Source organism: Sphaeramia orbicularis, chromosome 10, assembly GCF_902148855.1.
Source record: "Sphaeramia orbicularis chromosome 10, fSphaOr1.1, whole genome shotgun sequence".
In the NCBI taxonomy this organism is placed as follows: Eukaryota; Metazoa; Chordata; class Actinopteri; order Kurtiformes; family Apogonidae; genus Sphaeramia; species Sphaeramia orbicularis.
The window spans coordinates 37811290-37883378 of record NC_043966.1 but is presented as its reverse complement, the minus strand read 5'-3'; the positions used below and the strand labels follow the sequence as shown (position 1 = coordinate 37883378).

The window sequence follows — 72089 nt, the reverse complement described above, 5'->3', positions numbered from 1 at the left end:
ACACACACCATACTGCACTTTCCACAACTTGAAGTTCCTGTGGAAGCATCACTCCACTCCTTCAACTTTTCCAGTCTTTTAACATCGAGAGAAAATCCATTTGGAATATCAAACCAGATAACAGAGGTAAGTCACTGCTGTTGTTCTCATTTTATTTCTACTCTATTGGATGTTTCCCAAAAGCCTGAGCGTTGTTTTAAAGCTGTGGTTTTTCAGGATATTTATCATGAATTGTCATATTTTCAGCCTCAGTGTCATGTAAACAGCAACTGCCATCACTTATGCTCAGTATTTTTATGCGTATCAGGGCCAAGTTTAGCCCACGTTCCCCTTGTTTTGGCCCATCGTGACATTTGACATGTTTGCCAGTGTTGTAATCTGACTGAAATGAAGAACCGGATGAAATGTAGCTGTTGTGCAGTGAGTTTTATGGTAATAAACAGCATGGTGCTACCGAGTGTACCTGATGATTATGTAATGTACAGTTTATTGAGTAAGAGCATTTTGTTATTGTGAAATACTGCTATTATCATAAACTAACGCGTACTGGGGTTTGGAGTCAGTCATGCAGCAATAGCACAAAAGAAACAGCAGATTTTTTTTTTTTTCTACAGAAATAGATTTGACAGTAGTATTTGAGGAGCTTCAACTAAAATCAGTCTTCCACTCTTGGATATAAAGAATATTTTCAAAAACACCTGTAACATGCACATTCTGTCAAAAAGGTGTTTATACACCCAAAAAATACATAAGTACTTCATTTATTTCTCTGCAATTAATCATAATCCCGATAAAAAGGAGTCTCTTTATTATTTTTAACACTCTGTATGAAATATAGGTCTGGTGTGAGGTGGTGTGAGGTGGATCTGATGGGCCCTGGTGCAGACAAATGCTGCGTTCCAGGCCGGTTTTTGAGCCCATAAGTCATGACTTCAAACCACGACTCACGGCTTTGTAAGGTTCCAGGCAAGTCACGCCAAACTGTTTGAGCACAAGGAATTGTGGTAGCTAGATGTAAACAAACCAGTTCTATGAACCATATGTTATGCTCATTTACAATCATTTCTATCGCCAAAGGTGCTTGTTCTTTGCATATTTGAGGGAAACAGAGGAGTAAAAACGGTGGATAAGGCAAGAGAAGCTGTTCTACCTTTTATGTTATGTTATTTGGATATGTGGATATATATATTTGATATTAAATTATTCTTGCACTCAATGGACTGAAAACTAACGCTAGAGTAGCTGCTGATTATGCAGAATATTTGCAGATAAATAATGTCAGTGCAATACCTTGTTTTAATAAACAATTTGCATAAACACCACATCCATTGTTGTTTTACGGGCTATGTGACGTCACAGCTCGGAACTGGGAGTCCATTGATCTAGTAGTGGGAAGTCACAGGTTTGACTGCCATTCCAGTGCCTTTTCACTGGTAGAAGGCTGGGGAAACGTGAGCTACAGGTGGCCTGGACCGCAGCATAATGCTGTGTTTCCACTATGGGGTGCCGGTTCTATTCGACTCGGCCTTTTAGCATTTCCATTACATAAAAGAACCTGGAATCTGGTACCTGGAACTATTTTTTTCGAGTACTTGCTCAGCCGAGGTTCCAAATCAGGTGAAGAGATACTAAAATGTGATGTGTAAACACTGCAGACTACTGATTGGTCAGAGAGTTGTCTGCATCATCAATGTGTGGCCTACCATTAAAAAAAAAAAAAAAAAAAAAAAAAAAACCAGATTCGGAAGTTTACAGTAAATATACCAGTAGGATGATCCATGATGACAGCCTGCAAAATGATGAAAACAAAATATCATCCCATCGACGTCCCCCATTGTGTGCATGTATCACGTTGTTATTGCTTTTCGTCTCTTCCTCTTTGTTTTTACCATCAGCCATGTCACATTGAAGATGACGCTGCGAAAGTTACACACAGCGTCGCTATGACAACCAGGTTCTCTAAAGTCGATAATATCCTGTAATGGAAACAGTCTCCAGGAATAGAACCTGGTACCCAAGTCAGGTCAAGTCGAGCTGGTACCATGCAGTGGAAATGTGGCTCAATATAATGGTCCCCAACTGGAAACTCACTTCAGTAATGCATTGTGTTGTATCAGCATCTAATACAGCAGTTCTCAACATGGGGGCCATGGACCACTAGGGGGCCTCAGAAAGCTGCCAAAGGGGGCCTTGAAGTGGCTGCAAAAAAAAAAAGAACAAACAAATACTCTAATGACAAAATAATGAGAGAAACAACTATCAGTAGTCACTGATGTCTGTGTGTTGGGCAGTAGCATGGCCGTACATACTGGACCTCGGTATGTTTTCCTGATGTGTATTTAAATAAAAGGAGTGAACTACTTAGAACAACTTAAAACTATACTGTATGATGTGGCATTTTTACACTTTTCTTTAGTTATCTTAAAATGCTCCTAATACGTGTGTGTCAAACTAAAATGTAAAAGAAATCCACCAGGTATTGAAACTCAAAAATGTTTAATTCTCATATATTTCTGATAAAAGTCTGACCAATCATTTTAGTCGGTCCGAATGAAATAATTGGCCGAACCTGACTGAGCCTCCTGTCAATCATCCATTACGGCCATCCAGCATCCGATCCATTATCTCTGTCTCACATCCGATATGTGTCCCTCTGAATCTGACGCTTCACTGGCGCTGCTCCTCCTGTCACTGACCACAGTCTACTGTCTAGGATGTGTTTGGATAGAACTGACATGCACATGTGGAAGGGATTAAACTGATTTATGAACAGAAACGACAACTGAGGGGCACAAACGGGAGTCTGATGAATGAAGGATGGAGATAAAAGTCCAGAAGTCAGCTGTACTGGACTGAACAGGTCTGCATAAAGCTCAGCTTTTATGACGGTGGGACTCATACAGGTACATGTACATGGTGTCACACATGTAAGATGATGTAGGATGATAAATGTATGGACTATGAAACTTCAAATGTCCACGGAAAATTTGCGGAGGCTGCGCGTTCACAGTGCGCGCGCCCATCCCCTGGGCACTGCAGTGAAGACCCTGACCCAGTACTGCACAGACCAGGTCTACTGATGGAACAGGAGCCGCGGGCCCGCGGCAGGTGGATGATGCATCTGATTACTGAGGGAGGGGTCCGCGGACACGCCAAAACGGACCGGACCTCCACCTCTGCTTCCTCCTCCGTTTCCATCACGCATCAGATGAGAGGAGGAGATAGGAGGAGGAGCCTCAGAGCTCAGGCAGAGGGAAGGGGGCGGGGCTTTGGAGAGAGGCGGGTTGTTCATGTTCAAACTTTTACTAAGTGCTGTGAGAAATGCCACATCGGTAGGTATAGCTTTAACTCTGGTGCAGAAAAGACTTTATCACCAAAATCACGTCCATATGTGTGTCTTTGTCGTACGTAGGGGGGCCCTGGAATTTCTTATTAGACCTTTTTAGGGGCTTTGGCAACAGAAAGGTTAAGAACCACCGAACTAACAGTGTCATTACACTGAATAACAAGAGAATAGTAGAAACTACTAGTTTGACTGAATGGTGATTGACAGTGTATTTGTTGTTTTTTTTTTAATCATTATTATTTTCACAGTATATGAAGAAAATTACATAGTTTTCTTCTTGATTGTTACTGTTTTCCAATAAAGAAATGATGGCATGATAGCAGATGGGGTACTTCAACAGGATAAATACCAAATGCCAACATATTTAACCCATAAAGACCCAAACCTCCACTGGTGACCAAAAGCATCTACTGATCCAAACGGTTTAATACCTGTTGATCCACTAATCCTATCAATACATGTAAATAATTGGTGTAAAAGGCAGTTTGTTGTCTTTTCATGGTCATCAGATGTGATCCATTTGGACGTTCAGAGGCTCTGTAGTTACCATGGAAACACCATCATCTTCTACAACATTGATTCACCCATAAAACCAATGGTGTTTGATTAATAACAGTGGATGGAATTACTGGGTTTGTGTTCAGTTAATGATATATTTTACTAAAAAAGTCACTTTTTCTTTCGTTTTTTCGGTTTTGATATAATAACCTTTGAATTAACTCAGTTTTCATGGAGGTCTAAATTGAATATAGGAAATTACACAAAGGAAAATGCATGATTTACAATGAAAAAAATGCAAAATATAGAGGATAATATTATGACAAATGGTGATAAATCACTTAAGAAAGGTTGCATGTAGAGAAAAATTCATTTGGGATCTGCCACAAAAGTAGCACTGGATCTTTACGGGTTAAAGTGTACCTGTACTAGTCATACTTACGACATTAATTGTACTTTGTGTATTACTTATAAGCAAGAGAGGCGCAAATTCAGGAAAAAAAAAATTACCATAAATGCACCACACTGGATTTTTTTATTACGTGAATTCTGCATGGGGCAGAAGCTATGGGGAGCAGGCCAGAAGTGACGTACTTGTCAATGATTCCAGGTGATTGAGTGAGTAAACAAGCAGCAGTCAGTGAACAAGATTGAGTGGAAAGCACATGTGCATGAAGTAAACTACGGCTAGCAATTTTGAGGAAATGGGTGTAACCTATTAGACCTGATAATGTGTCATCTTAGACTGGTGTCTGCTGCACAGGGCCAGTGACCAGTCCATCACAGCCTGGGTAATCGGACAAATTAACGAGTCTGTGTCGCTACCGGCATTGGAACAGCCCGTGAAGGAGGCAACATGTCACTGACCATGTCTGACTGACGGAGCAGTGACTTACTACTTGTCAACAGGCTACGACGGAAGTTACTTGATGGGACCACTAGCATTATACTTAATCTTTTGAAATAGCTAGCAATAGAAATTCCCTACTGGTACCCTATAATTAATAAATGTTGGAAACTCCCCATATAAAATGTATGTTTTACATTTCCGAGTCTCTGTCATAAGTAGGGATGTGCATTGGCAAGAATCTGGTGATGCGATACAAATCACAATATTAGGATCATGATACGATATATCACGATATATCAAAATACTATTAAAAGGGCAAATTTTTGTTTGTTTCTTTTTTAAAAATGATTATTTCCTTGAAGAATTGAATTACACCAGAAATATGCACAAATACTAAACACATTTTTATTTGATCAGAACAGGATCTAATGTTACATCACAAAATGTTCCTGTGTTCAAACTTAAATTATGTTTTACAGACATTACAGTTTAACCCTTTCATGTATACTGGTCACTACAGTGGACAGCTATTCTACAGCTGTTCTCTTGTATATTCATGGATTTTGTTCTTTTTTTTTTTTTTTTTACACATATCTTTATTAAAGTTTTAAGACACTACATATCTTTTCTGACATGAATTGGTAACATTATGTAGATCTCCCCTGAGCATAAACCACCAGAATCACAAGCCCTCCCCATAGTTTTCACACAATTTATCAGTAAATACATGTTTCTGTGTGTCAAAAGTTAAACGTGTGGTGTCCAGCTGAGTGGACATTTTTGCAACTTCATGAAAAATTGGTTCATAAGAATTTTTTTCATTATTTTTTTATGTTTTTTATTTTTATTTTATTTTTTTTTTATTTATTTTTCAGAAGAAAATTTTCAATCGCATTGTTTTTTTCATGCCTAAAGAGGAATAAAAACACTCAGGAAAAAATTTTGATTAAGGTTCTCATAATTTGTGCATGAAAGGATTAAGATCCTGTTCAAATGTCCATATTCTATTAATTCATAACTAACATCATAACATTATTTTTGTGCAATCCCAACAAAGGAACTAACATTATTTATTAAAACAGTGTTAAATAATAATAAATAAAATATAAACAAAAAAAAAAAACCCAAAATGAACCTCCACAATATCTGCATTTGAAATACGCAAAAATATCAACACAGTACTTTTTAATATCGATACAGTATTGTGAAATGAAATATCGCGATATATTGCAAAATCGATATTTTCTTACACCCCTAGTCGTAAGGGCCCATTCTCTACTCAATAGGGGCTGTTTTCTCCAGGAGCCCCCCCCCCCCCCACACACACACTACCTATATTTGCATTCCTCATTTGATTGTCATGTTACATTTTTTCCTGGCCCATAAACCTCCATTAGGATGTAGTTTAGTTTTCATGGTTAACTATTTGTGCACTTCTGACCTATATTTCCAACAGGGCCACAAACAGAACATGTCGTATGTAAAGGTGTTTGTCATTGCAGATGGACGGGCTCTGACTCGTTCTGCCCTGGAGTCACAGCATGGTTCTGGGCCAAACTGTCAACATGAGTCTGATGGACATTTCAAAGATCTTCTCGCTGCTGCAGCCTAAGGATGAAGATGAGGACAATGAGCAGTGTCAGGCCTTGAACAACGCCGTGAGCAGCGATAACGTGACGCTGCTGTCAGAGCTCCTGTCTCAGGAGGCTTACAAGAGGTCTATCAACGGTCGCAGTGGCTGGGGGGTCCCGGTCACCCCTCTGCGCACCGCTGCTGCTTTGGGACACCTGAGATGCCTGGAGCTGCTGCTGGAGCACGGCGCAGAGGTGAGATACACAACCAAGCTTTCACAACACACAGATGAAAGTAGGATGTGGAGAGTGGATGTAGAGGGAGGGGGTGGGATCCAACACAGCACTTGAACCAGCTGCTTGTGGGTGTAATGGACATAATTATTCTAATACTAATAAAAAAAAAACTACTCTAATGGGATACAGTTTTTCAGGGTCATTGGAGCAGTGAAGCTACTTTTTAAGGTAAATGAAAAGGAAGTCAGCCAAGTAAAAACAACACTAAATACAAAAAAGAGGAATTAAAGGTACAATGAGCTTTGTTTTCCTACAATCTAATGGTTGATAATGTGAAAGAATAAAATGATTTTGCACATATGGGACTTTTAATTAACAATGACTGTAAATCAAATTTAATGTAATGAATTTTTTCATCCTACCTTTTTAGATGTGGCAATGCAGCAATTTCAACAATTCACGCAAATTCAACCATCCCTTCCTTCATCCACGTATCCTGTCCTGGGTACTGGGGTTCAGGTTGTGGGTGAGGGCAAGTGGGTAGATGGGTGGATGATTGATTTTACATTCATTGTTGAAATTACAGTTTTGCAACCTCCTAGAGCACAGGTGTCAAACATGCGGCCCGGGGGCCAAACCCAGCCCGTGGGATGATTTTGTGAAATGCAAAAATTCCACTGAAGATATTAACAATCAGTGATGTCAAAATCATTTTAATTCAGGTTTCACATACAGACACATACAGTCTAATTAGATTTTAAGTGGGTCAGACTAGTAAAATATTATCGTAATAACCTATAAATAATGACAACCCCAAATTTTCTCTGTTTTTTGTGTAAAAAAGTTAAATTACATGAAAATGTTTACATTACCAAACTGTAATTTTACAAAAAATGTGAATAACCTGAACAAATATGAACAAACAGAAATGTCTTAAGAAAAGTAAACGCAATTTGACCAATATTCTCTATGTTACTACATGTTTTGTGCGATTGTAATGCAGATGTGTAAATGATAAACTGATAAACCGAGGCATAATATTGTTAAAATTACACTTATTTTTCTTCAGACAGTTCAAGTTGTTCATGTTATTCAGATTTTTAAGGAAACTTTGTAGATGTAAACCTGATCATAATAGAATTTTACTTTTTTCACTGCTATTATTTTACTGGTCCGGCCCACTTGAGATCAAATTGGGCTGAATGTGGCCCCTGAACTAAAATGAGTTTGACACCCCTGTCCTAGAGGGACTGTTTTTGCAGCATCTGTAAATCTAAGGCTGAATCTCAATTCATCCCTTGGCCCCTCCCCCTTACCCCTACGTTTTGTGCGTACTTGTGAAGGAGTAGTGTTGTCCTGATTCTCAATTGGATGGAGGGGAAGGGCTAAGGAGATTTTCCAGGACCATACTACTAATAGAGGGGTAGGAGAAATTTCCAATAATTCTGTTCAAATCATTGTCAAGATGGAGGTAAACACAGCAAAAAAGTGCAGCAGTGTGATGAAAGAAACACACAAATGTACATATTTTCTTCGTAAACAACTTAATCATTTGATTGACTGTTTAATGCCGTTTCAATGTCTTACAGATCGTATTTCTGCAGTTTATAGTTGATAGCCGCAAAAAGACCACCAAAGCCCATCGAACAGAGATGGTTTTGCTACTGACGGCATGGGGAATACTTTCAGAAACAAAGTTTTCGCATCTGATAATAGCGGCATCGATGACTGCTGATGACGAAACAGGTCATGAAAGGTTGTCCCATTTCATAGGAGAATGTTTCAACCCCTACCCCTTGCAGCTCTGTTTCAAGGGGTAGTGCCAAGTGCAAGGGCCAAGGGGTGAATTGGGATTGGGCCTAAGCTTTTGTAAAACTGAAACTAAAGCTAAAACAACATAAAAACTAAAGCCACTTTCTCAAATTAAGAATGGAAAGAATACACTATGCAAACTAAACTAAAATCAAAAACCTATCTAAAAATTTCTCTTCAGTTTAACCCTTTCATGCACGAATTATGAGAACCTTAGTCAAGATTTTTTCCAAGCGTTTTCATTTCTCTTTAAACATGAAAAAAAACAGTGTGATTGAAAAAAATCTCATAATAAAAAAAAGAAAAATAAATAAACAGATAAGATAAATAAAAAGTAAAAAAAAAACAACAAAAAAAACCATTAAAAAATAAAAAAGTGAAAAAAAAAAAAAATAATAATAATAATCAGCTGGACACCATCCGTTTAATTTTTGAAGCAACGAAACATGTATTTACTGATAAATTGTCTGAAAACTATGGGGGGGGGGGGGCTTGTGATTCTGGGGGTTTATTCTCAGGGGAGATCTACACAAGGTTACCAATTCATGTCAGAAAAGATATGTAGTGTCTTAAAACTTTAATAAAGCTATGTGTAAAAATAAATAAATAAATTAAAAAAATCCATGAATATACAAGAGAACAGCTGTAGAATACCTGTCCACTGTAGTGAACAGTATGCATGAAAGGGTTAATCACATTTTGCATCACAGGCATTGAAGGTAAGTGGTGCGATCATGATGTTCATAGAAGCCCTTGGATCACTAAATCACATGTTTTTTAGTCATGTGTTCTCAGTGATTAAATTTGTTGGTGTGCTGTTGTGTTTGATCTAGATTGACAGCCTGGATGTGAAGGCCCAGACGCCTCTGTTCACAGCTGTCAGCGGGAAACATCTGGACTGTGTGGTGGCTTTGCTGAAATCTGGAGCCGATCCCAACGGCAGTCAGTACAACAACTGCTCCCCGGTGCTCACCGCCGCCAGGGAAGGGGACGTGGACGTGCTCCGCGAGCTGTTGCGATTTGGAGCCGAGGTGGATGTGAGACCCAAGGTACCCGACTGGGCCTCCAACGCCACGGCGTGCAGAGGGCCCCTGTACATCTCTGCTGTTTACGGACATCTGGACTGCTTTAAACTGCTGCTTCTTCACGGGGCAAACCCCAACTACAACTGCACTGATGAGAAGATGTTGGCCAGGATAAAACAGCCAAAGACCGTCCTGGAGGTGTGTCTCCGTTATGGCTGTGGGGTGGAGTACATCCAGCTTCTTATAGACTTTGGGGCAGATGTGTATCTACCTACGCTGATCATTGACAAGATGACAAAGCAGAATGAAGCTTTGGTTCTGCTGTTCAAAGAGAGAGGTGAGTGTTCTGGTCGATATTCTCATTTGGATTGTCTCAAATGACAAACCTTCACCCGCTTTTGTCGACCTCTGTCTTTCCAGTTTGCCCCAAAACACTGATGTCACAGACTCGGCTGGCGATTCGAAGATTCCTCCCAAATGCAGATAAGAATCCCGCCATTGACCGTTTGGACATTCCTCCAATCCTGAGGAACTACCTCAAGCACAACACCTCTGAACTTGTATGATGCTCCGTTTAGCATCTGGAGATATGGCCAGTGACATTTTGTAACTTCACTACTGTGTACTGATGATTGGACTGGTCCATCTAGGCTATGTCGACTGATTTTGGCATAGTTGCAACAAAATGAAAGATCACCTATATCAATATACAGGGTGGGGAAGCAAAATTTACAATATTTTGAGGCAGGGATTGAAAGACAGTGTATGACCAATTAGTTTATTGAAAGTCATGAGAATTTATTTGCCACAAGAAAATGTACATAATAGAAAATGTTTTTATTCTATGTGTCCTCCTTCTTTCTCAAAAACTGCCTTCACACGCTTCCTGAAACTTGAAACTTGAAAGTGTTCCTCAAATATTCGGGTGACAGCTTCTCCCATTCTTCTTTAATAGTATCTTCCAGACTTTCTCGTAATAGTTTTGCTCATAGTCATTCTCTTCTTTCCATTATAAACAGTCTTTATGGACACTCCAATTATTTTTGAAATCTCCTTTGGTGTGACAAGTGCATTCAGCAAATCACACACTCTTTGACGTTTGCTTTCCTGATTACTCATATGGGCAAAAGTTTCTGAAAAGGTATGGATAATAGTGTTAGGTATGATTATGACATCAATATATGTTTGGTTTCAAAACAATTGACGTAGTGCCTGCTGAGAAAAAACAACTAAATGTTCATTGTAAATTTTGCTTCCCCACCCTGTATACATGAAAAGCACTGTGTTCTAGAGGTCAGTGGATGGTCTGCTGATGTAAATTCTTATTTTATTACTTAAATGTGAAGAATGAAGTTTGTGAGTAGTTGAAGATATTATTTATTAACTACAGCTAAATAAACAGTTTAACATTTTAATTTCCTGCATTTTCTTGGAATTTTAGTTTCAAGCGTAAAGCCAACCAGTGTTATACGGTATATAAGACTTTATTTGTGACTAAAACACAACCTAAACATTGTAATTTCAAAGCAAATATAACCCTAATCCTCAGATAGGTGACCTGGGGCGAGTTGAAATGTTTGCAAGAGTTCATTCTTTGCTCCAACACTCTGTACAGGGCGGTCTCCTCTTGCCAACCTGGACCTAAAAATGTGACCACTGTCTTTGAGGTAACATTAACCTCCTTTACACCAACAGGTACCTTGTGATAATTTGCCTGGTACTAGGGTCGGTTAATAGTTGATTCAACTTGCAGGCTCTAGTAAGTCATGAACTACTGTTGCCGAGCTGGGTAGCAGTCAGTTCTAATTTTCTAAACTTTTCAACTACTGTTGTTGGGTCATATAATGTGGTCTCAAGCTTTTTTTCAGGCACGGATATAACTAAGACTCAAATTTGTAGCTGATTTATGAAGGTACACCCAACTTGTTGTTTGTTTATTTCGAATATAGCATCAAAACCAAACCACAAAAAGATTTACTTTTATTTAAAACATCCAAAAAGGAGCGGGATGAAGTTTGATTTATAATCTCCTGCCCCCTTACCCCATCCTTCTACCTACCCTAAATTCCTATGTCAGATCCCACAACTTGAAAATATACTATGATGTTTTAGAAGATTTGGTAGCTAATGACAGTCACCACTCCTTGCCAACTGTTTATCAGGACAATGGTCAGTGGTCTATCATCTCAGAAAGTCCTCCTTATGTCTCAACACAAGGACACACTGTATCTACTCCACAAACCCTTGATGATTCAATTCCATGTCCATACTGAACCTCTAGTTTTTCCCTCTTCCTTAGATTCCACAGACGAGTTGCTCTTCTACCAAAACAGTTTTTGTCAGTCAAGATAATCCTGCCCCCAGTGCCTGGGATCAGAAGTAGGTTTATTGTTCTGGTGCCACTGTGGAATCAGTCGGCTGGCAGAGATCTGGTTCTTTGGATGACGAAAAACAAAGAATTGGTTTGAGATTGAGCACCAATCTTGGAAATGCATTGGCGGGAAATTGATAATTAAGTGTAACTCCTTGGAGTCATTTACTTTCTATCACGTGCAAATAAAAATACAAGGAAGGGACAATAAATTCTGACGTCGCCAAGGTCATATGAAGTTCAGAGATGTGCTCAGTAAGGTTATAATAGTTTTGGATTTTTCATTAAAGTTTAGTTTTATTTAGTTTTGACTTTTTTTTCTCTAATTCAGTTAGTTTTAATTCGTTTTTAGCGCAGGTTTGCTAGTTTTTATCAGTTTTTGTTATTTGCTAAATGCTTAGTTTAGTTTTTTTTATATCTTTTATCTTCTTCGCCGTCAAATTCAAATAAATCCCATTCAGGACTCTGCTGCTGTCTACCAACTTTAGTCTCCATGTTTCCAGGTAGAGTGGGAACCAGAAGATGACTCTGAACGACAAGTGATGAGAAGTGACGGACCGTTAAATATCATATGGTGCCAGCAGCTAAAATTGCTTGAGGGAAATAAATGGATTTCATATCAATCCGACATTGACAAAGACAAAAACGAAGGAAATTTGATCCATAATTTTGATACGTTTTAGTTTTGTAAACACACAATACAGTTTCAGTTAGTTATCGTTTTTTTCTTTTAATTATAGTTTTTATTTATTTCAGCTAACGAAAATGTTTCTTTCAATTCTAGTTTTTGTCATTTCGTTAGTTCTGGTTAACGATAATAACTTTGGTGCTCAGTACTGAAAGCATAAAGACAGAAGGGTAGACATCAAGAAATCTTCAAAAGTCAGTGTTTGGACTGTGAAATCCATGTGTTAGCATTGGTTTGGATTGGTGTGTCCATTCTTGGTGACTGGTGTGTTACTAGCTAACACTACTTGTCAGTGCTAAGGGGGACACTGAGGTTTAGTTCCCAGCTCATGGCCTTGACATTAATGCAGATCAGGCAGTAAAATGCATGTATTCAACCTTATTTTGACAGGGAAGACAGTGGTAAACTTTTGGGTGTGGAGCAGAAAAGGTTTGGGAACCCAACTCATAACCAGAAATAGGAGCACCCTCCACCCCATGTTGGAAGGTCTGCTGTGTCCTTGGAAGTGCAATACTATGTTTGACCACTAGAGACTACAATAACACTACATATTATATTTATCCCTCTCACCAGAGGGTTTGATCATCTGCCTCCATGTGTTGAGCAGCTTTGCCTCTCTCACAGGTGTCCTCCTCATACAATTAATTAAAAGTGGTTGTCAATCATTAAAACAGCGAGACACAACTAGAAAAACACACAAAGACGCCGTACGCTTCACACCATGATGTCTCAGATGTTGTCAAGAAGACACTTCACTCACATCTGTGGACTTCAAAAACTCAGGCGATCAGCCTACACTTTGGCAAGACCAACAGGGAGATGATATATTTACATAAATGTCATTATTTATTAATGACAGCGTAGTTATGAGCAGGATACAATTTGTGGTAGAAGTTTGTTAGACTGTTGTTGTTGTGACTTCTGAATGGATTACTCATACTGTGTTACTGTTTGTACTATGTCTAGGATTGAATGCGGCACTGTCAGCTGTTAGGAATGAGACCTACAAACAGGAAATGATGTCACACGTACCAGGAAACCAAACACAATGTGCTTACTCACACTTTGACGCCTCGACACGCAGTTCTGTAGAGGTTTTATTTTCAACAAAAGTACAGCTATATCAGATATGGATTCATTTTTACAGCGAAATACAACATATTCCCAGTGCTTCTGATTACATCAAAACATATAATGTACATACGGTTGACATCTCCACTCTCCCATTCACAGTTTCTGGATTGAATAGGCATTATTTTTCAGGTTTTTCATTTCTACAACAAATAATCCAACTGAAAAAGGCCAGCATGAAATAAAATGACAAACGTTTGCATATGGTGACAAAGGATATGGATACTGTGGGTTCATATTTTGATGGTAAAATCCAGACCCCAAACTAGATGGTAATATACAATGAAATCATGTGATTCTCAGAGTGGGATGCCAGTCTTCTGTTAGCTTTGTTGTCACTGAACACCACATGGAATATGGCTCATTGAAGACTCTTGTTGTACCCTGACTATTCTGAAACAACACAGGACTGCAAAAAACCAACAGCGAGGAGGTCCTACTGAAGATGTGTCAATGTTAAACGTGAGTGATTACTGGCTTATGTACACTCTGGACTAAAAGGAGGAATTACAGAAATTTGATGCATTTAGGTGACAGTTTTACTAACTTAGCTTTTTATGACCGTAAATTTAACGGAGGAAAAAAAAAAATTCTTCTACTGCACAGAAGGCTGTCCTCTCGGCTCTCAATACAAGGTCAGAATGATAACTATATAAGAAAATAAAACCAATATATACATCCTTTTAACACTGTGGCCAAAATGGTAATATTTAATACTGCATTCAATAAATACAAGAGAGGAAATCATTTCTGCTATCAAGTTATTGTACTTCAAAGAATCTGTATTATACTTTAAGTAGAAACAAGGAGCGTGACATGAATTGCAATGAAGTACTGCGCGCGTGTGTCTTCAGGATTATGTTTATTTTTAGCTCATCCCGAGAGGTTTCGCATTTATTCAGCTCTTCTGGTTGACTACAAATCTATACACAAACACCCATGATCACTGCTAACTCCTATTTGGTTCATTGTTGTCATAGAAAAATTATACCCGTTTTTGCCTCAGCAGTTAATAATGGCATTCCAAAAAAAAAAGAAAAAAAAAAGAAGTAATAAAATGAAAATAATTATAATAAATCAGCAGTTTGGACCATGACAGTGTATGTTGGAACCAAATATAAAAAAGGAAAAAAAAAATGTTACAAGTTTATAGTACCCATTACATATGGGTAAGAGAGCATCAGTGCCTTTTCACCTCTCGGCAGTTCAGTCTTTTGATTCAGTGTTCATTCTACTTGACAATAAATTAAAAAAGAAAAAAAAAAAGAAACAGAAGCTACAACCTCTACTATGTTAAGTGAGCAGGAGACAGGTGGACAGAGAAAAGAACTCCCTTCAGTGAGATGCTATGGGTTCACAAATGAATGGGCTCCAGATTTGTGAAGGAAGGGGGGGTGGGACAAAAAAATAACCCCTCATGGAGGTTAAATGAAACTAAACAATCTGTTAAGAGTGTCTTAAGTCTCATGCAAAATATTGGATGCCACAAGCATGCATTTACCTGGTACTGAGGTCTACCGCACGCTAGAACTGGAACAACATTCGTCTCCAACGCAAAATACCAATATCCAAATATATGATCTGTTCTTTTTACAGTATTTACAGTGTGTAGCTGATAAAGGTAAAATAGATGACTCTTCTTTTAATTTATAAGTCACTGTTAATAATATATTTTAACGTGAAACCTAACTAATGAAAACCATTGTCCTACTATATATATATATATATATATATATATATATATATATATATATATATATATATATATATATATATATATATATTAAACCATAGTGTTCTTTGATGTTAAATAGATAGCAATAATATAATAATAAAGGAATTCTATGCAGTTTCTAAACATCTGAAATTAGAACTAGTTTTTGTGCAATAAAAGTACTGCTATGTTAAGTGTTGATATAGTAGAATAAGGTGTTTTAAGTGTTTCAGTCAGACAGCACAGTATCTACTCATGTAAAAGGCCTGACCTCTGTAGGTTTCTGTCCGAGTGGATCTCATTGCACCGGGGAATGAGGAATTCCCAGTGTGTATGAGAAAGAGAGAGAGAGAGAGAGAGAAAAGAGAGAGAGAGATGCGAGTCCCACACTGAAGGGAAAATACATGACTAATTCAAATCTGCCTGTGAAACTGAATAGATAATCACTAGTGGAATGCTGGAAGGCACTGTTAGATAGCATCTCTCTTCTCCGCAGCAGAACGGGCCAGCAAGTGCGCATGATTATGTGCGTGTATGTTGTGTTTTGTATGTGCCTGCATGCTTGTGTCTGTCTGTATGTTGGTACTAAAGATGGTGACGGGTGGGGGTGGGGGGGTGGGGGGGGGGGCAGGGATGAGGGTGAAGGAGTGGGAGTGGGCGTAGCACGGGACCTGAGGTTATCATGGCCTGGGAACCATATCTTTTTGCTGTGCCAGAAGGGAATTATCTTCCAAAACAATCTCACTGGGAGCCATATCTACAGACACCAGCAGCCAACTCACCCATTTCTCAACTTTCTTTACTGAAACAAAACATAAATTACACAACATACAAAGCAATTCTAAGGTCTTTTTTCCAATAGGTTATAAGGCCTATAAGAAGGCAAACAAATGACATAGAACGATATATAACTCTTTCATATCACTGTAGTGAATAGTGAAGATATATAATGATATATCACATTGCACAAGTTGTCAAACTGTATATGTACTGTCCATCAGGTGATATAATTCAACATAAAATGTACTTCTGTATCTGAGGTCAAAATATGAGCACAAACCATGGACAGATGCTTCACTTACATTCCAACTGTAGAAAAGAATACACCTTCATGAAATGTGTAAATTGGTAGTTTCTCCTCAGTAGATCTTCTCTGCTGAAGGAGCGTGGGCCTCTTTATGGCAGCATCTCTATCACAGCAGCTTCAGGGGACAATAGTTGATTAAACAAATCAATCTGATCGGGCCGCAGTCCTTTGTAAATCACTTAACGGTGCCGAGCTAACTGTCAGAACATGGATGAGATCGGGGAAGAAACGACGTGATGGGGACAAGCGCCAAGATTTGGAAGCTGCAGTCTTAAGAGATGCATGAATCTGTCAGAGGACACCTGCATGCTACAGATTTAATTCACCTTCCTGCCTCCCCTGCGGTACTGGCTCACACTTCTGCGTTGTACTTTTTAGTCAGGGCCGACTCACAGCCTCAACTCGCTCAAATGGCTGTCTGGTTCACTTTGAATTTCTGCCACTTTTTGGACCGTTTTTCCCCCCTTTGTGCTGGTTAGCATTCTGTTGAAATTTCGCACGGAACATGTTTGCATCGCTCTTTACTCAAACAAGAAAAGGTGCTCCTTTATCGAAATATGTGCTGTGCTTTTTGCAATGTGAGCAAAATACAAAATAATTAAGTCAACTGTGGAAGTCTTTTTACAGCTGACGTGAAAAAAAAAAAAGAAAAAAAAAAAAAAGAGATACTGTTTTAGACCTTGGCCAATGCGTCAACTTCACTCGAGCTCTTAGTGGATTTCTGGAGGTAGGCTGTGCTCGTTCCAAACGCCCAGTGAGCTGCCAGCACAGTGCTACAGGGGTGGTCTCTGGGGAGTACGGGGAGGGGCACCGACACAAAGCAGGTGGACCGTAGCCTGCCTATCTCTTGCTCCCAGCTGTTTCATCTGAGCGGCGAGCTCTCCGTAAAAAAAAAAAAAAAAAAAAATTGCAGCCCACAGCCCCTCGGTGTGATCGGATATGAATACCCTGTCAAAAGTGGTTTGGTGAAAGGATGTAAATATTCTATTGATGTTCCCGCTATTGATTTGTTCCCTGACCCATCGTATCATGGCCAGTGGCAGGATTCCAACAGAATGAGGCTCTTACTCTTTACCTCTGAGAACCACTGACTCACAGAGGCTGAGCAGGTGGGAAGGGAGATAGAGAGGACACGGAAGAGATGGATGCAGGGAAACACTGTGGACGTCAGACTTAGCGAACAGAGGGCTACTATATGCAGACGGCGAGAGAGAGAGAGACATGTGAAGCATTGAGAGTGAGGAGGAGATCCAGATATCAGTGGAGCGGAGATGATCCTAACCGCTCTGCCATCAGCGGCGATTGGCATGGATGGATGGATGGATGGATGGAAGGATGGATGGGGCACGCTGAGCTTCACAGGTCCTTCCAATGCCACAGCTGTCGGCTGCAGCCGGTTGTTATTCAATCTCCACCATAATTCACATTCAGAAGAATGCAACGTGCAATCTCACATAGCAGCACAGCAAGAACTCAGCCCCCCCCCCGCTTTCTTTCTTTCTTTCTTTTTTTTTTTAAACACAATCATACAACTAAAGAATGACCCGGCTTGGCCTTGCACGTTTCTTTCCCGATGATGGATTGAAAATGAAATAATAGAACAATCTTAACAACTCCAGGACATTCAGATGGTGTGAGCATGAGTTGCAGAATCCGAAGAGAAAAAGTTCATGACAGTTGACTCAGCTGGAGAAGCATGATAACTAGAAGAACGTTACTAACATATATGAATTGTTTATTTTTTTTCCTCAATTTTTAAAATCCAAGTCCTCTTGCTGCTTCCGATCATACTCTATATTAACATTGGTCCTTAACTTCAGAGTCCTCTTGTGTATGTGTGTTTTCATATTTTCTTCATCAAGGAACATGATCACCCAGTGGTTTAGTGCTTCTAAGAAAAATAGCTGGTCCTTCAGAAGAGTCTGTGTATCTCTATTTCTTAAATGGAGCTAATCTACTAAAATTCTGCCAGAAAGGAGCCTGGCCTCTTTTGGATTGACTGAATTCAAAAACCTCTCCTTGTGCCATGTCCTCCGTTACCTCATACTGCCCCGCACTGAGGGGGTCCTGGGGGGGCGGGTATGAGGGGGGCGTGCACCTGTTTACACCTAGGAGGGCAGGTGCGAAAAGAGCGAGAAGAAGGGGGAGGTGTGAGGGGTAGGGGGCGTTGCGGGGCACAAAGCAAAGAGGAGGAGAAGGGAATGGGTAGCAAAGAGGAAACATTGTCAGTATATTATCCCAAACAGGCACAACAACACAACACTGAGTCATGCTTCCACAGAAAACAGGCACGTAGACGTACAAAATGAGTCTTCAGTGTTGACATTCCTGCATATTAAACCTTAGGTATGATACAGTATGATCGTATGATGACAGCTGAATTGGAACAGAGTGTAATTCAGCTCTAGCAATGACACAAGGGAGACTAAAGATGCTATTCAATCAAAGTGGAGCAGGCAAACAAGAGAACTGACAATTTACATCTGATACACTGATGAAACCAGGCATTTGGACGAGGGACACTGTTCTTCCGTGTTTGTTGACAGCACATTTGTTTGAATAGCACCTTCCAACACTTGAGAACACAAGAGTGGCAAAAAATAGAGCCAAAAGAAAGCTGTTAATATGCATTTAACTACAGTCTACAATGTCATTTAGCTACAGTCTACAAGCATCACAACTATGCTAGTGTAATTACAAGTAAGATACAATCAATATTTGGAGATGAAATATTCAAAAGTTGCCATGGCATCTTGGAAAAGATGAAAAACAGTGTGTCTCAAGATGTGGGTATTTTTGTAAACACTGTTTAGCAGTTACAAGGGTTAGGTCTGTTTTGTGTTAGTGAAACCTGTTTATCTTGGATAGTCAAGATAATGCTTGTAAACAGATTGGACAGTCGCTGCATGCTCCAATGCCAACGTTAATCACAACACCTCCCAATGCTGCTTAGCAGTTGCCATGGCATCTTATTGTGCTAGCTCTAAGTAGAACTCTAATGAATATACCTTTATCATTTTCAAACCATGTCCATACAACATGGCCCTCTTTCTCAAGATGAAATCTATAAATGAATCTGAAATTCAAGAAAGTACTTCACCTTGTGCCAGCCATGTACACATACAGCACTTGTAAACACACAAACATTTACTTCTGACAGACATCTACAGGGATCCTAACGTCAGAGAGAACATTCCAGCAGTGGTCATTGGTTAATCAATACTTTAATGGATGGTCATGCTTATTATGAATCTGGCAAATAGCAAAAACATCAGTAATGGTAAATGTACAAACATCTAGCCTAACACTAGAATGGCTAAATCTTAAAGGGTGATAGCAGCAGTTTTGACATGTGGGTCCTTTGTCTTTCTTGCTTTGTCAGGAAACAGAAACTTGAACAACTTGTTTGGCAGTGTTTTCTGTTGCTGAGATAGCAGATAACTGTTGGGGTCATAATATTTCGCGTACGTTGCTTTAAATCCTCTTAACTTGATAACATCCACCTGACTCCTATGTAGAACTTCCATGAACTTTTGTTTGTTAAGCTTATAAACAGTATGGCTAAAATGAATGTAGTAAAAGAGAGTGTCTTGTAGTTTCTGTGTTTAACATGTGGCCTTTACTACATCTGGTCAAACATGGCTTAAATCAAGTTTATTACTTTTTTTTTTTTTTTTTTTCTTACTTAGAACTTACTTTCCTTAGGGTTGGGCTTAGACGACCTGTTAGACCAAAATGCATATACAGGACATCATTTGAGAGAGGATTGTGTTTAACATCTCAATAAAACACAACCTAAACGATATCAGTTCCAACATGGCTCAACTCTGATCCTGCTCATTACAATGAGTTGACGGTGAACTTGCAGATGTTGAGAGGTTAAATAAAAACAGGGCTGCACAATTAATCACAATATCATCTTATTTAACCCTTAATGCACAGTTTTTAAAAAAAAAATCCAATTTTGATATCAAGATTTCAAAAAGCTGTGGCTTGGAGGCATACTGTAAATGAGAAACATATGGGGTATGACCCACAGTTTATGATGGGGCTAAATTTACTCACCTAATTTGCATATTGTACGTCACAGAACAGCGGCCATATTGGACTGTGTAACACTTAGTAAAACTGAACATATTTACATCGAAGTTTTCTTTGTGTTTTTTTTTTTTTTTTTTTTTGTCATCCTTAAAATAAATGAATTTACACATTAGTAGAAAGTAAAATGCAGTAAGTTTTAGTACCTTTTTAGCCAAGCAGCACAGTAGTCCTAATCTATCAAAACTAAAACTAAATAAACTTTACTTAAATTAGTAAACTTTAATTACTTTCTTACTAAACCAGTTTGGGACAGCACCTTTCAAACTGGATTTTCTTCTTCAATTTGAATAGAAACATGCTCTGAAATGGTGTTAGGATTGAACGGGCACATTTATTTTTCACTTATATTTCATTTCTGACTCATTTGTGGTTTTTCTACCTGTCTTTTTCTCTGCGCTTGTTTGTATGTTTCTGCTCTTGACTGTGAAATTTCCCCAAAGTGAGATTAAACTCTCATTTTATCTTATCTCATCTTATCTTATCTTTTGTCCCCTTATTATTCATGGGAGGCGGTAACACGATTTGGCCACTCTATCTGGAGCTATGGTCTGTTTCATTCAGTTATGTTGCTTGTAGCAGTATTGTGACTTTGGTGGTTAAAGTGTTAACTATACAACAATGTAAAACTGTGAAATTTAAAGCTTGAATATTTAGCAGGATTTAGATGGAGCTAATGGTAGAAATGCAAAAAAATAAACACAATCTCTGCTGTATTCATAACTTGTTGTATTTTTTTATGCTATTTTAAGCCTGTATATTTAACTTGACATTTCTGCGTGAGTGATCTGTGCCATCTGTGCTTCCACAACTGCAACTCACGCAGCTCCAATACAAAAAAATCTGACGTATGACTTTGATATTTCTCTTTAATACCTGCTGTATTCGGACGACATGAGAAGCACCAACAGCCATGCTCTAATTCAGTAACATAGAAACACTCCAAACAGATTCAAATTCTTTCAACATAAGCGTGACACAAGACCCCCATGGCGTGTACACTGGTATCATCCTTTAAACTCAAAACTTCATGCAAACAGCCCTCTGTCTTTTCATTGATGCTTAACAGCTGCTTTACAACTAATATCACGTCCTCCTGCACTGACACATTTAACTCAAAAGGAAATAATTGAAAGTAATATAGCGAGAAAGACATAAAGCCACTTGACGTTTCTAGCTAGCTTAGCAGTACACAGCTAGTCTAGGTCCATTCATAAACAGTAAAAATAAGTGTGTTTAGAAAAGGTATAGAAAGCAAAAAAAATAAGATAAAAAAAAGAGCAAGGTAAGGGAAGAGTAAACAGCGATGAGAAGACAGAGCACACCAGCGAGGAAAAGAAAAGGGAAATCACCTGATATCTTCTTGTTGCCTCACCTTTCTGTTTGGTCACCTTTCTCACTGTCATGGCCGCCTGTCGCTTCTGGTACTCAGAGATCTCGAAACCTATTGGAGAAACGATGACGTAATACGCATCAGTCATACTGCAGCAAACGTTACACTGTTGCTCGCTGTGAATGAAACGAACGCTTTCCAAACAGGGAGGTGCAGAGAGGTGTGTGACTAACCGATTTTCTCATCCTCCTGCACCATCTTCCTCTCCTCGTGGAAGGCCCTGAGCCAGCGGATCTTCTCCTCGGGCTTCTTGGCCAGGAAGATGTGGATCTCCTCGCTGTCTTTGTTGCACAATTTGAAAGCGTTCTTCACACTTACGTTGAAGTCATCGTCACGCCCGTCTATAGCGTCCCGCACCTCATAGCGATCCATGTCAATGCGGCCCTTATAGTACAGGATGTCCCGGCGTATCAGATCCTGAAGAAGACAAGGGGAAGAAGACTTTAACCCATAAAGATCCAAACATCCACCGTCAACCAAAACCATCTACTGATCTATAACATTGAATACCTGTTGATCTACTAATCCTATCAATACATGTAAATAATTGGTGTAAAATCCAATCTTAAACATTATCTCAAGATAATGAGATCATTGAGTTCTGTTCTTGAGATAACCTGCCTAAGAAAATTCTTAGCAATCAAAGCTGCTCTTGGATGGACAGTGTGTGTGAGTTGATTGATTTGTGATCTTTATATTTTTTCTTTAACCTATAAAGACCCAAGTAGCCACTGGAAACCAAAATCATCTACTGATCTAAAATGTTTAATAACTTCTGATCCACTACTCCTATCAACACATGTCAATAATTGGTGTAAAATGCAGGTTGTCATCTTTTCATGGTTATCAGATATGACCCATTTGGACGTTCAGAGGCTCCGTAGTGAATGTGGAAACACCATCATCTTTTACAACATTGATTCACCTGGAAAACCCATGGAGTTTGATCAATGAGAGTGGATGGACACACTTGGTTTATGTTCACTTAAAGCAGGAATATTTTGCTAAACCCACTTTTATCAGTCTTTGGGTCATTTATTTGTGTATTTGGACCCTAATAGTTCAAAAAGTTTGAATTTGAACCCTCCAGGTGCTGCAAAGCGATCTTAATATTCATTTTAGCAAAAATTGAGTGGATTTCTACAACCCGTTTTAATTCCTGCTTAATTTGTTACGTCGATAACTATTTACGTCACAACATTTTCACATACAAGGTCAAGACGTCCGACAAACATTTCTCTGGGTACAACATAATTGTTTGTCAGCAGCAGTGGTTGTAGTCCATACTGAAAATAGGTCCAAACTTTGAGCCAGTTACCTAAAATGTTCAGTTGTTGGTTGAACAGGAAAGAGCAGCACAGCCAACAACCTGGAGGGGGTGGGAAGTGGCTCATGTGCATTTAAAGGGCCAGCACTCAAAATGACCTTTCTGGTGTCATTACTCAGAATTAGGGTTGAAGATGGACCTGTGGAATTTAATTAATGAAGAATTCAGACTCAAGCATAGCATTTACAGTTTTCAACAAGAAAAGCACTCGGAGAGCGCAGACCTCCGCCAAGACAAACCCCCCCCCTCGATCATCACCAAAATTTAATCATTTCTTCCTTGTGCCAGTATCAACATTTCCTGAAAATTTCATGAAAATCTCTGTCCATAACTTTTTGAGTTATCTTGCTAACAAACAAACACGCACGCAAACACACAGAGCAAAGTGATCACAATACCTCCTGGCGGAGGTAAAAAGAGAAGATTTTAAAATGCAAATCCATTCAAAAAAAAAGCAAAATATCACTCCTTTAATGATATATTTTTCTAAAAAAGTCACTTTTTCTTCAGTTTTCTCTATTTTGAGATAATAACCTTTGAATTTACTCTGATCTTTAATGAACATCTACATGATCAGTGAATTAAATATACAGAAATACATGATTTTCACTGAAAAACACAAAATACAGGACAATATTATAATAAATAGTGAATCATTTAGGAAAGGTTAAACACAGAGAAAAATTATATTGGGAACAACCACAAACGTAGTACTGGGTCTTTATAGGTTAACTATGTGTGAGATAAACCTTGGTGTTGACTAACAATTTTTCCTTGGTATCCTCAAAGTCTGTCTCAGGCAACCCTTTCCATCTGCTGCCCAAACATATAAACACCGTCTACACACATTGCATGACGTCAAATTTCTCTGCAACTCCACTTATCACTTCATATCAAATCACACACACAAAAAAGAAAGGTGGGAAGTATATTAGTATCTACGGCAGCGTTTCCACTGAAGTAAACCAGCACAATCTACAACAGAGAAGGAAAACACAAAGAAATCCTATCTTTGAAAAGCTTATGATATTTATTTTCACTGACAGTTTGTGTCTGAGAAGCGTTGATTCAACTCTGGACTGACTCAAGTTTACCAGTCGAGAGCGGTTTGTTGTTTTATTCTATTTAACTGCTTCTGTTTCTTGTCCTATTCATACGTCCCCTTTCAGTACAATACTAGCAGCCCAGAGTGTTTAAGACAACAATAGTGCACATAAATAACAGCATGTGTTTCTGGAGGTGGAGTACCACAAATATTATTGGAGAAGCTGTGAATATTTGCTGGGTTATCACCAGTGTTGGGCAAGCTACTTGGAAAATGTAGTGAGCTAAGCTACCAGTTACTCTGCCATGAAAGAAGCTTCACTACACAGAAGCTACCACCCAGTCAAATGTAGCAAGCTAAGTTACACAAACGCCACAGAAGTCGCTCACTACATGTAAAGCTACTTTAAGTTGTGTCTTTGCGGAGAATACATTGGGGTAAATTGTGCCAGTGATTACTGAAGTACAACAGAACATTTTAATCTTATAAACTGTAATGCTATATAAAAGCAAGACAAATTCAATACAAAAATCACTCATTTAAAATTCATTTAAATATCGTCCCCCTATTAAACTATTGACATAAGTCATATTTTCTAGTTTTTGGGAAAACACAAAAAACTTAAAACACACAATATATGGAACTTGGTACATTTCAGGCAAAAAGGCTTTGGCAATAGATGACCGTTGACATACACAAAACGCTGTCTGTCATACGTAACATATAAGAGGCCACTTAATAACTGAATAAAACTCGGTCCCCTTCAGAAAAATGTGGCTGTGCGATAATTCAATGTATAATCAAGCGCACTCATGGCTACATAGTATTTTAAACTCCATTCATATATTACCAGTATGAAATGGAATTTGGAAATGGTTTTTCCTGCAGTGATAATAATGATCTATGAACGTAAAGGCTCTAATAGCCTTGAAATGGCTTGTTCTACCTAACTTCTGTGACGCAGTAAGCAGTTATTTTTAACACTTGTGAAAGCCATGAATGTTAAAGCCATGTTGGAGACATGCTTAAAAAAATTCCCTCCAGAAAAACACCATTATGTGATCGCATAATTTAATGCATAATCAAGCAAATAGCATACATTATGGGGGTCCATATTTTTTCAAAAAGGGCTATAATAATGTCTTGTGAACACAAAGGCTGTAAGTGATTGGTCTAGATCCGGCCTACTAAACATCCCACTTGTCAATGCTGCAGCCCTGTATGTCTTCTGTTTATAAGTGCACGGCATGATGGGTTTTGGTCTAAAATTAAGAATGTCATATAGTTTTAGTGATAAAATGTAAGCGTACAATATACATTCATTCATTATCTGAACCCGCTTTATCCTCACAAGGGTAACGGGGGTCGCCGGAACCTGTCCCAGCTACCTATGGGTGAAGGCAGGGTTCACCCCGGACATGTCTCCATTTCATCACAGGGCTGACATATGGAAACGAACAACCAATCACACTCACATTCACACCTATGGACAGTTTAGATTAACCCATTAACCTATCAGTGCATGTCTTTGGATGGTGGGAGGAAGCCGGAGTACCCGGAGAGAACCCACGCAGACACAGGGAGAACATGCAAACTACACACATCGAATGGTGTTGGAATTGAACCCAGCACCTTCTTGCTGTGAGGCACGAGTGCTATCCAATACAATACAATTACTATAAAATAATATGTTGAAAATAATCATAAGTGGTGACTTATGAAATTTTACTTTGAAAGGCAAAAAACTGTTTTTTGAGCTAAAATGTGCTGACCTCTCTCATGCCATGTGTCTCTTCTTTGTAGGATGAGTAAAATGGATGGCTCTTGGTCATATGACCAATTTCTTTTATGGTTTTCTAGAAACAAGGGGTGGCAGTACTTCACGGTTGGTAGGATTAGGATACGAAATATGTTGGTAGGATGAAGATTAAACAAAATGCAAAAATTGAGGGTGTACCCATTTCTCAAGGGACCACTTCACCACTGACAAACTGGTTACTTTGGTGCTTGTGTCACAGCCATTAACCACAGAAGCCGAGGGGAACCAGCTGTAGTTCTCTTTACTGTGGGTTTGGCAGCTCTGAAAAGAGCCTTTGTGCTGATCAACGTCCACACACCTCAGCCAACAACCATCCGATGTTCAGCAGAACACCGTTTCCCTCTGCACTGAAGTGAACGCCGTCATCTGACAGGTGCTCCAGGGTGATACCGGGTGTTCGGTGCAGGTCTTATTTCCAACTCCTCCATGGAAACTCAGCCCCACATGACACACCTGGTCCACTCCATCCTGTATCCACTGTCTGCTCACTGGTACTGACAGCAACGACGCGGCAGGAGGTAGGGGAACATCAGTAAGGAAGTGGGGAAAAGCTCCACCACTGCACGGATTCTGCTACGCCATCCATAAGCGCGGGCACAGCGCTTCCAAGAATGTGCACGACGACGTTCCAGTAAACCATGCCCACTCCGGGTGAAACGCCTGGTTTATAGTGAGAGTCCCGTGCAGACAGTGTGTACCCCCGTTCCGAACAATCTTGAGTGCTTGTATTGTGCATTATAAAATTGAATTTTTCTAGACTACAAACTGCTTCTCCACTGTATATAAAAATAGTTTCTGTGGTCATTACCACACTATTTGATCATTAAAAGAGTTAAGCTACTGAAACGTTACTTGATTCAGGAAATAGTGACGTTACTGCCAAGCTAATGAAAATTGTAGTAAGTTATTAGCTTCGCTACAAGTAGCGACGCTACTGCCCAACACTGGTTATCACATTTTTAATAATTCCAATACTCTAGCAATACTGGTGTAAGGGTGTAAGGGTTTGTAAGGCTCAAATCAAAATAGTGAATGAATAATCTTGCTGGGTGCTGCATAATCAGTGTAACAGTAATCTACACACCTGTATAGCTCCCATATTAGAGTTTATTTCAGCAGTAACATTTTGAGCACCACTGCTTCTCTTCAGACTTCTAGAGAAACATACAGAGAAGCAATCTCAAACACTCTAAATCCCCAATTGTCTTACAGGTATTTACATAATCTGGAGAGGGAATGGTTTAGAAAATAAATTACTGAGTATTTACATAATGTACAAGAAGCACGTTTTTAGGAAACAAGGTCCTAATACACAATAATTCAAAATGTGCATGAAAATAAGAGGCCCCACATTTAATGAGGAATCAGCCTACATAGAGGTCATAAATACTATAAATGTAGGGCGTCTCCGTAATGAGGCTTAGTATTATGAGAGACCTAAGAAAGACCATACTATGTAAGTATAGCGTCCAGTCAGGTGTGAAAAAACTTATGCATGAAATATAATGAAAATGTCTCAAAAAACTTGGAAAACAGATGTATAAAGGTACTGCTGGACTATGCTTCTTTCTTGTTTAAAAGTTGAGATGGAAAATGTAGAGAATCTGGCACATACATTAACAAAAACTGACTGACAAATATACATCTAAAGGAAAACAAAGAGAGTAAGCCTCATTATACATGTACTAATAGTACTAATAGAATAGAATAGAACAGAACAGAATAGAATAGAATTATTGTCACTGTAAACTGTTCTGTGTGTGGATCTAAAATAGTTCTCATTTAGTAAAAGATTGTAAATGTGTATTTTTAAGCCACAATTTAAAAAAAAAACATTAAGTGTAAAAGTCACACTTGTGTCAAAATCTGGCAAAATAATCACCCTATGTTTTTTTGAGTTTGATTCAGCCCTTGTATATTTAAAAACACTAAAATTCAATGTAGATGCTTTGGATCTTAACTCAGGATATACCAATATTAATGGGTTATTAATATTCCTCTCTCCACTATTTTACACATGATTTATCGAATACCACATGAAAAGCACACAGACATCCATAACCTAAACACTCTGAATATCTGATTAGATAATCGTGCATGGTCAATAATGGGTCATTCCTTAAACTAAACTTGCCTTGTTGGATATAAGAGTCCTACAAAACATCTTCATTCTATTACCATGGGACAAAACAGCATCCAGTCACACTATAAGGTCAAAGAAGGTAAAAAAGTAGAAAAGAAAAAGCCCTAATGAGCGTGCAGAAACTAATCAGCATCTGTGTGCTGATAAGAAACAGATAGGAAGGAGGAAAAAAGATAGAAGACCACATGCAACGTGTTACTAACGCACCCTCAGGGCGGCCATTACACATGTCCTGAGTATCCTGGAGAAGGAAGTGTAGCGCAGAGTCTAAAATCTATAATTCAGTGTGTCTTGAAGCTGTTTTTGTTTAGTGGACCAGAACAGCTAACACGCATGGTAATCTGCAGACATCCTGAAGTTATTTTGAGACGCCGAAGATGTTCACAGAAAGTACAAAGAATGACGGTGTTTCTATACACTGTGTCCTTTTTCTGTGCGTGCTTGTCTATGTAAGGGTGAAATCAGTGTGTGTATATGTGATGATACAGTGTGTTTGTCTGCATCTGTGTTTGTGTCTTCGTGTACATGTACTGTCAAACGTAACCAAGCGTGAATATTGTTCTGACAGGAGAGCGCAGCGTTGGAGCGTCGCAGCCCAAACCACCGCCGCTCCATTTTGTGAAAGGTGCTGAGTATTTTAACGGATCTTCACTGAAGGGTTGGTTGTGTGTCTCATGCTGTGTTATGTAATGTATTTGCAGTTCTTGAGTAAGGCAGAAGACGTCACTTTGTCCTCAAGCATCTCCGTCACGAGCCGTGTGATACACAACTTTGTGAACATGGGCTGCAGTTTTAGCTTATCAGCTTGTTTTTTCCCCTGGAACAAAGCCTTCAAAGCGCTTACCTTCTTACAGAGGACCAGCTGGTGATCAAAGAGGAAGAAGACTCGCTGCTGGCTGCGTCCATACGGCTGATAGATCCATGACAACTCCCCGGTGTAGATGAGCTCCGAGCTTCGGTCCAAAATATCATCCCCCTAGACGCAAAGACACAATTAACAAATGAAAAATACTCTTGATCGCAACTATGCAATACAGGCAACTGCCAAAATCTAAAAAGCTTTATGTCATTAAAAGAAGTTGAAAAAGGTGATGTACATTAGACAGTGTGTCATCTAATTGAGTCTTATATCTACTCTAAAAAGGCTCATGTCTGCTTTTCTTTTTTTTCGGCAAACATTTCACTGATACTTTAAGGATTTTTAAGAGAATATACTGGTAATAATTGGAATACTATCACAAAGTAAACTTGTAGGAAGGTGCTCCTTGGTGTCAGCTACAGTCTGTTCTTCCAGACAAGTCTGAAAGCTCAATTTAAATCAATCAAAAAGCCAAATATTTAAGGAATTCACTTAGGAAATTTATAGGCACTAAATCAAATGTTTTTACAAAGTAAAGTTAGTTAAACTTTGAGTAAAAATGCACGGAAACAACAGTGGAGTTGGACACTTTTCTGATCAGAAACAATTAATATGATAATGAAAATAATACTTAATTGTCACAAGTCTAAATCTTGCAACTCAGCAGCTTCATTTGTAACATCACAAAAAGTGTGTACAATGTACTTTTGAACTGAGTTTGAGCTCTATATTTAATACCAGGACCAGTGAACAGGAGAAAATACGGGTTGAAATTTACTGAGTCTATTACTACTTATAATTTATAACCACAATTTACAGTATGTTTGTCAATTAAAAGATAAACTTACCAGCCAAGAAAGTCATGATTTATGGTAAAGAAAGTAAAAAAACATCTACATTTGTGTTAAAAGGAACCAAGTATTTCATCTCTTGTTGTATGTGACATACATCCCAAACACCAAAATGGCCACAGCCTTGGCGCATTTGATCTTAATCTATGAGAGCATGTTGAAGCTGGTGAGACATTTTCAGCAACAGATCGTGGAGAGAACCTGTTATGATTACATCACTTCTGCAACTTTGAGTCTTTACGTACTTTCACAGTTTTACCACAAACTATGACTTTCTTGATCTGTAAAATTATCTTTAACATTGTCAAACATCATGCGTGTAAATGATGGCATAATTTACACAGGATCAAAAAAATTACTTGTGTCTTGCAACTGACAGTTATACAATTCTAATCTGAGGGTGTTTTCACACTGTGTACCCAAGTCCGTACCATACTTGGTTATATTCACACCTTTCCCACAGATGTTGCGTTCACAAGCACATACCGCGGCTCGTGCCCGAGTACAAGTGGGTGTTACAGGGCCAAAACAGTAGGTGGCGGTGTGGAAGGAATTCTGTTGCTATCCAACAAACGCGGAAGTCAGAAGAAGATGAACCCTTACGTCATCAACCGAACGACTATTCTGTTCATTTGCTTACAACTGCGGCAATACTTTTATATCTGTTAGCCTGTTTGAGGCAAAGTGAAAAAGAGTGACCTTTGTTGCCCCTGATATATCGCCCAGTGGTTCTGTTGGTAAGGCAAGCCTGTGCTGCGCTGTCATTTCCATTATTGGAGTGGTGATTAGGTCACTTCCGGTCTCGGGCACAGGTCGCTTTCACACTGCAACATACCGTGCTGGAGTCCACGCAGTCCGTACCCAGGACTACCTTCTCAGCTGGACTCGGATATGGTACTTGAGCACAGAATGTTTGCATTCACATGGGTAAAATTATGTGGACTTTGGGGTCAAACGTATTCGGAGACGGACTCGGGTACACTGTGTGAAAGTACCCTGAAACAGAGTCCCATGGGGAACAAAAAGAAAGATCCTGGATTTCAGCTCTCCATTAGGATGGCTAAAATACAGAGGCTGACTTTTCCTACAGGGACAATAAATTGAGTTGAACTTAACCATAACCTTTTAGTCTGTATGCTTAGTTTCTTTTCACTATTCTGAACAGACTTGAGGACACAAACATTGTTGTCAGCCTACTGATTTTCAGGCAGAGTAGCTCTGACTCTGGACAAACACTTGTAATCATAATCACTCAAGTAAAAAAATAACTGAAAGGCCTTATTTGTCTTCTTGCCCCTCAAGACCCAAGGCTGCAGAGAATATAAACTGTATTCTCTGTTTTTGCAGATGATTCAATATATGATCAATCATTACACTAGTATTTGTATAAGAGTATGTAGCACCTTGAATTTTTCATTTTGGAAACAATAGTAGAGAGTAGAGTTAGACCTTGACCCAGTGCACACATACCTCCCAGTCCAGAACAGAGGCTTGCCACTGGGCTATCTTGTCAATATTCTCCAGCCTCCTCTTCCTCTCGTTGATCTGCTGAGTGACGTTCCGCATTACTGCCAGAGCTGCTGCCACATATCGATAGTCACTACGGATGGACATATTGTACAAGTAATTACTTGTGTGTTTAAAAGGTAAAGTTACAGCTCTTGGAGACGAGCCACCCTTTAATATAGGTATACAGCAGTGGAGAAGTGAAAGATACAGAGTAGACCTATTAAAGGACAGGGGTTATAAACTGGAGGAACAGCAGTAAATCCTCCGAAACACAATATAACAAACTGCTGTTTAATTCTAATCAGCCACTTTTTGTATCCACAGTTAACTCTGACTGCCTCCACGCTTACTGAGCTGGATTCATCCTGCTGGCTTAGATGTGCCATGGATCCAATCCTCACTTTGGAAGATAATATGTGTGTGTGACAGCGAGCAGTCCTCTATCTGGCAGATTCTCTGCAGCTCCTCTAACAGTCAAACACTGTGATCTGGCAGGCCTTGCTGGCAGAGCTGGCACCTGTCCCTCTCTGGCTGAGAGCGCGTGGTTTGTGAATGACCTGGAGCTGGCTGAGACGCGCTGAATCACTTACACCATGTTTCTGTGGGCTTGCACGCATGAGTTTGCACATCTGGAAGCTTGAGTATGTGTCTGTGCATGCGATATCATCTGCAAATGTTTATATTGTGTACTCTGCTTCTAAGCTGTGCATGCACTGTGTGTGTGTGCTGGTGGAGGCCCAAATTCATATTTAATCGGCAATCTATTTATGACCAACACTCTATACGATGATTCTATGACCATTTTTATCCACTGAGCTGAAAAAGGATTTGACTTGATGATGGATTTCTGTTCTGGAGCATAAATTTCAACACAAGTGAGATTCTTGGATGTAATATTTTTCTCTAAAGCTTTCGCAGAAAACTGGCAACAAAAACATTTGTTTCTGCTTATGCATGGATAAACACTGCTTCAGTAGAATAAGCCCAACACCTGCAACAGCTGTATCGCAAAACAATGCATCTGGAACACAATGATGTGCCAGTGATGTATTCTTTTTTAGAAATGAATTAACGCCATCAGACAGCAACACAATCAGCTTATTAGATGTGATTCCGACGGCAGAAGGATAGTACCTGTGCTCCTGTGCTGTGTATTTGAGCAGTTCAGCCAACTGGAGTGGATATTTGCAGATTTTCTGGACAGGGGTGAGCAAGAAGCCGTCTATGGCGATGTCAATCATCTGCTGGAGGAGGCGACATGCCTCAAAAAAGTGCTGGTACCTGCCATCCCGCATCAGTTTGCTCAGCTCCATACAAGCATCCAAGTGATTGTTACAGTATTCTGAATAGATCCAGAAACCATCTTGCTGCAGAAACAAGGAATATAGAGGGAAATGATCAGATAGGAAAATGAGCAAAGTATCATGTTTCAGCATGGAGAAAGGTGGGAATCTGATTAGAAAGCGGCCATAAAAATGCCATTACTTTTCTCAAGATCAAACTTCATTTTGATGTACTACCACAAACGCTGTAATTGTCTTTACATCTTAAACGTTATCTCAAGATAATGAGATAATGGAGTTCTGTTCTTGAGATAACCTGCCTGAGAAAAATCCTAGCAATTAAAGCTGCTCTTGGATGAACAGTGAGTGTGAGTTGATTGATTTGTGCTATATTTTTTAACTTTAACCCATAAAGACCCAAACAGCCATTGGAAACCAAAATCATCTACTGATCTAAAATGTTTAATACCTGTTGATCCACTAATCCTATCAATACATGTAAATAATTGGTGTAAAATGCAATTATGCAGTTTGTCATCTTTCCATGGTCATCAGATATGACCCATCTGGATGTTTAGAGGCTCCGTAGCGAATGTGGAAAAACCATCATCTTCTACAACACTGATTCATCAGTAAAACCCATGGAGTTTGATAAATGACTGTGGGTGGAGATGCTTATTCTATGTTCAGTTAATGATATATTTGCTGATAAAGTCATTTTTTCTTCAGTTTTCTCTTTATCTGATATAATAACCCTCAACTTTAATCTGAGCTTTAATGAAAATCTACATGATCAGTGAATTAAATATAGGAAAATGCCTGATTTTGATTTAAAAACTGCAAAATGCAGAGAATAATATCATAATAAATGGTGATAAATCATTCAAGAAAGGTTAGAGAGACAAATTCATTTTTGTAACTGCCAAAAAAGTAACACTAGGTCTTTATGGGTTAAAAAAGACTGTGTAAACTTACGTGTTCTAAAAAGCATGGTCCAATTTCAGAGAGATGAGGTTCCTCTGTGTTGTACTGTTTCTCCAAGTCTCTAACAAACCCCATCTGGAAGCGGTAGATGTCCTCGATGTTCCCAAAGATGACCTTCAGCTGATCATCATTGAACATGTCCACACGCTTCCTGCACTGGCGCAAGTAGCCCTGTGACAACATGCGTTAGCAGCTACGTTAAACTCTTGACAATGGGTTGAAATCGTTCATTAGCATCATTACACTGCTACTTGTCACCACTTCTTTTGACATTTCTTTGAAGTAAACATGTTAAGTCACACCTCAAATATAAACTCAAGTGAATCAAAATGAACTGTGACTCTAGACGCTTTTGTCAAGTCAAAAACTATTCTGCATAGGTCAAACTGTGGCCCCAATTTGTCAGTCCAATTCTTGTGGCTAATTAAATGCCCTGAAGCTTTGGCACTTTGGGAAAAGATTTGCTGTAAGAGGTAGGTTTTTGCTATTTCACACTCCACCAGCCAGAATTCTATGTGTTGTCTTTGTGATAGCAATTATTTGCAAGTACAAAAACACATGCTAAGCCTTTTTGTTGCCATTACAGCAATAACTTAATGTAATTGTCTGAACAACTGGCTCACTGATTTAGATTTTTTATTAAAATCATTGACTGAGCAAGAATTAATTCAATGAAGGTTTACATATTTTATGAGGTGATGGCAGTCTAATACAACAGCACAGACCATTCAGTCACTGTATTCCATCAAAAACTAGGGAGAAATACAGCAGACACACTTTCTTTGCACTTTGACTCCATGTGTGCAAGAATTCCCAAGCAATTTTTCCTTCAATTAGCTTTTCTAAATCTTTAAAGCTTGTACTCTTACCAGCAGGCACAACAGTGTTTATAATCTATTAGGATAAAGAAAATACCCATTAACTCTTGTATACTTCTTGCCTGTACATGTTCACAGTAACCTGGAAGATGCCAGGTTCTCTCACAGGCGTGAAATGCAGAGGTGAGGAGGTGGAATGTATGCTTTAGTGCACCGGCTTAAAAATGATGCTTTGCCCTGATAAGGTACACGGAGGATTAAGTGGAGATGATTAGATAAAGAAAAATTTGCAGTGAAAATCTTCCCTACAATACATCAATGTGCTGCAAAGTATTTTTTCCCCGTTTCACGCATTAAGTCTCAACTAAACACTAAAAAATGTAGAGTATTAGGCGTAAAATTTATAGCATGAATATCCTTGTATTTGTACATTGATACAAATACACAACTACACTGTCCCATGATCAACCAGACCCATAATAAAGATATGATAGCGACATCCATGTTGTTTAAGAGCTGTTAAGAGTAAGTTAAAAACGTTCCTTTTAGATGAATCTTATAGTTAGGGTGCTCAGGCTGCTCTTAGTTATGCTGCTATAGGCTTAGACTGCTGGGAGACTCATCTGGATACACTGAGCTCTTCTCTGCTCCTCCTCCTTTATGACCTCCTCTCTGGACCTCTTTCTCCCTGACCTTTTCTCTCCTAATTTTCTCTTCTATTTACGCCCCAGTGAATTCATGTTACTGACTTGACTTCTTCCCTGGAGTTTTTGTGCTTTATCGCCTCACAGGTTTTCCTAGGATCATCACAGGTTTTCTCAGGATCATCTCTGGACCTGCTGCTGTGGTCCTGCCTCTCTCCTGCCTTCATCGTCATCACTCACTTATCCATATAGTTATGATAGTGTTTATTATATTGTTCCATAGATGTTCTAGTTCAGTTATCTGGGCATCAACTGCATCCATATGTGCCCCCCCCCTTCTCCCCCTCTCCCCCAATCCCTCTCTATCTCTATCGCTCTCTCTTTTCTCCTCCTTTACTCTCTCTCTTTAACCCCAACTGGTCAAGGAAGACGACCATCCTCCAGGAGTCTGGGTCTGCTCCAGGTTTCTGCCTGTTAAAGGGAAGTTCTTCCTTCCTCTGTCACCAGTCACAAGTGTTTGCTCCTGGAGGATTCTGTTGGGTTTCTGTAAATTGGCTTAGAGTCTGGTTTTGACCAACTCTATATGTAAAGTGTCATGAGATAACTTTTGTTATGATTTGGCACTATACAAATAAAATTGGATTTGATTTGAACATCCAGAAAGGCGAGGGAAAAAACATATTTCACATAATTTAAAGCAAGTTTAAATATATCTGGATTGTATATTAGATTAGATTTAGATTGTAGGTGTCATGTTTATGTTAGGTATATATACAGTGTGTCCACAAAGCCTCTTTACAATTTAAAAAATGTATTACAAAAGCAATTGATGAGATATGTTCATTAGATTTGTTCTATGTGCTCAGTGGTTTTCAAAGTTTTTAATCACATTGTGGGATCATGTGCAGTCGAACCACTGGTTAATTTTTCTTCAATGACAGATCAATTACTGCAAATGTTGACCTTGACCTTTTGACTAAATATGTGCTGCCACATCTGGATGACCTTCAACCAACCATCATTTTCCAGGTAGATGGTGCACCACCACATTAGGGACTGCATATTGGTGGGTTCCTAATAGGGCTGCATGATATTGGAAAAAACTTACATTGTGATTTTTTTTTTTATCCCTGCGATATATATTGCGATATGAAAACAATACTCAGGAGAATATAATAGCTGTGTGGTGCCAGCGTAAATGGTTACATGGGGGGGGGTACATGTGTATGTTTCAGCTGGTAGGTCAGGGGGGTTAACTGGTTTTCGTTCAACTTATAATACTTTGGGGTATGGAGCGGTGCGGTCCGTTCCATTCCGCCGCCAAAGTGAAAGTTAAACTTATTGCTAATTTATCTTTTCCCTACCTCCTGAAGCTTCACAAACTTTCATTTGAGGGGGCAGGACGTGGTGCTGGGCAATGGCAAAACCTTACCAGCGGAAACGCTGCGTTGTTACAAGCAACATGTGCAGGGGCATGGTCTGCTTCGGCAAACTGATTAAGAATGAATGTGACTGGTGGATCGCTGCGTGCAGTGTGTGTCTGGTACCCTTGAAATTAGATGAGAACACTTGAGTTCATTTGCCTCCAACATTGCAGGGGCTGCGATGTGACTATTGCCCCCATGTACACCGCGATGACGATGCTCAAATGATATATTGTGAAGCTCTAGTTCCTAAATCAAACATTTCCAAACCAGTGAATTGGAAGGGATGGTCCAATTCCCTGGACACCTCGTTCATCAGATATTACTGCCCTGGATTTCTTTCTATGGGGTTATGTTAAAAATATCGTGTATCAAACAAAGATACGGGACATCAACGACCTGAAGGAAAAGATCACTGATGTCACTGATACCATTAATGAGGCGATGATACAGCCAACATGGAAACAAATCCAGTACCGTCTGGATGTGCTTTGTACAACTAATCTGTATTGTGTCCATACAGAGGTGGATTAAATGAAAGAAAAAAAACCTTCAGTATCTACTTTTCATTCTGTAATAATTTCCACAAATTTGTCTATTCATAGGCTTTGTTAATAAATGTGTTAATATGTAAAGAGACTTTATGGACACCCTGTATAAAGGCTCACTGTGGTAAAAATATAATCAATGACGAGACTTTTGTTTAATTTCATTAAGTGTGAATTCGGGCTTATCACTTTGCAGCGTGATTCATAATGTAATGACAAATTTAATCTGGAGTAGATCTCTCCAAGTGTGACTGCTGCCACTCAAGTGTACAGCTGACATATTGTGGTTTTGTATCTAACAAAAAAGCAAATTATTTTTCTGGAAACAAGAGCAAAAAATATGCCTTGTACAAATGTGTGAACGTAGGAGTGTTTAGAGCTGTCTGTCTGTCTACTGTATTTAATTTTTTTTGTATTCAGGTATGCTCAGAAACAGCAATGTGTGTACATGTGGATTTGTAGCGGTGTGCACGTGTTAAATACCTCACAGATGTCCTTGAGGTGTTTGATGTAGTGTCTCTCTGTGCTCATGATCTCATTGATGACGTTGGCTCTCATCTGGTCCCGGTTCTGGAGGGGCGAGCCCAGACACAGGCAGTCATTGGTTGGGTCCAGGTGCCCGTTCTGAACCTCGCTGGTCCCCTCAGCTGGCTCCGCTCCCCCATCCTCCTGGTTCACCCACAGCTGAGGACAGACACATTCACACACACACAGAGCCACACACACATACACTGCAATAAGAAGTGTGTTTGGTTAAACTAAAGCACTTGATTCTAAAACAACCAACAGAAATTTATATTAGTTCACAGATAGGGTTAGATAGTTGAACCACGACAATGTTTGACATCTACACGCACCACACACACACACACACACATACAGAGCTTGATTTGGAATGTCTCTGGTAGCTTGGACTTTGAGTAAGACTTTTGGTCCAGCATGTCAGAAAGGTGAAGGACGTACTGCCAAGAACTCCAGAGTAATTAAAAAAAGATTCTTTCGAAGGCTGTTGCCTAGAGGATACTGTGGCCAACTCTGGCCCTGTGTGTGACTCAAAAAATTCTTCCTTCTGTACATAATCATGCACACGACCCTATGACTTCCTCACGCTTGCATGCACTCACCAAAACACGCAAACAAACATACACACCACAAGTCCATATACATAGTCTATTCCACTCTAGCTCATAGAAAGGGCCAAGTGAGCGTGGTTTCAGATGTCCAGCAGCCAACACCTGATGACACACAGTTTGCCAGGAGAACATCAAAGAACCGACGGGTAGAATGCCAAACACAAGATGAGAAATGCAGCGCCACAGACAAGCAGAGTGACAGGTGGTAGAGCACTGACTGCAGACAAGAACTAGTAGCGCAGCATTAAGACTGAAAAATTGTCAGAGTCAATAGTAAATAGAGTGCTGAACAAAAAAGGAGTATTTCAAATACAAGTAGCCATAATAAATGTTATTAGGAATAATTATTCCAAAATGTCTTTGAATAATTTGAGTGAAGGCCTTGGAGAAGACATTAAAGGTTTTCTTTACTTTTGACTCATCAGTTCTGCCTCTCTATTAATCCCGTAAAAGATGATGCGAGAACGTTATGGGAACGTTAATGTTTGGTAATGTCGAGGATACGTTGCGTGGACAGACTGGAGCGGGCGGGTGGGCGGGCAGGCTGGATGGGTAAGATGAGGCTGGGAAAAAACGCACCTTTGACGTGGTGTTTTGGAACCGTGGAGTTGCTATGGGGTTGATATAGAAAACCTGTTTTGTTTGGGGCTGAGGAGGGTGGGGTTCCACCTTAGAGAAAGAGAATGACAGAACAGAAAGACACTTTTTGTTTCGACAGTCAGTCAGCCTGTCTGCCCTGCCCTCTCAGGAGTGAATATGGAAGGGTGGACAGGTGGGAATGACCATGAGGAGAGTGCTCTGCTGTGGGAAGCCTCCACCTACAACAAAGATGCTAAATCTGTCTCTGATAAGACTTCCAGTGTTAAGTGAAAGAGGCATGAAAAAACATACACTTAGCTGCATTAGACTTTGGAGTAAACATTGTGTGGGGCTTAACTGAGCTCAGATGTAAGTGAGATTATATAAAACGATGTGTAATGCGAGGGTAAATTTAAGTACATTTCAAGGGTATAAGCTGAAGGTGACGCCAAAGTGAAAAAAGGGTTCATCAGCATCTTTGTTTTTTTGTCCCTGAACACCAGATAAAGGAACTTAGCTAGCTGTTTTCTGATCTCCCGAGTGTTCTGTATTAGTAAAATAAATCATTATTCAGCTGGGCTAGTATGGTATTAACATATCAGTGTTTCTGGGTGTACGGCCTATGCACGTGTTTTTGTGTGTGTAGGACACGTGGGACTTGTGCCAGTGCATCTTCCTCTATGTGTCTTCATCAGCTTGCATGCGTAGTAGAGGTGTGGAAAAGTATTGATTTAAAGATGCATCACAACGCAGACATCATAATCGAAGCAAATTGTGAATAGCGCTGTTAGAATAATGACATTGCACTGGATGAGTAACTGTCATACAAACAATTGCAATAAACAATTTGTCTTTTTATGTTTATTTTATAGTTGCTGATTAATTTTCGTAGAAAACATTGCAACTAACGATTTAACTATATTTTTCTGATTTTATGCCATTAGTATATTAATGAAGAATGAAGACGTATGAGTTGGCATTGAAGACTAGAACACATGAATAAAAATTTCATCACTGTTTGCCTCTGGGTTTTATAAACTAAATTACACAGGAAAGATATGAAATAAATAACTTAACAACAGAAAGCCTATTACTGAAATATTCATAGAAATTGTTGATAACAACAGGCACCAACAGTAGCTCCTTGAGAGGAAGGTGGTGCAATGAGATGAAGTCTTACAAAAGAGTCTGTTTTATCCAGCTGTTTCATACAGGTGAATGGAGAAGCAGAATATTGTGGTTAGTTCAAATAATTGCAATAAGATGATTATGAAATAATCGTAACAGGCCTAATCATTAGGGCCAGGGACATCCACACCTGTTCTTGTAATGCACAGCAGACTGATTTATGCGGTTTTCATAATGTCTGTGTACTGAGGTGGGTGTAGTGAAAAGATCTAAGTATTTTGCTGTCAGATATTTTAAAGTAGCTTCTAAATAAAATGGGAGTTCAGATTTACACAAAGGCTTGTATTAATCGGTTAAAAAGTAGCAAGGTGCACTGATACAGGAAAAAGAAGATGCAGTACATCAAGCCGCATCAAGCACCATTGTGCATTTGGGTGACATATCAAATCATGAAGCCAGTGAAAATTCCCACCTCTAGTGCAAACAATATGTTCATATGCTTCCATTTGTGCATGTGTGTGGGTGTGTGTTGTGTCTATGGTTATTGGTTCGCCATGGCTAGAGCTAACTCACCCGTACAAAGCTGGCAGGGAACCATCCTTCCTCCTCATCAATCTGGCCCCACCACCAGTCCTTGTTGGAGGCGTCCAGCACCTTGATGACGTCACCGGCCTTAAACGCCAACTCCCGGTCCGCCATGGTCACATGGTCCCATACTGCCTCAGCGTTGACGATTGAACCTCCACTTATCAACTGGAGAAAATGAAGGAGAGAAAAGCAATATCTTACGCTACATTCTCATTATGAGATGCTTAAGCATATGAATCAAATTTGGAAGTGATTGTAATACAGTACTCAGCCTCATTTTGGCCTCAGTGTTAAACCCACTCGGATTACTAATGGATCCAAATACACACCCTCGAAGCCAGGGCCCACTGGCGTCTTAGGGATTGCAAATAGAATAACACAATAGCTAACACAGACCACAGCACAACACAACAAAATACAACAACACAAATAAGGCAGAGCCATTAGTGGAGAAACAACAGAGCGTTCAGAAGCAGAGCACCAGTCTCCACACCGGGACGGTAATTGGCCCATTATGACATTAGAATAATTACATGTGTTAATGTAATATAAATGCTGAGGAGCAAACAAATGTGAAGGGATAATCTCTCTTCCTTCATGCTGTCACCAGGGCTTGTTAGTTTATCTGCTGCACAGTCTTTGACAAACATGGAAGGATGACTCATCAAATCTTTTCTATTGATTTTAGCATCATGAATAAATAATGTAGACATGATGCGACACTGAAAATAAATGTTCAAATTGTATAAATGTGGCCACAAATCTGAGCATAGAATTACATTATGTACATACACGAGATGTTGTCTGTAAGGACTTGGGAACGCGTTCCTGTCAGGTGATCAGTATTCTTTAGGGGCATAGGAAGGGCTAAAGGTTGCTCTCGTTATGGACAAAAGAAAAAGACTCGAGCATGACATCATCCATCTACCACACAGTGTTGTTATCCGTCACCTATACCGCCTTAAGATTGGCATATATGTGCACACACAAATACACCTGCCCACATACTTTGAATTTTGCATGCGTTTGTACACCCCTGAACCTGTGTGTGCATCCATGGCACAGCTCCAACTGTTTGTTCCTATTGTTCTCTCCAAAAGTAGTGTTCATCAGCATTCTCCAGTCCAGAGCTAACCATGCATCCAATCCCTGGGGCTGTGGGCAGAGCAAGCAGCTCTAACCAAGCCTGACAGGAGCTGCTTAGGCTCTAGGTAGAGGCTTATCAAAATGCTGGAGACGGGGATGTCACATGGATGGACACAAAATTAGTTCTTTGCTTGTGCTGTGGTTTAATAGTCTCAAGGTGCAGTGTGTGTGTGTGTTTTTTTTTATCAAATGGGATAGCTTGTTTTTCATGTACACTTGCTTTACCTCCTAGAGAATAAAAAAGAATTATTCCGTGTCACCGTTTTAGATTTCCAGTGATGCGGTGTGTTAGGACATCTATTTTGTGCCTGTCTGTTTATATTCATCCAAGCCCCATGAGGACCTAAGCTCTCTACACTGAAGCTACACTGACCCTTCAACCTGTACGCAAGCGTGGCTTACTGAGGCAGCTACAGGGGATATAAGCCAATCAGGGCAGAAGAGTGAACATAGGGAGGGACGTCCATGCCTGCAAGGGAACAGTGCAGCCGTCGTCATAGTGACAGATGAGGATGCTTCACCCGTATTGACAAGATGATAGGATGAGGCAAGGACACTTTAGGATGCACCAGAATATTTCCAAAACTAGGCTTAGTTTGTGTGCATCTGTGTAAGAGGACACATAACCTGGCTGTGCATAACGAATAACTACTACATATTTCTGTCATTAAATATTTACATCACAAACTGTTCTGATAACTGAATGCAGTAACATAAGTTGTGTGTGTGTGTGTAAATATACAAAGTACAATGTGGGCTTTTACTCGCAGATTTTAGATCAGGCATGTCATTGAGTCATTTGATTCAATCAGGTATCACATTGGGATGGGAGTCAGGTAACAATATCTCTACCCTATATCTCAAAGCTCTCCACTACAGAAAGAGAGGAGGATTACCGCAAAAACATGTGTCATGCTGCCATGGAAACAGGACCAAAGAATAGTGCTCAAAAAGGTTATAAAATTATTCTTATTTCAGGAAAGGGAATTGGACTTAAATCAGTTATTATACAGATGGATGCCTATGAGAATAACTACAAAACCACAAAGCAGTTCAACATGACAGTCGCCATCTGACATCAGGACCTCTGCCTGAAACAGCATCCATAGAACAGATGAGCCTGAGCACTGAGGTCAGTCTTGCTTCTCACTCTCTTACTGTAATGTCTGCTTGCCCTAATCCACCCCTGTCTCCAGCACCACTCCATTTCCAGCCCCTTTCACTCCAAGCGCAATCTCTCTTGTCCCCATCAATCTGCTGTAATATAACCAAGATACAGAAAGGAGCGACGGGGAGAGAGAGAGAAAGGGAGAGGGAGATAGAGATCCATTCACAGCCAATGTTCCTCCCTGTGCTCGGATCTCTCCTTCCCCTCATCCCTCCATCTTCCTAATGAGATCAGCACTGCCCTCTCAATACATTGCATCCTTTTTCCCTCTACATGTCTGAATAAATTAAAACCCTTACATAATCAATCTTTCCTATCCCTGCCATAATACAGCCTTGTACCTAGCTTGATCAAAAGGCATACAGTAAACACACAAACACACAAGTGTTACTACAACACTTATCATTACCAGTGTGTCTACTAGCAGGGATGACCTATGTCATAATTATTGTTACACTGCATCTATAACATCAGAGATCAGAGGCGAAACAGCCGTCTTTACACCGCAAAACCTGTATTTGGGTCAATGCAAATGAATGCAGAGGAAACCATCCCTTTGTATGGCTATACACGGAACTGCTCTCTGTTTCATGTTCAAGCACAGGAATAGAGACTGACAAGGAAATGTGGAAAAAGTGAAAGCCGATTCACTTGCTTATATCATCTTTGCAGCACACCACATCAGCATTCACTGCACTGGCAGCCCTACTGCATTCCAACATCCTCTCTATCTCTAGCCATAGCACAGCTGCACCAAAGCACCTACAGCATCCTTGAGCAAACACACACATACACACACCTTTAGCCAGCCTTACCATGTTTGTGGCATGTAAGTGTTCAGAAAGTGTATGCATGGAGAAGTCCGGCTCATACAATCATGATAATTAAATCCCTTTGGAAGTGGTCGAGGTGATGGTCCTCTGCAAGAGCTGTGCCTGAGATGGCGAGTAACAAGGTGCCGTATTCCAGAAAGAGGCTTCTCTTTCCGACGCACCGAGTGAGTCTCACGGTCCGTCCTCCCTGTGTCTGCCAACCCTGTTATGTAATACACTTATACCCTGAGTCTGGGAGCCAATCAAAGATGCTCTGCCTAAAACCGGTGAGAAATATACACATATCCTCACACACACACTGATGTCTCTCTCACACACCATCCGCACACTTTCGACTGCACAGCATTTAACAGAACTCTATTAGAAGGCACCTGCCCTGGAGGGATTACAGATGTGTGAACATTTGAGAGGTGTGTGGGACTCAGATTCACAGGGGAGCCAGAGATAAAATCCAGCCAGACTACCTTACGACTTACATATGTGCACGGTCTACTCACATGTGAACACATATCTGTAAGTTAACACTGTGTTATCCCTGCCAAGAGAGTCATAACCACTGCTGTATACAACACTACGATGCTATGTTTATAGTCCTGTGGGGATCCCTGCTATGCATTACACGACTTTTGATAAAAACACCAGCCCACATGCCAAGGCATGTGAGTTAGTATCTGTGCTCATAATGCATGGCTGCCAAACAGTTCTTTCTACACCTACAGTACAACATTTACCACTTACCTAGACACACAAAAAGCACACAGCACTTAGCCCTTAGTGTGAGAGAGTATATACACAATCTTAAAAAACCTTGCTATCCCACTATCCCTATTAATAGGACCATCATGGACAGCTCTGGGATAGGCTTTTAGCATATCTATTTCTGACATTCATTCAACATTCATGACACCTGCCTCCAATCCTTTATTAGATTACGCCACAGTATATGAAAAAGGAAACGGAAATAGGCTTCTTTTCTAATCTAACATGCCTTTTCACTTGAAAGACATTTCATTTGAAAGAAATATGCTCACATGCTGATACATTCTTTATTAGACTCTATTTATTGACCAGGTGTAATAAAGTGTGGGTTTCAGATACACAGGTGCTCTACTGAAATGTTCCAAAGGGCAGAAATGTGAACATTGTGGGCTATGAAATGGGAGTTGAGTTAAGCTGCATCTAAAATGGGGGAAACCTGAAGTGATGGAGGCCCTCCTTTATTAGGCCTAGCCCTGTTAGCTATTGGTTACTGCTCAGCTGAGATTACAGCGATCCCTTAGAGTCTATCATCTGCAGCACAAACCCCTCACTTGCACCGCTACCTTTTTTTTTTAGACAAATCTCACATTTGCTTCAGTGGACAGCTCAATGCTCAGCCATTAGCTGCCATGTTGTAGATGTGGCTACAGTGCCTCACAATAGAAGAACATATCCTGACGCAGAAGCACTCTGTTGTTCAAAAAGCACCAGTCTCATTTGAAATATGAAAACCGAATTATTATAGTATTACAATAATCCATGCGCATAGTCCACAAAATACAACATGGAGGAGAGAGGGAGACCGACGTAGGGGGGACATGTTTATATGCGGGAGGGGGGGGTATGAATTTCCAGCCACCACAGAAAAGGTAAGAGCATTACAGATCTGTACCCGCACAGCTACGACCACCACCAGACAACACTAGCTATCACAAACGGTGAGAGGACACAAGACATAACGAAGGATTGGGGAGGGGGTAACAGAAATACATTATGTTGTACCAACGTCATTCATTTCAACGCGTAGCCGTGATGGAGCGCCGGGTGTCCCCGCTCTCGACCAACGCGCACTGCCTTTCTCTCCTCTCCTGTGCGAAAGTGCGGTGCGCTGCGAACCGGGCCCCAAGCGCAGATCCATTAACGAGTACCGAGGATGAACATCAACAGCACGTTCACAAGCACCAGAACCGCGATCACCGTAAACACCGCGCAAGTCTGGACATCCAAGGCCATGGCGCAGCGCTGCGGGCCGATGCTGAGATGCGCTCTCACAGGCGGCGGAATTCAGCTCTCCCGTCTAGACACGGAGCCTCAAAGCGACCAAGAAATCCACCATTACAGTTAGGCAAGAAATGAAAAAAGAGATGCCCCTACGCCTCTTCACACTACGTCTTGTAATTCATAAAGGCACGGGAAGAGATGCATCATCCTCACCATCATCATCGTCATCAGTCTGCACCGCGATTTCTCCCCGCTAGTCAACACCTGTCGGTGTTCGCCTCTTCCCTAAACCGACCGACTCTCAGGCCAATAGATTCTCAAAGCAAACAAGAGAGAGGCTGTGCGCAGGCTGTTCGCAGCTGCCGAGCTGCCTTCCGGTAAAGTGGGACCAGGCGGATCGGCTGTGAGGCTGAGAGGCGGTCCTGTATTAATACCGATCAGCACTCCAGCGCGAGACAAGCGGCATCAGTCATCACCTACAGTCGGGGGAGGGGCACAGCCAGCCCCCCGCTCACTACACTGACCACAGAGGCCACAATCATAACCTCATTCATCTCCCACCCCTTCTAAAAATATCCCCGCGCCCTGGTGATTTATCATTTATCATTAAGAGCCCGTGATAAGGGGGAGGGGACGTCAGCGTAATGAATGCAGGTTCCTCCAAGTGATCACCATCTTATAATTTTATTGGCATAATTTATGCCTTTCCTGACAATTTGTCTGTGGTCACGCATCAATCAGATACAGTATGCCAGTTTATGTGATAATCAGCCACATCACCACAGCCCCATAAACATCGCTGATGCAAGCAGCAATAACTAATGTCCCATCTCATTATCATTAATAATTCTCTCTATATGATAAAATGCATTTAATAAAAACAGCAGTCCTGTCTGACTTTTAAATAATTGCGTTTTTCAAGCTCATAGTGACAGACCACAGAACATCTGACACATAATCACATTTTCAGGATTGTACTGCACATGAAAAATGTTTGTTAGTCTCATCTTATTTATTACATATTCACTCTTCATGACTGAATATAATTCACCTCAGGATCTGAGCTGACACAACACAAGGCTTGTAGGAAGAGGCATTAAGACGTGAAGGAGCTGCTGCTCAGGCTGCACACTGCAAATGGACTCTGACATCATCGATGGCTTTATGTTAATGTGTCTGTTGAAACAAAGCCAAAGAGCAAGTGACGTCACTGAGTCACATTACAGTTTGTAACCTTTAGATACATCATGGAGGCTATACAAACTGCACAAATGGTTTTAAAAAATCATTTAAAATACTTTCCACTTTGCAATATTACACTTGGCACTGGTTATTACACAACTGTTTGCATTTGCTTTTTTTTTTTTTTTTTTTTTTTTTTTAATAATAAGTCTTCCAGCAATTTAGTGTGACATTTTCAAAGAGAGCAGATTAAACAAAGAAATGGCTGAAACTAATGAAGCGCAGGCCACGATATCCTCACTTAGTCCCTTCTAGAGGTCAACACTAGCCATGATGCAACGTGACAGTGTCTTAACAGTAGACTCTGCCTGGTCAAACTCAGACAGGCTCACAGTTAACAGTCTCCAAGCCACAGCCAAGATTGACTGAAAAACAAAATAAGATCCAGAGCAGTCTAAGAGGTTTAAGTTCTTAATCATTCCAGTTATGTATGCAAATGCATGGTTCTGAAGAGGTCATGTCTTAATGTTTACAGACAAGGCAGAGGCACAGATGTGTGTAAAAACAAAAAGGTAGAAGGACTTCATTACTCAAATAAAGGAAAAACAGTACAGACTAAGGACGCTTTTACATATTCTTTTTTTCAGAGCTAACTGAAACTGATGTCATATTAATATAGCATGACAGTATTATCAAATCATGATCATCATTGTCATCATCATCATCGTCATGCTGTGTTTACTGTATGTAATGAAAGAGACACGACAGAACTGTCTAGTCTATATGTTACCGTCCCTTCCATGTCAAGATCAAATTAGTCTTAATGTTGTACATTCGGAAAAATAAAATGATCAGCAATTAAAATCAACACTGAAGTAAAAACCCTATTTTGGAAATGTAAGTGGTCCTGTAAATATTTGTGTTAACTTGTAGGTAGGGATGGGAATCGTTAAGAATTTAACGATTCCATTTCCATTATCGATTTTGCTTATCGATCCAATTCCTTATCGGTTCTCTTATCGATACTCATTGGGTGAACGAATAAGAGTACAAACGGGTGTGTTTGCATTAAAAGTCTTTTATATTTCCATCTCTGCACAGAAAATATAACATATACAGTATGTACAAATAATAATAACAGATGACACCGGGCCGGTTCGGGGGGGTGGTGATGGTGGTGGTGTGGTGTGTGTGTGTGTGTGTGGGGGGGGGTACAGTGAAAGTGAAACTAAAGACACTTTACGAATTCCTCTATTGCCGCATTTCTACTATGTGGAATCAGCTCGACTTGGCTTGTCTCCTGTTGTTGTGCACCTCTTTTCGTTTCCCTTACCTTCAGACCCTTATATTTGAAGGGGTGAGACATTTGTTGCCCACACCGGAACCAGAACTGGGCCCGGCGTTCACTGTGCTGCTACATTCACAAGCATCGCTAGGTAGCGGATCAAATACGTGACATTCCTGTAAATGATTCACATGCTGTGGACAAATGTTTGAACATATTGGAGGGATTCCGCCCTTTTGAAGATATGGAACCTTCGACAGTGTTCTAGTGGACCTGGTGACATCTTTTTAGACTGTTTCTGCCTCAACGCCATGTTGGCTACGTTCTGACCAAAACAATGCAGCGTATGCGTGATGTCATCGCGCACGCGCAACAAAGGTGGGAATCGATAAGCAGAATCGTTAAGCAGGCAGGCAAACAATTCCAAGTAACTGAGCTACTGGGAACCGGTTCTCAAAAAAAAAAACGGTTCTCGATTCCCATCCCTACTTGTAGGCAGTCAAGTTAACAAGCTGTCACTGAAAACTTCAGTGCAATAACAAAGTATTTGTATACAGTTACTTCCCACAAGTATATTTTTAACCCATAAAGACCCAAACAGCAACAGGCAACCAAAATCATCTACTGATCTAAAATGTTTAATAACTTCTGATCCACTAATCCTATCAATACATATAAATAATTGTCATCTTTTCGCGGTCATCAGATATGACCCATTTGAACATTCAGAGGCTCCGTAGTAAACGTGGAAACATCATCATCTTCTACGACGCTGATTCACCAGTAAAACCCATGGACTTTGACAAGTGACAGTGAATGGACACACTGGGTTTATGTTAAGTTAATGATATATGTTGATAACATCACCTATTTCTCTCTATTCCTGACCTAATAACCCTTAACTTTAATCTGAGCTTTTATGAACATGTACATGATCAGTGAATTAAATATAGGAAAATAACTTATTTTCACTTTAAAAAAATGTAAAATGCAAAGGATAATATTATAATATATGGTGATAAAACACTTACGACAGGTTAATAATTCATTTTTGTAACTGCCACAAAAGTAATACAGGGTCTTTATGGGTTAAACTAAATTCTACCTGACATTTGGGGTTGGTGGGGGGTTCCGACAAACCAGGTAGAATACCTTGTGCTGTGACATCCTCCAGGCAGGAACAAGCTATGCATTTCAGATCCACTTTTTAGTCCAATAGGGGATACATATTTTGTATTCAAAACACAGATTTCCACTGCAGTACTACTTTAAGACTCACAGTGTTGTGAGTGACAGAACAAAATGGCTCCAGCTCCCATCTGATGCACGTGTTTGCCATTGGCATGCACAACATTATTTTGGCCTTCATATTCATGGTACTACTTACGGTGAACATTTCATCCCTCTTGAGTGGAATCTGCCCTGCAGCACTTGTCCCAGTGTTGGCGTTTCTTATTGTCGGCAGATTATGAAGGGACAACATGATCATGAATGAATTCATACAGAAGAATCAGTTCAGTTCCCACACTTTGAAACCAGCCATCTACCCAGTGAAGCATGCAACGCCAACACACACAGACAGACACACATCCTCACTGAACTACAGCATGTCTTCACATTCCACTGAGAGCTTTGGGATGGATCAAAAGACCTCAGAATAAGTTTAAAAGAATAACACCAAAGGAGTGCACTATATCAGTATTTTTAAAGCCATAAATAATTTCCAGAGCACTTTCTGCACATACATGCAGATAAAAGCAATGGCTCCTGAAAGCGAGCCTTTCAGTGAGTTGCAGAGAGCTGTACGAAGCATCACAGCTGAGATATGACAACCATCCTCAAACAAGCATTTTTTTTTCATCTCTCTGCATGTGTGTGTGTGTGTGTAAACGCAGAGTGAGCAGATTACATAAGCCTGCCCTACCTCTGTGGGCTCCCTCTCCAATCTCCCTGACATTTAGACAACAAAGGTCACATCTGAAAGTCTAAATCTGCACAGACACCAATGCTAATATACTCATGCATATACAGGGGAGAGGGAGAGTTTGTAAGAACAGCAGCATATTTCTCACCAGCAGAGAATCACATGGTAGAAAACATAAGACTGACTGGAACCTTGAATCGGTTTACACGCACTAAATTCCATGCAACATAAGCAGAGACGCAGCTAATCATTATGAAGTGCACTGTTTTGACAACTGTAAAGGGGAGGAATACGTTCTGTTATATATCTGGTGTGACTAACGGCTGATACTGATTACTCTAACATCTTTGAATTTCCATTAAAACGTTCTGGAAATATTATAAACGAAAACATCATGCCAAAATTATAAATTTAAGACTTAGTAGACTTAGAGACTTAGTATCAACATTTCTCTATGACTGTCCTGAGTGTAAACACTGGTCTTCACACAGGTACTATTTATTTCAAGAATGTTACTTGAAAACTTGTGGCATTACAATTTAAGTTATAACTAGCTTTAAATTTGAGATTTTCCACCAAAAAATTTATAAAAGTTAGATTTAAGTTTTAGATTGGGGATAGATTAGCCTCATATACATATATGTTATTCTTCACACATAAGAGGGAGAGTCATAAAGTTCTCAGACAAATGTAATAAAAAGTTTATTTATCAAAAGAACAAAATTATTTTTCTATATAAGCTCCATTAGAGTCTAAACACTTTTGCAATCTATGTTTCTATTGGTGGATTCCTTCTTAGTAGAATCACTGGAACTGTCTTTAACACAGTCTTTGTCTGAGAACTTTTTGACTCTCCCTCGTATACAGTAAAACTAGTTTTGTACACCTGTAACATCGATAAAATATACACCTTTACGTGCTGTAAATACATCTGGCACTCTCCATTATTGTACTGGAATAACGGGGAAAGTTGTAGATAAGATAAGATAAGATAAGATATACTTTATTGATCCTCCAAGGGGGAAATTCAAGTGTGAGCAGCACAAGACAGTATGCATCACTACAATAGAAAAATAAAGAGATAAAAAATATAAACAACTTTGTTAAAGAAAATAGCAATAATAATAATAATGATAAAGTAGCAAACGTGCAGCAGGTGACTTTTTACAAATGTGCAAGTGAGTGACATTGACAGTGACATTATCTGGGTTATTTGGTTTAGGTGGTGACACAAATAGTGTCAGTTGTTTTGGTGGAACATGTGTATGAGGAAGCATAAAAACGGCACATAAAAAGTTGTGTGTCTTTGTCAAAATTTGCTTTTTTCAGGGTGCAGTTGCAGCTTGGAGATTGTAGTTCTTTAATGTAACAGGAAAGAAGGTGAATGATAATCCTGTAAATGGGCGACAGAAATATTCACCCTTGATTTAGCAAAGCACATTCAACTAGCAAGACTACGGTCAAACTACAGTCACATTGAACAACGCAAACTGATCCATACACGCCAACAACATACTGCATACAACATACAACATAATAATACTGCATAGTCACAGATGCTCAATAGGAGATGCTGTATATTTCCAGCAGTGAAAATCACAGTTGCGTATTGTACAAATGCTCTTCCTAATGCACATGCCTCCTCAGAGTTTTTTCTGCTGTGAATTCGCAGTATTCGTGGCATCCATTTATCTTTCTGTCCATCACTTTTCTAGTATAAGGGTACAAAGTATGTCTTTATCATTAGTCCTAGACTATTCATCCAACTGGCTTTTTTCCTTGTACCTTCAAGGGGGTGTGCCTTTGTAAAATTACACTATCCCCCATATGTTTACCTATACGATTTCCCTCACTTGACACACATGTGAAATAGAAGGAACATCCTTTTGATGCCTTGTTTTCACCATCATGCACTTTACAAATTAAAAAGTAAATACAGAGCCACTAATACAGTAGTGCTTATGGTTGTTGTTTTCTAAATCCACAAGGTTAGCTACAATGTCTGTATAACTGCAGCCCATGTACTGAACTGAACTGACCGACATGATCTTCACCGTCACATGCAAAAATGACCCTGAATGTCTTCCACAGACGCAGCTGCTCACTCTGAAATTGATTGGGACATCTTTCCCCGTGAGATAACTACCCCAATGCACATCAGAAACCACTGTTCAGTTAAGCCAAAGGGAGAATATCATGTGTAAATAGCAGAGGCCAAGCTAATGTCATCAAACTGGACTCCCTCCAGACCATGAGTGTGAATTGATGTCCTGTTAATGTGCATCCACAACACCTTCCTTCAATAAACCAGATTCAATAATGCAAAGAAACATGTCTAGACCTTTGCCTTTTGGATGACATGGTATAAAGGACTAAAAACAGGACCGATGGCCCTGTATCTCACTAGCATGTTCTATCAAGCATCAATAACAACTTGAATTTGCAAGGTTTCAGGTTCTGCCATTATATTAGAGTCTTGTGGTCAAAAATCAAAATTTCTCAAAACTGTGAACAAACTTTGTAGACATTGTCCCAAAGGAGCTACACTAAAATGTCAAATAAATCTGACAAGTAGTTTCATCAGAGAAAATGTTTGAAGAAATTGCTAATGAAGACAATGACGACAACGAAGATGCCGCCAGACACAGCGCCTCCACAATAGCTCGTGGACTATGGGCTGGTGAGATAAAAACCCATATTTCCAAGAATTAACTTAATTCCAATACCAGAAAGAAATTCATGAATCAAACTCTGTCAATTTAATGCAGGACGCATCTCATCTCTCTTTACTGAAGACTTTCTCTGAATTTCTGCATATCCAATGAATTCTGCTGCACATCCACTCATTATAAAACCAAATTGTGTAGAAATACATTGAACTGGCTCAATTCTGCTCAGCATCTATTTTAAAAGAACACTGCCCACATTCCTCCGTGCTCACATCTCGGTGTCAGATCAGCTCTTCAGTTCTAATTGTGTATATTTTGAGGACAGCGCTAACCTTACCGGCCTTTATCCAATAATAAACTATGTCTTTATTTTAGTACTAGCAAATGATTCTGTTTGTGGTCAGTAAGTATTTGGCTAATGGGAGGCACCACACCCATTTCCCCTCCAGTCTGCTCCAGTTCTTCTACTCCCCTCCCATCCCCACGACAACCACACTGACTTCCTGCTTCCTCTCAGGCCTTTCAGCCACAAAGTGCCTAAAAATAAATTGCTGGACTTTTCCTGAGTACAGTTTATTTTTTTTTTTACCATTGTTCAGACATCAGCTGTTTATTCGTTCAGCTGAATTTAGTTGTTGGTGTAAAGGCAAGTCAGTGGGTCAGAGCTAAAGAAAAAATTGACAAATACGAGTATGATAGATGAGGTTGGGGTTGGTTCTGCCAGAAAGGGTGGAGAAATCAGGATTACAGACATCCAAGGTGATCTCACAAGATTCCAAATCATACTTCATAAAATGGCCACAGGCCACTAAAAATGAAATATTATTAAAGATGAAGCAGTGCAGAGTGTGTGTTTTGGAGACTGTAGAACAAGATGAATCTGCCCCGTCACTGTGTTCTTCACGAGAGGCCCTGGTGAGTCCGAATAACATTGTGCAGTTCCAGCAGAGAAACTAAACACACAGAGTCTGAGGGTAAACACCACCAGAGCTCAGGCTATATAAAATAAGAAGCTAATTTCATACATGGCTTGTCTCTCCTCCATATTTCCATGATACAGCAATTTAAATGACCCATTCTTTGCAAATGCACTGTACATTAACTATGACACTGATCTATTGCAATGCAGACAAAAGCAAATATTTACATACATCCACCTCGTTTCAACCCAGTCTATACCACTACGAAAATCTCAGTTTGGTGTCATCACACTCAGATTACCTACCCATACTACCTATCTGTACATTTCTAATTCGAAAATCTAACTTTGGCTCAATATGTAATATTTGCGCATGCTCATAATTAATGTTTGCACTGGAACATTCCTTGTGCTGGGAGTCAGACGCCTGTTGACATTAGCTGACTCCATTTCTAAGCTAACTGCTGCTAGTGTAGCGATTGTTTCTGCTATAGTTGAGCGATAGAAAGGAACTCAACAGAAGGCAGTGGGGTTTTCATAGAATATTTGACCAGAGACTGAACATAGAAATGAGTTGTGGCTGTTATCATAGATGTAGGCGAATTATATTGCTGTTAGCTAAGTGATGGGGTTAGCTAACAATACAACACATGAAAAAAACGTGTCGAATTTTCTTTTTTTTTTTGTCGAGTTTCTGTTTTTGCATTTGCATTCACGCTGTTTTCTGAAGTTATGAGCATTTCCTGAATCTGACATAACATACTTGTGTCAGCCCAACATACTTTGAAAACTAAGAGAACGTTTGGAAAATATTTGTGAGAGGCCCATTTTTGTCTTATTTTAATGACACCACTTTCAGTCTGAGGATGTTTAGTCCATCATAAATGTATAAATCGAAGAAGATATATCTATTGGTCCAAATCATGGTCAAAGTCGTTTTTCTCCATTTTAAATCAGATTGATGTGAAACTTGATAAGTAAGTAGTTTTGGTGTTAATGTATCTTAAAATGCTATATAAATATATATATATATACACACACACACACACACACACACACACACACACATATACATATATATATATATATATATATATATATATATATATATATATATATATACATATTTATGTGGGGAAAGAAACCCAATGTATATAGGCATTATAATATATGTAATGTAAAACTGAACATGGATGCATCATTGACCAACCATGTTTTTGTATAGTTCAGTACAATTTGGTTACATATCTGAATATTGGGCTCCTTTCTAGTTCAGCTGTTTCTGTGATGTACCAGTATTTGTTTGATCTTCGTATTTTCTTTCTATCTTGAGCCCCTTTTTTTGACTGGTGGGCTTCCTCATTTGTGTGCATGCTGACCTCCCTGCTCCTCTATTAACTCACATCTTTTATTCATGTGGTAAAAGGATAAAAATGTATTAAACAAATAAAAATTCTCAACCTATTTGATCTGAAATCCCTAAAGCTGTTCTTCACTCTTCAGTGAAGGTGTGGTAAATTTCTGATTTCAGTAGACTTTGTCATACGAGGGACACAGTGCTTCTGTTAAAAAAGTCTTTGTAACAAGCTCCCCAAAGACAACACTGAGTTCCACAAACTGCAACAAAACGGAGGCATTAAGAAACACAGTCTGCAAGTACAGTCTGTTATTTTATTTATGTTTTTGTCCGGCGCCGGTGCTAGTCTGTACTTAAATAAAACCAACAGACTGGTGTTTAAAGAACCCAGCTGTGGTCCAAGTTATGAAACCAAATGACCTATGTGATAATTTGGCCGTGTACCAAAGCCGGCGCTGTTTCACTGTGCTGGTTGTTAGTGTACCCAGCATGCTCTAGTGTCACAAATCATCAGACCTCTGTCAGCCACCCACAGAATGAGACAGTTGGAGGTAAGACCAGAAGGCTCAGTAATACCCCACTTGAGTTTTTAGCAATGACATCTGCATCAGTAGTGGCTTTTCCATTGGACATCTGTGCAAAACTTTACAAATATTTACTAAATGTCGAAAAAACAAGAGTATAATATCGTTTTTTTCCATTAAACTGCAAATGCGATAATTTGTTTATTCATTATCACGAGATGACACGAGAAGTCATTCCATAAACATGGCAACGAACATAAATGTCATGTTGATTTACAAATATATTCATTATTATTATATACCCTTATATACCTTATATGCCCTTCTATTCTGTAATAAATCAAAAAATGATTTGGTTTCCTGGTGTGTTAAAACTATTCTGAGTTTTTGTGACATACTACTTGCACTATGTCTGAAAAACCATCTCTTGCCAGCACAAAAACTTTTCATCAAAAAACCGGAGTTTGAGCGAAATTGTCCTTTTCCAAGTTATAGTTATGCAATTTGAGGGTCAATGGAAACGCATCTAGTTTGTGTAGAAAATTTAATACTGATTATTTTATATTTCAAACTTTAACTGACACCTTTCCACAGGTGGAACAAAATGTACAAATACTGAAGAACATATCTGTACCTTGCTTGACTGTTTATTTTTCTAAAAATGTTTTACTTTTGACTTTTTCTCCCTATATTTCAACAAACGTGTATTTTTTCACCTTTCGTTATCTTACCTTATTTTTAACGTATTTAAGGAGAAATATAGCTTATTTTTACTATACATTAATGCACACTTTTCCCAAGATCATGACTGATTTCAAGCTACATTAATAGAACATTGTGTATTTGTATTGTTGTGAATAACTAACAACAAATGTACCAAGAAAAAAAAACAGAAAATTTGAAAACTAAGCAAGTTCATACTTTTTCAGCTTTTTATTTCTTTTTTTCACTATTTCATTCCAGGTCAGTTCAGCCTAGGTTCAGTAAGCTTGGCCTAGAAAAATCCTTTACAAATGAGTACAGGGTAACCTTAGATCGTGATCAGTCTCAGTAAGTCATTCGATTTACTTTTGTCATATGATCTTTTGCTATATAATAATGTCATTGTGCTGTAAAAAAAAAAAAAAGAAACAATAAAAGTGCTACCAAAACTTTTCTTCTCTGCTACTGTTTATTTTAAATGGCCTGTTTATCTGCGTAATTATGGTATTTTACAGGAAAACCGAATTAATATCATTAGCACATTACTTGCTCAGCTACTGTGTTTGTTTCAGGCCCTTTGTAGCGATATTTTAGCATCTGTCCACACAATAATGTTTGGTTTAGTTTGCATTTACTTGCAGAGTTTGTGTACAGTGTTGTTTTGGTCCTGAAGAATTACCATTATGTCTGACAGATGCGGGCCAGGCTTCTGATCTCTAATAGGCAGTGACTCTGATTTACACAGATGCTCAAGAATTATGCTAGTGTGAAAATATTTTGGATTAATTATAAAACTCCAGTGGGACAAATTAGGCTGCAACACTCTAGCTAAGTACTGCAAACAGTGACTGTATGTAGAAGAAAATGTAACTGTTTACTTCATTTACATCTTGTCATCAGGTCAATATTTAGATTAGATTAGATTACATTACATTACATTACATTACATTAGATAGAACTTTACTGATCTTTTGGGCAAAACCATCAGGAAATGGAGGGTCCAATAGCAGCACAAACACTGAATATACACACAAGAAATACTGCAACAAAAATAGCGAAACAATAACTCTAGAAAACAGAAGTGGGAAAAAAAAACTGCCAATTGTACATTAGAAAGTACTCGTAGAAACAACAAGTAGCAAAGTAATAATAATAAAGTAGAAGTAATAATAATAATAATAAAACAATAATAAATAGCTAATTTATGCTATAATATTATAATATGCACAATATGTATAGATGTATAGTTTAGTAATCACAGCATAAAAGTTATAATAAAGTGATAACAGTAATAGTAGTCATAACAACTATATATAAGTAAGTAATATAAATAATATAAATTCTACTATATAATGCACATTCTGTGTCCGTCTGTCCGATCGATGTTACAGCACAGGAAGGTGTTTGTACGGATTTTCCTGAGCCTTCACAGGCCCGATCACCGCTAAACTCGCCAAATGAAAAGAAACATTACCTGACTATCTACTAGATGCAATTTTATGTCCGTATTCAAATGTTGTGAGGTATGCTAGGCGATTTTAACAGGGTCCCAGCTCACCACAGACCGGGTCCCAGCTAATCTCGGAACGGGTCCCAGCTCACCACAGACCGGGTCCCAGCTCACCTCGGACCGGGCCCCAGCTCATTACAGACAGGGTCCCAGCTCACTACAGACCGAGTCCCAGCTCACCTCGGACCAGGTCCCAGCTCACCTCGGACCAAGTCAGAGCTCACCACAGACCTTCACAGGCCCGATCGCCGCCAAACTCGCCAAATGAATAGAAACATTACCTGACTATCTACTAGGCACAATTTTCTGTCTGTATTCAAATGTTGTGAGGTATGCTGGGCGATTTTAGCCTCTCATGCTGTCGTACAATGGCACCACGGGTACAATGCCGCTAGTAATAATAATAATTTAGATGAAGGATCTTGATTTGTCAGTATATTCTACCTGGAAACATGCACCAAAATTCACCCCCTTCATTTAACCCATCACTGGCTGAACACACAGGAACACTAGGAACAGTGGGCTGCCATGTTAGGTGCTTGGGGTTCAAATGTCAGGTTAAGTGCCATGCTCAAGAGCACATTGGCCAACAGTTTCTTTACTGATCTGGGGAATTGAACTGATGACCCTTCTATCACAAGCTGGTTCTCTAACTTCTAGGCTGCCCCAATATTGCCATAAAGTCGGTCCAAAATGGTACAAATGCAGTTTCTAGTCAGATAACAACAAGAAAAGCCCGCACACACAACCTAAACCTTCAGAAAGCTGAGGAAACTAGAGGAAAACATGTCGTTTGGTTGTATCTCATCTACATTTCATAAGAAGCGAGAAAATTGTGAGTCAGACTCTGGATGGTGATTCTATCTCAACAGACTGTCATATGATCTTTTGACCAGATTTACCCATCCCTATGTATGCTTTTTACTTCTACACTTTAAGCAAACTTCAGAAACAGTACTTTTTCACTTTTACTTAAGTAGAGAAGACAGAAGAATCAGTGCCTACACTTGTATTTCTACTGTACTTGAATAAAGAACATCTATGCTTTTGCTACCTCTTCATATTTCTGGTCAAAGCTGTTTCAAAAAACATTTCATTCAACCATTTTTATCACCAAAATGCCCACCAGATGCCACAGATATGATAATCCCTATGGGGGGGGGGGCAAAATTTATTTATTTCAAGATTTTCACTGCTTCAACAGCACAAGATTTCAAAGGCAAAATGGGAGATTGAAATGCAAAACTCTGCAGTGAAACAATGTTTGGGTGCAGGAATGTTTTGGCATTCTGCGTTTTTCAGCTTCTTGTTGATAGGTCAGTTCCTCCCATCAAAGACTTCATGCACTCCACCTGATATATCGTGCTTTCCTGTAAAACATTGGCTTACAAGCTTATCATTTACAGGGTTCCTACAGGTTTCTACAAGTTAAATTTAGGACTTTTTAAGACTACATAGAAAAGAATTTAATGCCCATTCCACAGCCATACCAGCAAAATTTTGTGACCCCTAGAATTCAGGAAAATTTATTTATTTACTCCAACTACCAGACTCCCATCATTCTGAGCCATTTCTCACCGGAGGCTGCAAAGTTAGTGATAATTGGTTCCCAATTTCAATATAAATTTTCGGGTTTGAATGGGTGAAACTGAACAGACTAATGTTACTTTCTTTGCAGCTTGGACATTTCCCACATTTAAACACAGTAGAGCCAACAAGTTTATGGCAACATAACTTAACACCTACCACATCAAATTTAATACTTTTTACAGACTTTTTTAAGCTATTATATGCAGATTTGTATATTCAAAGCTTTTAAGACTTTTTAAGATCCCGTGGGAATCCTGATCTAAAACACAGGTCTCAAACATATGGCCTGCAGACCAAAACTAGCCCACTAAAGGATCCAATCTGTCCTGTGGGATGAATTTGTGAAATGCAAAAATTGCCACTGCAGGCGGCTGCGTGAACCTCCCCGCAGCAGCAGCGTGAGCCTCCGTTTCCCACAATGCACGTCGTGACAAAAAATTCCGAAGATGCCCGAGTTACCTCCAGGTTCTAGATGTAAACACACGGTGTTTGTTTATGGTGGATGGCACTTCGAAATTGTTCAACGTAATGCAAGAGATTCAGGTGAGTAATCACAGAAAGACTTACAGATTTGTGATACTTAGGCTATGACTGAGGTTTTACAGATTTGATGAAAAATTGCTCACGAAAGTCTCCAGCACCTTTAACAATCAAAGGGGTGAAATGATTTTAGTTCAGGTTCCACATACAGACCAATTTGATCTCAAGTGGATCAGACCAGTAAAATACTATCATCATAACCTATAAATAATGAAAATCCCACATTTTTGTCTTTGCTTTAGTGTAAAAAAAAAAAAAAAGTAAAATTACATGAAAATGTTGACATTTACAAACTCTCCATTCACAAAAATGTGAATAATCTGAACAAATATGAACAATCTGAAATGTCTTAGGAGAAGCAATTGCAATTTTAACAATATTCTGCCTGTTACTAAATGTTTTATGTATTTTTAGATCCACTGTGATCTGTAAGTTGTAATTTAAATGTGTAAATGATAAACTGAGGAATAATATTGTTAAAAATGCACTTATTTTTCCTACGACATTTTAGGTTGTTAATGTTATTCAGATTTTTAAGGAAACTTTGTAGATGTAAACACTTTCCTAATGTAATTTAACTTTATTCACTGTTATTATTTTACCCATTTGACATCATACATAGCCCCTGAACTAAAATGAGTTTGACTCCTCTGATCTAAAATATACGACTCTTCACAGAAAACAGCCTCATGTTCAACACACAAACCGTTTGTGCACACAGCAGACCCCAGGAAGCAGGTGTTTTCACATGCCTGGAAGGAGGAACAGCGGTAGGTGGGGTTGGGGGGGTGAGGGGGAGAAAGAAACCCTGATGTAAGAAGAGGATAAAATAAAGATAGAAGTGATGGAAGGAGGGATGACGAGCTCTGAGGTCGGGGGGGGGCAATGAGGAGGAAATGCAAGGAGCGAGGGGTTGCGTAATATTTGTATGTGATGGAAGGTTTTCTCTGACGCCGCATGTGGAGCCGGAGAGGTCAGGGGGAGAAAGTTAAGCTAAATAATGTACATAAGAAGTGGCAGCTGCCAGAAAAATCCAGCCCATCCTTCACAGAGGCCTGCAGGATACATTCTAACTAGCAGACCACTGTACAGGCAGTTAGTTTCTGTCTCATTATTTTAGAGCAGAGACAAAGTGACCACGACTGGAGCTATGTGTTTTATTCAGACTACAAAGCTTAATTAACTTATATTCAGATCGCAGCTGTTATCTAGCCTAAAAAAGCTCAGTAAAAACAGATTACTCATTTGTCAGTTTTATCACTGCCAGAAAAAGATATTATGTGAGCTCCTAAAAAAGTTCATAATGACTACTATTTTAGTCTATGTTACAAATAAGGACACTCTTGCTATCTCCATATATAAAAGCTAAATCTAAAGTGAAACTGTTTAAGGGGATATTAAAAACAAAAAGACAAAAGTGTATGTATTTATATGGAGGCTCTTCTGCTTGTATTTGTTTGGATACTCTGCTGATTCAGATGGGATCTCAGGGAATGTTGCAGGATATTGCAAAGTTCCTCCTGCTGGACAGATCATAGCTCATTAGTTGACAGTCAATATTACGAACAAATGCATTGTATGATCATTTAGGTGTAGCTTTTTATAGGGAAAGTAAATGGGGTTAGTTCACTGTACTCTAATAAAAAAAACATAATACCCACAGCAGCAGTTAACAGAAATTAGCCTCTACGTAACCAAAACAGCCAATTGACCTCTAATCAGGTCACTGGGGATGAATGTGAATACCTAGCAGTACCAGCATAATTCTGTTTTGTTTATCAACATAATCAGCACAGCAACAGCCAATTACTATTACAACAGCCAATAACAATTACACTATAACACTCACTATGATTCTGTTTAGGCCATTAAATAAACCAAGTAAAAAGTAATAATGATCTATTTCATTAAGAGGCATTTGCATGCAAGGTCTTTGCCTGAGGTTAGTGCAAGAAAAAACAGTATCTCTGAAGCAAGTTTTGAGTACAACCCCACAAAAAGTTAAAACTGCGGAAAGAAACTAACATAGTAAAGGTGAAGGTTACCAGTGGAGCTCTCACATTAGCAAACACTGTACATTCATTTGTGAAAAACAAGTATAACACAATTTAGCCAGTGGCTTTTTTGCTTTATAGTGGTGCTGTCAAATAACACCAAATCATTATATTTTGATACTGGATAACAAGCACTAGGGTGCCTTGGGCCTGAAACTGGCTAAAAAACCTGTGCATGTTGTGACATTAATAAACTATATCAGCAAAGTTAAACTGTGACACCAATATTCCACAGTTTTAGTGGCAATCACAGGGCAGGAATACCGGCCCTTATAAGGCGTAAAACAAAATGTATTATAGCCATCTTCACATGCACTGACATGCATGTTTATGCAGAATAGAGACTATAATGAGGAGATACTGTAAAACAGGATATACCAGTGAGTCAGAGAATTAACAAACTGCACAGCTCCTCCAGCACTAGGAACATGCAGCCATCTGAAATATAGTGCAGAATGGCTTTCATGTGGAGAAGAGGAAACCCTCTTAAGAGTTACATAAGAGAAAAAGCCAGGAGCCTCTCTGTCTCTCTTCCTAACACAAACAAAAATATGCACCGCGCAAGCATGTAGCCACGCATATGCAGCACACATATGCACACACCTGGCAGGCAGAAACCCATTCTTTGGAAGAAACAGCCTGGAGAGGCTCTGACACAACCACCTGCTCAGATTCAGTCAGCAGCACTACTGTTTATCAAAGCCCACAGCCTCCTACAAAACAGTATTAGCTGGTGGCTGCAGTAAGTCACAGCGGATATTCGCCTGTACCTTGGCAGGGAAATAATGTTGAACGATCCTAGATTCTAGGTCGCCTGTTGATCAGAACGTGGACTACACGTACTTACGTTTCAAGGAACACCTTTCCCCATGGTTCCTCTCACAAACAAAAACAAACACAAACAAATGCTACACATTCACAGAGTGTTTGACAGAAATATCACTAGACGGGGCTGTTCATTCCTCACCAAATAATCAAGTCGTCAATGCGGTGACTCATAACACCCTGACACATGGATTCTGAATACATCAGAAGACCATGTGAAATGTGTGTGTGTGTACATGACAAGAGTGTGTTGTCAAAGGTTGCACTGTTGAGGCTTAGGCCTTGGAGGCACATCCAAATAGAAACTATGAGGCTAAATTAACATATGAGCAGTGCTGCGCTCACCACATGTGGATAAAAGCATGTGCAAAAGTAGTCCTACAGCTCATTGTCCTCTTTCATCAGCACCCTACTATTTACCCAACTAGCCACTGCCTGCTGACTCATGCGTTCATAATAAATAGATAGCATTGCATAATATGATTATGACAAGTTAGACCAAGGTTGGCCCAAACTGAATCATATAAGATTTCTGTTGAGAACTCTTAATCTGCATAAGGCCTTTAATAAGACAGCCCCCTTTTCTGACAAGTTGATAGGAGAGCTTGAGGCACAGCATTAGTAACACACAGGAAACTGTCCTCTCATCTGCATAGGGATGAAAAAAGGGGAGAGGAGAGGAGAGGAGAGGAGAGGAGAGGAGAGGAGAGGAGAGGAGAGGAGAGGAGAGGAGAGGAGAGGAGAGGAGAGGAGAGGAGAGGAGAGGAGAGGAGAGGAGAGGAGAGGAGAGGAGAGGAGAGGAGAGGAGAGGAGAGGGACTATGGGAGAAATCCATTTAAATGAAAGCGAGAAGAGAGGCGTCAGCATTAGCAGTTAATCCACTGCAGTGAGGATGCTTTCTCTCTGCCTGCGGCCTCTCGGCTCCACTAGTCGTCCTAACAGGAAGACTGTAACATACACTGCATTTCATTGCAAACAACAGATCCGGCCCTGACATGATGAGATCCATACTAAATAAACAATGCATGAATTACATGACTCATCTGTGCCATATTGCGTGTACAATATATATGTGTGTGTGTGTGTGTGTGTGTATATACATATATATATATATATATATATATATATATATATATATATATATATATATATTTTTTTTTTTTTTTTTTTTTTTTTTTTTTTTTTTTTTTTTTTTTTTACTTTGCATCACAGCAAGCTACAAATGCACTTCCCTCGTCAGTCAGACCCACACAAGACATTTCCACAGTGATGTGTCCATGTTCCCTACCCCAGGGGAGGGCCGTGACACAAAAGTGCACATACAAAAGGGAGCATCTCTCTTCCTCTCTCTCTGTTTCTCTCCCACCCCTTTTTCTCTCTCTCACCCACACGCTTTCTCTATTTAGCTCACACTTAAAAAGGCTGCCTAAAGATAGAAGCAAGAAGATGAACAGGAGCCAGCGAGTGTCATGGCAACAACGTGTGCCATGGCTCACAAACACTATATAGATCAGTGTGAAAAAGTTATAATCAAACTATCACCTCTTTGAAATTCACACAAATGTGTATTTTGGTCAGGGTTTTTTTGTGATTTCAGTGTAAAGACATGCCATCTTACAATTCAACAGCTGAGATGGCAGAATGTTGATGACAAATGTAGCATTTAATGTACTTCAGATGTTGTGGTAAATCCCTGCTAACACCATGTGAGTAATTTTAATTTGAGCCTACTACAGAAAATGTGAGATCTACCCACATGTCCTTAACGCAGTGTGAATGTTCATTCTCAACTCGTACTGAATCCACAGCATAATTGTCACATAATCTAGAAAACAGTCCTTATGTAATAGTAAATGCTGATGAATATGTATTGATTCCTATTTGTATAATTATACAACATTTTTTGGACACGGAGGATCAAACTCAGCACTCACGTCATCATGATCAAATAATAATGTAAATAGCGGCTGGCTGTGTGTATTGCAGTTCTTTCTAAATGCATAGATGTTGGACACAACCCCAGAAACTGTTCACTCAGGATGTTTCAGAGAACTCTGCGTTTCCTTCCACTAGAAATCCCCTGAGGCCACGTGCACATCAAAGCCACAATTCTATAATACCTGGTTTCACTTCCTGAGAAGTACTACTCCAATGTACATGAAGTTAATTTTACCAAATTGACAAAGACATTTTATACTTTCATAGATTTTAGCACGCTACCACATATATAGAAGCAGTTTGATAACATTTCTTTTTTTAGGAGGTGAATGTCAGTCCATTTATCTGAGAAAAAAACATCTTAAATGTTTGGTGCCCAATTCCGAATGAGTAATGGCCTAAGAGTACTGGATGACATTAATCCACAAGGCCATCATGCTCACGGATCAGCTACTTCATTATCTGATGAAACACTGACCGATGCCTTGTCATATCCGTATTACCAGTGTCAGAGTATATTTATCGGTTTAACTCCAACTGAATTATACACTCTATTATCTCACATTTACACTATCTGTCACATACGCAAACCGTGTGACAAGGGTGAGTGTTTGTGTGTGGGCAACACTACAGATACTTTACATTGGAAATACAATGGTCAGGGCATTTTCTTTTTCACTATCAATAGTAATTCACAAATCACTCTAAAGGCCTTGAAAACCAGACAGAGAGGAGAGATAACAGCATCCATACTAGTTTGTATTTGCACAGTTTTAGAGAGAGAGAGAGTGGGAGAGAGAGAGAGAGAGAGAGAGAGAGAGAGAGTGTGCGTGTGTGTGTGTGTGTGTGTGTGTGTGTGTGTGTGTGTGTGTGTGTGTGTGTGTGTGTGTGTGTGTGCGTGGGTGTGCACGTGTGAGTGTGCATGGGTGGGTGGGTGCTTATGCAGGATGCATTCAACTCACTATGTTCACCTGCAGTGGTTCTGAACCAGGTCTTAAAAGTCTCCTTCTCCTGCAGCTACCAGAGTCTCCAGACCGTAGACGCACCGACGATGATGACTGCCCCATGTCTAAGGAACAGACAGCAGAGCAAAGACACAGTCAGTTTAGCAAAGGAAAATCAACTGATAATCTAAATATTAAAAGATAATAAATATATGCAATGATACCTGACTGAGGCAGGAGCAGCGCCAAGGCAGTGAGAGTGCTCGGGGGCAGAGGCAGGGACCGGCAGCGCTGGAGAGACGCCTTGAGGGGGGGCTCTAGCGGTGACACACCCGGAGGGCGAGACAAGGCCTAGAGGGTACTGAGTAGTTAGGGCATCTCCTATATTCCACACAGAGCTACTTCAACGTACACACTCACACACACAAGGTTGAATGCGCACACATTCCTGCCCTTCACGTAAAAAAAAAAAAAATTCTAAAAAATGAAAAAAAAAATCTTCCTTACTGCCTTGTCCCCTTTTTTGCTGTGAATTAAAGTATTTCACATCCAGCAAGTCTATTCTGGTGCATTGGTCGATGTGCATGCCCTAAAGCAAACCATGAGAGACCATACATCATGCCAACCAGGCGGTCTCTCAGGTTAAAATGAACTGACTCTGAGTTAGGGCAATGAGAGGTAGAGCTTATGGGAGCGATGAGGCAGAAAATTGGCCACAGAGAAAGACAGAGAGTGAGAGAGAGGGGAAAAAACCCACGAAGAAAGAAAGAAAGAAAGAAAGAAAGAAAGAAAGAAAGAAAGAAAGAAGGAGGGGGGTGAGCTGAAGGAAAGGCTGCACCCAGATATACAGGCCTCTATAAATGGGGCAGAGCATGCACGCATTGTTGCAGCTAACAGTGAGTGTATAAATACTGGGTTAGTACTGGGCTGCCCTTCAAAGCCTGAAGTGTGTGTTTGATTCATCATGGGATTGAGCTATTTTTATCACTGAGGTGGTTGAGACTGCTAGTAACACTCTGCCCTCCCACCTTCAGTTGTGAAAAATCTGTATAAGAGCTATTTATTTATGTGTGCCACGTACTTTATATGACTGCATTGATGTGTATTTTTAAAACTGCTTATTTGTCATTTTGCAGTGTCAGTGTTTGCAGTTTGACTTTCATTGAACTGAATACATACAAATGCCTGTGTTTGCTTTTTGACATCTTACTCTGTGGTGCAGCTCCGTGGACTGTGTCTCCCTAGTAACACTGGTCTCTATGACAGAACAAGGCCTGGAGCGTGCAGCCATCCGTCTCTGCCCTGGAGAGTGGAGCATGGTGGGAGCAGGCCTGCGTCTCCGCCGGCATAGTGAGCCAACCTCACTATAGTGGTTGTAGAGATCTCGGTCAGGGCCCGGCTTCCGCAGGTCCAGTATAGCTGAGGCCGGACGAGGACGCAGAGGCTTGTGAGGTACAGAGGTCCTCTCTGTGCTAGAGTGGAGCATGGTTGGGCACGGGTGTCTTACACTGCTGCCTGTCTGGCTGGCAATCTGCTCACACAGCTGTGATTGGCACAGATACTCAGCAGTTTGGCCCAGATATTCGTACAACAATACATTTTTTATGTTGTGAGGTCTGAAGAAAATCTTCTCCATTGATTCTCCAAAATATGCCTTATGTCTCAACACAAAAGGCTCTAATAGACAAGAGCTCTTGTTATGATGCATCAATGACAAGCCAAAAATTATCAAGCAGTTATTTTCAGGCAAATTTAGACTGTAAATAATTGGTAATTAGAGAGAATAATTTTCTACTTTGCTCTAAATTATAGTACAACCGCATATTAACACCCTTCCCAAAACCGTTTCCCAGAGCTCTTGCCCTTGCAAAATAAAGCCCTGTGAAAGTGCGCTGAGTATTGAGATGTCATATTGCATTTTGTCATTAGGAGTTTGCACTAATGTGTCCTGACTTGTTGGTGTGACTAGAAGGGAGATGACTAATGTCTCCACTGGAGTGAGAAGGGAAGGGTGCTGTCATGGAGCACGACGTCACACAGCTCCAGGGGCGACCACAGTCACACATCTCCTTTAGAACCTGGGTTTCCTTGCATGGTACATCATACAAGAACAGGAAACAACAAACTGCTACGTTATTGTGTTGTCTACAGACTATTCCTATTCTCTCCAACAGATGGAGCAAAAGGACAACTGAACAGTGGATGCACAATTCATGTCCTTACAGGCTGGTGTCTTGAATGTTTTTGTTTCTCCCTGGCAGTTAATCAACCACACCTATATCATAAGGAAATGAGTAATGTCTCTGGAAACATTACATATTGGTTTGTCTGACGATGCTTTCAAGGAGAAAAACAATGATTGTGATTAAAATAGTTATGGAAATGGTATTTTGAAGCATACACGTATTAATAACATGATGCATGCCTGTAGCAATGTTAATGATGAGGAAAAAGCCTGCAATGGAATGGGGTTATAGCATAAATGAATGACAAATTGCACATGAAAATGTATCCTACACATACTTTAAACACACATGGCCTTTTTAACAGGTGGATTTAAGAAAATTAATTAATTAGCCCTGCTCAATTTGCATTTAAAGTGACATACCTTGAATATTTCCTCAGTGGAATCTGATGCAGGTACGCTATTGGTTGTACTCTCTTTATCACCATGTTGTGATTGGGTATTCACTTCCTGCATCTTTGTGGTGTCAGGTGGAGCATCCCTGGAATCCTGCTCATTTCCTGTCAGACCCTCAACCTTTTCCTCCTGACAGAGACCATTTAACAGATGTATTTCAATCTCTGCTTCTCCATTAGTCTCTGTGATAGCACCTGGCTTTTGATGATCATCTGCTAAGGCAGTGGACCTGTGATTTGTCTCCTTGTCTATATGTTGATTCTGAAGGCCATTTGAAGGCTGAGATCCAGGATTTGCCTTAAACGCCTTAAGGACCACCTTTGTTGATCGTCCACCTGTCGAATGTCCTGGAGGCTCACTGTTAAAGCTACTTGAGTGTGATGATTTAGCAGTCACTGGTGATTTATGGATAGTGTGGGGTTGTGGAAGTTCTTCGGTGTGGAAAGTCAGGGACACACTATGAATGTTATCCACTGGACGCTGTGGGGATCTTGGGGAGCTTACTGGACTCCTTTCTCCCTCCGGAGGGGAGAAGGAGCGTGATGTTGTCCGCCATTTTCTGGCTGTCTCTGCTACACTATTGAAAAATTTAAACAGGCCGCCAAAGTGCCCCTTGGTGTCCGAGTGCTTCGGGAGAGGAGGCTGAAAGTCTCTAACGCTCTCAAAGTCTACAGAGCCAAAGTCTGAGTCCATGGTCTTGTCTAGAGAGTGGAGCTCAGAATCAAAGCTCCTCTCTGAGTAGACAGGATTGGCCTTCCCCAAAAGAGAAATCCTCCTCAGGTAACTCCACACATCTTTGTGTCTCCTTCCTCCTGCCTGATGGCTCCTTGGGCTCCCCTTACTGCTAGGTTCTTCACAAGCAGCTGCTGTTTTGTTACAATTAGATGAATTGTTGTAGCTTCTTTTAGTGTAGCAAATTTTCTCTGATGGTTTACAACCATTCTGAGTGACATTCTCACCCTGTACAGCAGGGTGACTGCTTTCCGTAGGAGCTGTGAGGTCGATGTCTTCAAACGAGCAGTCAAACTCTGCAGTGTAGCCTGCATATGAGTGCCTTTTGCCACGGTGTCTAAGTGTGCCCCTGCTGGACTGTTGAGGAGTGCCGACGTCATGGCAGAAAGACTCCTCATCCACCAAGGAGTTACTGAACTTGGCAGTGGACAATTTCCCTGTCTTCCCTCGAAACACAGAAGGTGATTTAAGCTTCTTGAAGGAGCGAACTTTGTCGGCAAATGAAAGTTTAGGGATGGAAGCCTCGCCAGGCAGGATCATAGAGTGAGGTCTTCTGTCCAGCTCTGAGACAGCTCGCTTTCGGTTCAAGATCTTCCAGATCCCCCCTGCGGCACGGGGCCTCCGGGTGACCTCCTGTCTGTCCTTGACAGGAGTCTGAGAAGAGACAGCCTGGGTGTCTCCTTGCCCCTCCACAGGCCCTGGCCCAGTCTCCTGAATATAAACACTGCTGGTCTCATTGGCTACATCCAGAGAAACATTAAACACTCTGTTGACAAACCCATTAGGGTTGTTGCACTCTGGGGCAGGGTTGTCTGTCTGTTCCATCCTCTCATTCCACAGTGTCAGCTATCAGCTCCAATGGCCATCATGTGTTGGGTCCCTCTCACACAAGCACCTGAAGGAACACAAACACAGTTTTTGAGAAGTTTGAGATCTGACAGACCGCCTTGTCATCTTACATCAGTTTTATTCTCTCTGTTCAGAAATCCTGTAGATGTAAGACACATTTGTAAAATGTGTTATGTTATTATGGTATTCACAACATCTGGTGCGCATTTATCTCCACAAGAGGTCAAATGGCCAAGAATTACAGACATGTAGTGGTACTTAAGCACCACAACACAGTGAGAGTCTTTGTGGTCTTCTACTTAAAGGCTTTTTTCAGTGCCTCAAGTCAACAGTCATAAACACCCACTGCCCCCCCATATTTGGCCCACATTATCCAAAGTAATTATCTGAGACAGTCTCTGTCCACCATTAGAACCAGGAGGCTGTGTTGCCGTGGAAACACTCACTACATAGATGTCTGGATATTTCAGGCCTGCTCTGGCTGTGACATCATCATAGATAGGATCAGCTGCTTCTAAAGGAAGATGCTCAACATGCACTACTTGAATACATTTTATTTATCCTAAACTAAACTCATATGCAATGTAATATATGGAATAATCTGGTGTCTTTAAGTCTCAGACTTACATTTTTGTTAATATTGGGATGCCATAATAAAGTATTTCAATCTTGCTGTTGCTTTTTAAGTTATGGTACAACTTAATTTATAGCAGTATTTTAATAACATTGTGTATCATTATTTAATAGATAATAGTGTGCCAGTTCAGGACAAAATTGTAGTAATATTTATCTTAACTTTAAATTCTAAAATTAGCTCTTTACCAGGATTGTGAATGAGTTGTCTATACAGAGGGGGTTAGTTCACCTGTCATAAAGCCGGTGTAATAACTAAAAAAGTACAACTGTGGCAAAAAACAACACTCGTTTATATGTATTTTACAGGTTGAAGTCTCCTTAAGTGCTTAGTTTCTACTGACAGTTCAGACTACGTTAGGTTAGCTAACTTTAACAGCTTTAAGTGACATAAAGTTAACGTTAGCTTCTTAACTTACGTCTGCCTTAGTTTGTGAATAAACATTTCGCGAATACGCATGTTAACTTTACAAAATAATTCAGATTTATAACATTCAGTTGTGTTTTGTATGCTATGAATTAACCGACAAAACCCGTCAACTTTATAACTAGCTTATGACGTCGAAAAATGAACCGTGTTTGTTTTTAGCTGCTCCTTTTCGTGCAGTGGAAAAGCAGTTCAAAGTGACTTACCTCAGAAACTAGCCTCTTTTAAAAGGACATCGCGGCTGCTGTTGGTAAAGTCAATAAGACCAAAAAAAAAAAAAAAAAAAAAAAAAAAAAACACCGCCTTCAACACCGGCCAGAACTTATCCGGTGGCTGAGTAAGTTCTATCCATGAGTAAGGTTGAAGTTATGCTGCGGACAGAGGCTCCTCTGCGGATCACTGGGCTGTTTGGTCCTTCGCATGTAAAACTAAGTCAGATCTCATGAAACTCAGAGAAACTCCCCGAGTTAAAGACAGACCAGTGAACTCTTGCCCTGTTAGCTTCTGCAGACGCCGACACTCTGATTTGTGATAAAGCTCTCACGCAGACAGAGCAGCACAGACATGCATACACACACCTACACACACTGTAACACACACACACAAACACACACAGAGACATACACACATAGACACACAGCCTGTACATACACTACGAACTAAAAGTTAAGGATATTTAATTTCTTTGCAGTCTTTTTTTTTTTTTTTTTTTGTCATTTTGCCATTTGCAAATAAAACTGTGTGGTCATTAACCCTTTCATGCACAAATTATAAGAACCTTAATCAAATTTTTTTTCCTGAGTGTTTTTATTCCTCTTTAGGCATGAAAAAAACAATGCGAGTAAAAATTTTCTTCTGAAAAATAAAAAAAAATAAAATAAAATAAAAATAATTTAAAAATGTAAAAAATGTAAAAAAAAAAAAAAAAAAAAAAAAAAAAAAAAAAAATAATAATAATAATAATAATAATAATAATAATGGAAAAAAAAATTCTTATGAACCTATTTTTCATGAAGTTGCAAACATGTCCACTCAGCTGGACACCACACGTTTAATTTTTGACACACAGAAACATGTATTTACTGATAAACTGTGTGAAAACTATGGGGAGGGCTTGTGATTCTGGGGGTTTATGCACAGGAGAGATCTACATAATGTTACCAATTCATGTCAGAAAAGATATGTAGTGTCTTAAAACTTTAATAAAGATATGT

The 72089-nt window shown here is 39.7% G+C and overlaps 2 protein-coding genes across 7 annotated transcripts in view; one reads left to right on the top strand and one right to left on the bottom strand.

The window, feature by feature from the left end:
• asb12a (ankyrin repeat and SOCS box-containing 12a) overlaps positions 1–10083 on the top strand; it is a 10093-nt gene extending 10 nt beyond the window's left edge. The window contains exons 1-4 of the mRNA XM_030145844.1: positions 1–126; positions 6197–6520; positions 9148–9676; positions 9760–10083. The exon at positions 1–126 is cut by the window's left edge and continues 10 nt beyond it. Of these exons, the coding sequence (XP_030001704.1) occupies positions 6236–6520; positions 9148–9676; positions 9760–9905 (960 nt within the window). The 5' untranslated portion in view covers positions 1–126; positions 6197–6235 and the 3' untranslated portion in view covers positions 9906–10083. The remainder of the gene's footprint in view (positions 127–6196; positions 6521–9147; positions 9677–9759) is intronic.
• Positions 10084–13477: 3394 nt separating this feature from the next.
• On the bottom strand, positions 13478–71370 carry arhgef9a (Cdc42 guanine nucleotide exchange factor (GEF) 9a). Of its 6 annotated transcripts, none has more exons than XM_030145353.1 (15): positions 71082–71370; positions 68202–69861; positions 66804–67136; positions 65818–65944; positions 65612–65718; positions 40489–40668; positions 38788–38877; positions 37559–37759; positions 33633–33812; positions 32509–32741; positions 31336–31465; positions 29000–29131; positions 21995–22238; positions 21804–21872; positions 13478–18438 (listed from the first exon to the last, which is right to left on the bottom strand). In XM_030145353.1, the coding sequence occupies exons 2-15, from the start codon at positions 69789–69791 to the stop codon at positions 18263–18265; spliced, it is 3792 nt and encodes a 1263-aa protein (XP_030001213.1). In that variant the 5' UTR covers positions 69792–69861; positions 71082–71370; the 3' UTR covers positions 13478–18262. The 6 variants fall into 6 exon arrangements, with proteins under 6 accessions (XP_030001213.1, XP_030001214.1, XP_030001216.1 ...); XM_030145354.1 differs by having other exon boundaries at positions 65621–65718; XM_030145357.1 differs by having other exon boundaries at positions 18309–18438; positions 21781–21872.
• Between the last annotated feature and the right edge of the window lie 719 nt (positions 71371–72089).

Coding starts and splice junctions, on each gene's coding strand:
- arhgef9a (XM_030145353.1), bottom strand. CDS start 69,791: ATGGAACAGACAGACAACCCTGCCCCAGAGTGCAACAACCCTAATGGG. Junction 65,945..66,803: donor CCACGGAGCTGCACCACAGA/GTAAGATGTCAA, acceptor AGTACCCTCTAG/GCCTTGTCTCGCCCTCCGGG. Junction 65,719..65,817: donor GCTGCTCCTGCCTCAGTCAG/GTATCATTGCAT, acceptor TCTGTTCCTTAG/ACATGGGGCAGTCATCATCG.